Source organism: Cyclopterus lumpus, chromosome 3 (genome assembly GCF_009769545.1).
Source record: "Cyclopterus lumpus isolate fCycLum1 chromosome 3, fCycLum1.pri, whole genome shotgun sequence".
Lineage (NCBI taxonomy): Eukaryota > Metazoa > Chordata > Actinopteri > Perciformes > Cyclopteridae > Cyclopterus > Cyclopterus lumpus.
In genome coordinates this window covers 22,638,168-22,710,256 of record NC_046968.1, presented here as the reverse complement: position 1 = coordinate 22,710,256, position 72,089 = coordinate 22,638,168, and the positions used below count along the sequence as shown (strand labels likewise).

The following is a 72,089-nucleotide window of genomic DNA, read 5'->3' as shown; positions in this document are numbered from 1 at the left end:
ATAGTCGGTTGGAACAGCAATAACCTCGCCTGATACTCAAATTATATTGCCATTCTGTTTCCCTTTATCAGCCAGCCTGGCATTGTCTTCTTGTCAGCCCATTTAATGTTGGCCATCCTTACCATAACAACACTGCAGGAGCAACGGAGTACTACGGGAGCCTCCAGGTAAGGAAAAACACTGAAGGCTTAGAGTAGATACATTTAGAGTAGATACATTTTGTACTCTGTGAAGAGGACCCACTGCCTATTGTAGATATGAAGGATTCATTACAAGATAACAGAACACACCAATTCTTAATTTCAGGTGATTATACACTGAGGAAAACATAGTTATGAATAGTATATCCATATATGCTAATAAATTCAGGGAAATGCTATACATTGGCCTTTACGGAGCTGTAACATCTGTAATTTGACTTACAACAACCTGCACATCTGCGTCAGTCTTATCCACATTTAAATGTGTCTGGACTTTTTTTGGGAGGGGACCCACGGTGAGCACAGTAAGACAGCCAGGAAGATGGCGTCCCCATAATCCTGTCCGTAAAACTCTGATTGCTACACTGTTTTGCGAACCAAAGGTACACGGACCTATTTGAAATGTTGAACAAATGTGAAATGTCAGCAGCAATTCAGGAACCAGGCTACCAACCACCTGAAAAAAAAAAACCTTCAACAAAACTTACTGCTAAACAGCTGAGAGCTCTGTCAAGATTGCCTGAACAAAATGACTTATTTTAGTCTCTTGTTGCATATAATAACTATGTAAAAGCATTTCAGGCTGGTTAACTCAGTGTGGATAACAGCAGTGTGATGACATCATCAAATAGGACTGGAGTCAGCTAGTCGTTCATAACTGTTTGCTGCCATTCGGAGTGTTAGTGTGATTATTAGGCTGCTGCATTCAGGACAGCTTTGTCTCCAAAACCGAACTTCATCTTTCTGCACAAAGTGATGAAACACAAGCTGGCACCTCGCTGGGTGTATTGGAGCTCATATATTTGTGGCTGGCACGGTGTCAGTTTTGCATAAAAGTGAATGAGAGAAGGAAGTTGCACCTGCCCCATTGTTCTCTTCGCTGAGGGGGATCTTTGTGTTTGTCCCAAAGCACTGAGTACAGTCACACATTTCAGTCTATAGAGCACACAGCCTCTCACAATGACGGAGGAGTTTAGAATACATCCCATTCACAGTTACAGTTGTATGTGTGTTAAATGAGGGGAATTAAGCAGCAGGTTGAGCTATAAAGAGGTATTTTAACAGAACAATGTCCACTCCTGCTTTTCTTTCCATTTCCATTTGTTATGTTGCCTTTTTTTTCTTTCTTTTTTTTAATCAAACACAGTCTAATGCATTCACGCGTACACATATGGACGCACACACATGCAAAAGAGATAAATTAGGCATTCTGCCATGCGCATTATAATTTATTTTCTTACAAAGCCATCTACTGATTTATAGGGGCAAACAGCTGAAAGTCAATTAAAGTGAATTGGATACAGTATGAGGGATAAAGCGGGCATGCTGTTAAAATGCATACAGAATCTTTAACACCTCCCCCTGAAAGAGAAATAAATACACGTCTTCTCTTCGGCTGCGTCAGCCCAGTCCTGAGAGATTGGAGCTGCAGAATAAAGAAGGCATCTGTACTCTTCCAGGTCAGTCATGCCCTGTTTGAGAAGGTTGGAATTTGAGATCCAAGGATAAACATCAGTTCCCCAGAGAGGACAGTTACTCATGTTCGAATGGTACACGGGGAAAATGAATCTGTCCACAAGCAAAACAACCACGGAGAACACTTTCAGAGGCTCTTTTGGGAGAGTTAATTCTTAACCTGCAGCTTTAGGCTCCGCAGCAACCGTCTTGGGCTCATCTTCAGCAAGTTGTTTATAACATTAAATATATATCATTGTGGAGAAAATGAAGAGGAATGATGACGCAAATGAAAACAGAAAGTGCAATGAAACCTGCATTTTGCTTTTTGCGAGCACAAAATCACTGGAGATAAACTTGAATTAGCAATTTCTCTGCAAACGTGTATAAAAAAAGTGTTTTGATGTGCTGCGTGCAGCCTTTTCTATTCATTTCGATCACCCATCTCTTTCCACGGGGGAGAGAATAATATCTCCATGGGCAGAACCAAGAGTAAACAGCTGTGTCTTTGTATTATGAGGGGTTACAGGTAATCAACAATGCATCCACTTACCCAATGCTCTTCACAGAGGGGATTGTTTTCAGCTGCACTCCATGATTGAAAGCATTAGCAATGAATGGCAAACTGCTTAGATGGTTCACAGACATTCACTGTGACCATGACCAGTGACCACGCTGTGATCACGAACAAAAAAACTACCTTTGTCGTATTTACTGATCGCTCACAACCAAGTAATGCAGGTTTGAAATTGCATGCACAGTGGAGGGTGTTTTGTTTATATTATAATTTGCTGTTTTTAGGCTAATATAGTTACAGGCAGTGCAAATAAAATGAGAAGTGTGCTGTTTTGAGTAAACTCCAGGTGCGTGTTTGCGGTATCTGGAGAATAGAAAACAGTTTTAGCCTCATGATGTCAGTCTTGCATCCAGCCCAGATGCACAAGGTAACACGTAGTGGAGTTAAACTCCAAAAGTTACACCTTTTTTCCACATAATTTTACTTCGGAAATATCTCAGTCTTTATCTCCCCTCCCCCCGACACACACCTGTTTTCAAAGCCAATGTTATCAGACCACAGGAAATCCAACCGAATAAAACAGACAAAGCTCAGCTGTTGGGACTTGGTAACATTTCTTGTTCGAAATAGCTTGTTTCTATTAAAGTAAATCAGACACTTAAAGGGCTTATATTAAATTGCCTCGCAGTGGCTAGAGGGCATCACTTCTAAGCTTTGTCTCCGTATAAATATACGCTTGTGCACTTTTGAGGAGAAGATTAATGCACAGGGCAAATAAACCTGCACTTTGTATACCAGAACATTTTCTGAGGAAGATATTTGTATGTTTACTGCTAATGAGCAATTTGCCACAGAAACAACAGCTTTATTGTTACCGTTGGTCCGCTGAGATGCTTCACAGAGAAATGGCTCTACAGCTCTGCGGTGAACCAGGTCAGCACAAAAATGAGACTTTGTGAGTGTTAATGAGAGTTTGGTGCTTGTCAGACCCTCTGAAATCTGTTTGGTGCCTTCCAAATCACAGTTTGTCAATAATAGCAGATGAAGTTGTAGCAATGTTGCTGATCATCGCAGTCAAGTTCATCTCTCAAAGGCGCAGATGGTGCAGTGTGAGAAAAATGAATACGTTAATTGCTTGTAAACATGCGTCCAAATGCACCACAGAATAAGCATTTTAACTTCTGTGAATCTCCTCAGCATTCGGAGTGCTGATGATGAAAATCTAGTTTTTAATCTGTCTCTGCAATAAATTACACAGTGGAAAGCTGGACTTTTTTAAACGTTTTGAATCTCTTGTGCAGTAAATGCAGCTGTTGAATAAAGTTATATATATTAATTATTATTTTTTTTTAGGGCTGCACGGTGGTGTAGTGGCTAGCACTGTCGCCTCACAGCAAGAGGGCCGTGGGTTCAATTCCCGGTCGGAGCGGTCCTTCTGTGTGGAGTTTGCATGTTCTCCCCGTGGCAGCGTGGGTTCTCTCCGGGCTCTCCGGCTTCCTCCCACAGTCCAAAGACATGCTGCAGGTTAATTGATCTCTAAATTGCCCATAGGTGTGAATGTGAGAGTGAATGGTTGTATGTCCCTACATGTGCCCTCGATGGACTGGCGGCCTGTCCAGGGTGTCCCCTGCCTTCGCCCTATGTCAGCTGGGATAGGCTCCAGCACCCCCGCGACCCTAATGAGGATAAGCGGTATTGAAAATGGATGGATATTATTTTTATTCATTACTTATTTTATACCCTTCAATTTCAGTTTAGTAACTGTGGTTATTGTCGTCTTGTGCATTTAAAAGCAAAGACACATACGAGATAAAAAGAAAAGAAAAGAAAAGAAGAGCTCTGAATCCCCACTTTGTCTCCAGGGTATGAAGCTCAGTCAAGTAAGCAACCTCCACTTGTTTGGCTTCACCAACAACTGCAAACGAGACGATTGTGACAGATAACTGTCTATTGAATTGTAACGCCTCATGTCATGCAGGTCGGCCTACAATATATTGCATGGAAACGAAGGCCCAACAAAACATAACTTTTATTCAAACCGCCATTTTGTACTTCCATGAGTAAGTTTGGGACTAATTACCGCTTAATATAAGCTACAAGGAATATGCATATGCCACAAGAACTAATGTGATTGTAAGCAAGCCAATTATAACCTAATTACCCAGCTTACCTTGCCTGAATTAGAGCACAGTGGGTAAACCGATCATGCTTAGCAGGGTTTTAGTCAAGGCAAGTGTTTATTAACACAAATGAGCTGGGGGCTATTTTTGTATAAGTTATATATAAGGCTGTTGATGTTTTTTCCACCGTACACAGCACCTAATGAAATCTCCCCTCCTGATGTTTCAGCACCAGTGAACGTTTGAGTTCCAAACTCTCTTACACTTTGAAAACTTCACGAACAGATTGTTGGCCACATGGGGGCAACACAACAGAGTGGTGTAGGTATTGTTTGAAGGTCAACCTCTAAAGTTGGCGTCGCATGGGACAAACACACATTTAAATACCTACAGCTTTTACTCAGCAAATACATTTTCACAAATGAACACCACTTTTTGTAGCGTGAATCGCAATCGCCAGCCAAAAGCTAACATGAGGCTGTAAACGAACTACACTACGGTGGCATGAGCGTGAAGGTTGACAAACCCTATAGTCATTTAAACCTTCAGTATATACATGATGACAATATTATTTGTATAATAAACCACTATACCATATATAAAAGTGCCCAGTCAAAAAAAACTGTGATATACCGTGAAATAACTAGAATCTTACCATGAACATACTGTGAGTAAAAAAATCTTCCAGAATCTCTTATCTGGAAAACAAGGCGGATGAAAACCGTGAGAGTTAATAAAAACAGTAAAGTTACAATGCATGATATGTCATATGGAATACAGCTTTTTAGAATACAAAGTTGGCTTGGCTGTGACAGAAATAAATGCAGCATATAAAATAAAAGTAATAAGAAAAAATAACATGGCATTGCTATCTTCAGCTACTGTAATTCAGCAGGTGTCTCTCTTTTTACCCCACCGTCTCTCTTTCGAAGTGTGTAGGTCAGACCAGTCAGCAGGTCGGTCTGCAGCAGTGTGTCTCACAGCAGGCTCCAGATGTGTTGAGTAATGCAGAGATGACAACCTGGACAAGTATGAGGCAGATGGTTCCTAACATGTCATCGGTTACAGGTCTTATAGGGAAAAACTTTCATCCTTTTGTTTGCCCTCCGCTCGACGGTCACAGAGGTCACATCATTAGAATCCCATTTTTCACAGCCGCCATCAGTCCACTGCATTGTCAAAGTGTCTGTGGGTTTCTTTTCTTTGGATGGTTTGATTTTTGGTATTGTGGACAAACCTCGTCCTTATGTGAAGGTCAGGTAGTGCTTTACTATAACATGCTGTTAAAAACAATAAGCTGTTGTGGTTGTATCAATCTATATCTCTACAAACCAGGTGTTGAAGTGTTTTGTCAAACACGAAAAAAATCCATGTGTTTGCTTTAATTTTTGAGTTTCTAATCAGAACCGTGTATTTCTGTTTCAAAGGGAGACTCACAGTGATACATACTGAGTCCATAATGTTTGGTCCATGGAAAGGTAAAAAGCACTGTTTGTTTTTAAAAGCGGCGAGCCACCACAGAGAAAAAATCCTGTTTATCACACTGAACTGAGCTGCTGCATGGTGCACAAGCAGCTGCCTAAACACTGTTGAAAATGCCCCAAGAGTGCAGCTGCAGCCTCCAATTTAGACTGTTCCTCATCATGGTAAGAACAAATCCACCACTTCTGTTCACTCTCAACATGCTGAGAAACACATGTCAATTCAATTGTCAAGAGAATGGGGAAATAACGTTTTCAAGGCTCCTTAACACAAAATGTCCGTATTGCCAAATACTTCAAATACTGGAGGCACAGTAAACTCACTAGAATTACACAATTTCACATTAGATTGTAATCTATCAGAAACGTGCACCTGATTGCTGCCCTTTGATTGGCCAGTGTAGTATTTCGCTGGATGAAGTTTCATGGCTTTGTGGCAAAGGTTGAGCCAGGCTAAACATTTTGCAAGAGTCGAATACGTCAAGATACGCTCTCAAAATAAATGAAAAATGTTTTTTTGTTCGTTTTTTGGATGCAGTGCTAATGCCAGTCTGAATATACCTGAAAGACGCGGTCACACCAGGAATTTAGCATCACAATACTTATTTGCCCGTCTTTGAAAATAGGCGGCAGAGTGAGCGCGGTTAGAAGCTAGCAAGCAAATGGCTAACACGCTAGCAAGCATGTACACAACAGCTCTCTGAGCTTATTTCTATTCTGTGTCACATTTCTTTTGCTGGCGTGAACGGTCAATTAGCAAGCTATACAGTTAGCAAACTCGCTAGCTCAGTCACTGAGGACAATATGTTTCCACAGCTTATAAAAGATGTATTTCTACATTCTCACAACAGTACATCACCGCCAGTTTTTTAAATCCCACATTGTGCTGTTTTAAGATGTATTGTTAAAAGTGTGCTCTTGGTATGATTGACATTCAATTCAGTTTATTTTGTATAGTCCAAAACTTAACTAACTGATATGTAGAGTAAGTTACGTGACAAATTACATACTATAATACGAATTATATTGCATTACTTTTCATATGTATAAGCACGAACAGTGAATGAGAACAGGACAACCTGGGGGCCAGCTGGGGCATTGCATCAGTGCATTTATTGTAGAGAATGGGAAGATTCAAAATACATTCAGTTCAAATAAAACAGACACTTTTATGTCCTTCTTCTCTGGTCATGGGTGTCAAATTGTGATAGAACACTTTCTCCCTGGCTTTCCTCTCCAAATCTCATAAAAAGCAGCATGGAAATGGGAAACATATTTCCTGGCAGAACCCTAAAAACGATCACTGTGTGGTGAACTGAGAATCACAGAAATGTTCTATATGCATTTATCCTGAAACCAGTGAGCTGAACTGTTGTGCTCATTTGAATCAGAACATATACTGTATTTGCATAATACTTTGTTAACCAAATGTTAATGAGAGAACATCATTGAGCAGCATTTCATAGAAAGGACACAATGGAACCTCTCTGACAAAATGTCTCGTCGAGCTGCTTCACAGCACAGCTTCAGAACAGAAATAGGAGTAAAACATGCCTTGTAGTGTCTTAGTTACACAAGAGGTAGAGATATGAAAATGTTCTTGGGTAATTATGCCCATGCTGAGCCAGAAAATTTAGCAGCTGCTGCCTTATGAATAATCTGGAGTGGCACATAAAATACACTGTTTTGACTCACATTTCTGTATATTTTTTAAAGTTACTATATTTCACCCAGTATACCACCTATGTCCTGTGCCACTGAATTGTAAATGGTCTCATTAGCTATTTCAGATGACAAGACTACTTTTTTTGCCACCAAATGGTTTTCGCAGCGTTTTTTAATTTAGACCAAATGTCTTTTATATTCTTTTGATTGATTTGACTGATACGTTTTTGACTAGATGGTTTAGATAAAGAACCAGTACAATAGAAAGGGGAAGTCACCTTTTGTGTGTGACACACAGCCAAAGACCAGCCTGTTGTTGAAATAAGAGGCTTGACCTCAGCTGTTGCTACTTACCATGATCCAAAGAACAGCAAAATATCTGGTTTTAGTGGCAAATATTCTTGCTAGTAAATTACAGTAAAAATCCTTTGAAACAAGAGAAAGATGAAAAAGAAATCATGATGAAATCTGCACGTCTTATTATTAATTCAAAAGTTGAATGCTTTATTTTTATTTCAGATTGAATGATCTTCAACAACGTTACTCTGTTGGTCTTTCCATTTGTGAGATATATTATTTAACAACATCCTACTGTACCAGATACACATTTACTCTGTAGTTCAAATTGTCTTAAACCCTCCCTTTCAGGACACTGATGTCAAACAATGACAGACCATGCCGCTGCCGCTCCAAATCTTGTGTAAATGGCGTTGGAGTGAAAAAGATGTTGTCTGGCAGCACCTTAAACAAGCCACATGGCAATATCATGAATGGAGCAGAGCACACATTTCTCTAATTGGCATGCTGTTGTATAAGAAATAATTGGCTCATTTTAGTCAGTTGAGTGATGACTGGCAAATGTGCCCTTAAAGAGTATCCATTCTGTTCTTTGGGGACTCATCTGAGAAGCATTCATATTTATTGTCTGTGCTCAGATAGACATGGATTTCCTTGTCATTCGTGTCAAGGGTATGAAAGGGAGGGATGATTAATGATGCAAGTTTCTCTTTTAAGTGCCATTATGGGGCGTCATTCACCACTGCTATAACCTCGAGCACCGCATATCTTTATTCAGTACAGGCTGCCTCTGTGAAGAAGACAAAATTCAATCACGTTCTCCTCAGCAGTGAAGAGGACAGGCTGGAAACAACGTGGCTGTGTTTGGAAAGCAGGTGAAGTGGAGCAGCTATGTTGAATTCTGGTCTTTGAAAGAGTTTTAAAGGGCCAGTACTCAGTAGCATGGAAACAAAATGTTCTTTGTGGTGCTACTCTAAGCCGCCACTGGATTTATCAATTCTCAGTTTTACTATTTGTAATGAAAATGTATAATGAGACATTGTGTCATTTAGTTTGGGATGTATTTGAAAGATGTCAGATGTTAAACAATGCTTGCTTTGCAGGATCCACATGCATTTATAAAACATTCTCTCCAACTCCTAGAGGGCACAGTTTCCTTTCATGAAATTGCCCTACAGCAATTTCTCACACCGTAAATAAAGGAAAAAATGGTCCAAGTTCTCCCACACGATTGCCCTCCTACTGTAAATAAACCCAATTACCAATTGCTACACTTGTATCTCCACACATGAATATCTCCTACAAATTACTGTACATCCATTTGCAACTATTTTGCATTAGCAATCATGTCTTGGGGTAATAGAATCACTAATGCAAAATAGATTGGATTTCTCTGTGAATTAAATGAGTTCTTTTCTGCTGAACGCCGTGTTGCAAGGCAACTGGAACGCAGCCCTGTGTGTACATGTTGAAACCTACGTTTATCTTGGCCAGGTAGTTTCACTTTTCTCCTTACTCCATGAAAACACCTCCGCCTCTGTCTTGAACAGGTGAGGCTGAAACATTGTGTGCACTATCTCTGTGTATGACAGATCACCAGAGACCATAGAGTTCAGTGGCCTGCTGTTTATCTGCTCGTACACTAGTATGTTGTTAGCGCTTCGATCCCCGTTGGGATGTACTGTATAGTCTCTGTGCTTGACACTGAACGTCAAGCAATGGCTAATGTGGTTATGCCCCTCAACAGGCTGAAGATAAAGTATAATTATCCACCAAACAATGGTTTTAATGGTTGAATTAAAAGATAAAGAGCAGATTGATACACCTCTATAGTTGTGCTGTTAGAGGTGTATTAATCTGCTCCTTATCTTTTGTAGTGTTCAAATGTATTTATTTGGAATGACAATCACCCTACTGGTATTTGTTAAGTTAAGACAACATGTCTTATGGATCATCCATAGTTTGGGGAGGGTGGCAAACAAACGGTTGTTTCGATGGTCAAATCAAGATATTTTGGGATGGTTGGCCAGAACATCCATCAAATCAGTGTGGACATTCTTGTTTTCCAGACCTTTGACCTTAAGAACCACTGTTGGTCAAAATGTCCTTGTGGCTAGCACTAAGAAAACAAAAGGCTGGATTTCCATAAAACAAATTTGTTGTGGATATTCATGCTTCACATACGTGACTTTTCCTGCAGCACCACCATCGGGCCAAAGGTTCCACAGAAAAAAATAGAAATGTAATGGGCAGATTCGTTTGATAATTACTCGTTCCCATAGAGGATGAAACCTTTTTATTTTTCATCCACTGTAATGGTGTAGTATACTCTTTGTCTGCAATTTCATAATGCTTCCAGAACGTATACACCTTATCCTACAGGATATGATATGTTAATGATGCAACTAAACTCTCAGCACAGTAAGGCTGTCAACTATGTAATTATTCTGTAGTTACTGTGATTTTACTCTGCTATCTAATGGTGGGGTTGCTGCAGCTCTGAGCTTTTCTAGCTGCTGAAGAGCATCAATTCTGCTCCTAAAATCTTAACAAACAAGGTCTGTGTTGCCAGGCAACAGACAAATGTATCAATGGATTTAAGCATACCCAGACACACTATTATAAATGGAGGGACTTGTTTGGCATGACATCAGCTCAGTCACGACGGTTCCCAGTGCTATATCCTTAAGTTCTTTCCTTAAGCAGAGCAGGCAGAGCAAAATGTATTGCAAATAGGGTGTTATGTAGTGTGCTCATCTCTCTGTTTACACCTCAGGCAAAACAACACAACACAACAAACGCTTTTAGTATTCGACTGCAGTAAAAATGTTCCCTCGCTCAAGTTTTGCAATCCAATACACTTTAATAGATATGGTAACATTAATACAAATGCGATGTGTATTAAAAACTGGTAAAGCAACTCAGTGAGCGACAGTATGTGGATGTGTATGAATAATATGTTTATATGGTCAATGTGCTTTTGTCCTTTCATGCTATGTTTTCATGCTATGTTTTCATTATATGCGCCGCTTCCATTCTTTACTTGTCCAAGGAAATCTACTCGCTCTGATTATAATATAAATATAATTATTTTTACTGGACATTTCCCACTCCAGACATAATTCAACATCCAAATAACACACGGAACAATTTGTGCAAAAGAAAAAATAGAAAAAATTCAAGTTTAATCTGTTTGGAGCCTCCAGTTAGATTTCCTGAGTAAAAAGTCTGGCCAAGAGGCTTGAAAAATGGTGTTGTGACATTAAGCACTATGCAGCTCAATAGGAATGCAGAGCGCCAGTAAGGGCACAGAGACCATATGATTGAATTCAAAAGGTATTTCTCATATAAACAAAAAGACCCATACTTTGGTATTCTGTATGAAAGGAATCAGACATTAATCTGCTTTATATGCCACTAAAACTGCATCTGGAAAAATCCATAAACACACATTCAGTGAATTTCCAAAATAATGATACTGTTATATTCTGATATCAGATAGTCTCAACGTATAATTTGCCAACATTTTACATAATTGCTTAGAATTTGCAGCTTAAAATAACCGAGCCAGGAGAAACATCCTGTTTCACGGTGTACCCAGGCACATGGCTCCACACAAAGGGAGATCTGGATCAAATGTTCACATATAATTACTATTAATTTACCACCACATTTGGCTGCCGAAATATCAAGTAAATGAAGCAAAAATGATTACTATATGGAGGAATTCAAATAGAGATTGTAAACGCAACATGTATATGAACCTGGTGTGATATGCAAGTCCAAACCAATTCCTTGGCACATCAATACAAACAATATACACTGCATAGACTTGCTGCAACCATCTACATATCACAAGTACTATTATATACAGTTAAGAGTATAGCTTCTTTGTTTTAATTCTCCTTGTAGTTAAGATTATGGTATTTATGTTTTTTTATTATTAAATTTTATTATCTACCTCTAGTGCCCTTAATTTGTTTCCCCATTATGGTGGTAAGAAAGTAATCTTAATTTGACATTTTAACGAGAGGGTGAGTAAAACCACATAGTTTCTCGGCATGATTGATCTGTCACTTTTAGACAGCAGCCTAAAGACTAGATAAATGATTTTAAACTCATAGTTATGGTGCAGTGAGAGCTGGAGTTGTTCCGTGTGACTAAGCCAAGCCGACTAGACCAGCGAGGCAGTGGAAATAAGTGTTTCCATAAACATCGGTTACAGTTGCCGAGGTGCTCCAAGTCCTGCAAATACCATGTCATCTATCCAGAAACAGATGAGATGAACAGCTGTGAGTAAAGGAAACAACTAATAATTAAGGACATGACATAAGAACATGCTCACATCAGGTTTTTACATGTTAGACCCAGAGGGACAATTTATCAAATGTGACTGTAAATGCTGTATCGGGTACTTTACTACGACATCAGCTGTTAACCCTTTACAGCACTATCTTTCGTGTATGAATTTGTTGTATAAAAGGTATTGATTAGATCAAAGAAAAATCTGCCAGTGTCCTAACAAGTCCTAACAAGCCGGCGAGCTGCGACGATAACTCGGTGTACCCGTAATGTATCACCAGCTGCAGTGTATGCACAAAACTAGCAGTCTCCAGTTTACCCATCAGGGCCAGTTAACACTCTCTGTGTCTGTTTGGCATACTCCTTCGGAATTTCCGCCAGCGTTTTCCACCCAGACAGTGTGAACAGTTTGTTGTTGAATAAATGCTACAACTCCTTCAAGACCTGAGCCAGGTTACCGTGTCTTGCTTGCCACTGAAAGTGAAAGGGTTTATCCCCGAAGTTATAGCATCGTCTGTGGGCTGACCTGTTGGAACCTGCTGTTCTACTTAAAGTAACAAGCCGCTCCTTTTTTAAAAAATATATACATATTTAGTTTTACTGTTAAAGTGGGTTGACATTCAAACCCTTAATTAGGAACATTCCTAACAGGTACCTGTCTTCTTACTCCCAAGTTCTTCCATTTCCCCGCAGCAGATGGCCGGCGAGCAGAGAGAGCCATCGGAGCATGCAGGAGGCAGGCCTCAGGATGCCGGAGAACATGCAGCAGAGAGAGCGAGGAGCAGAGAGCGCTCAGGTTCAGCACGCGTTCTGCTCTTCTCTGCTCCAGATGTGCGGTCTTGCTCTTTCAGCATTTTACCCAGAAAGCCTCTGTGCGAGAACAGCGACGCTTCCATTAGTTCTCGACACAAAGAACCTGCTGTTTACCAACACGGTTCAGCTGTGAGATGGAAGCTCGGTTCACGAGGCAACTATGAATGCATTTTCACATATATTTTGACTGTTGGGTGGTCAGCGTGCATTTCATGTAATTCTGGAGTGTGTCCTTTTACAAGACTAGGTTAGCTTCCCTCAAGATTTGTGCCAACTTGTGTACGTCACGTCATGTTGACCTGAGAGTTCTGATGTCTAGTGACAGTTGTGTTTACAACAACAAAGTCACGATATGAAGTAATTCATATTTCACTGGAAACAACTGTAAAATGTTGATGAAGTAAATAAACCTTCCGAGCGAAGTTTATATAGAATGAGGAATACAGACATTCATTGGTATCAGTCATTCCTCCTGTCCTTCTGTCCTCTGTCCTCTGTCCCTCTGGCCAATCGTGCGTGCCTGCTTGTGTAAACATATAATCAGTCTCTGATTGAATTAGGTTTCTCTTTTGAACATGTCCGTGCTTGTTGCACAGATGTTTCCATAAAGTATTGGCTTTTTACTCGCAAATATTTGAATGCAAATACAGAAACAAGCGTAATTGCCGTCAACTTGAGTATCTTTCACTTGACCTGGTTCTTTTCACCATATCTGCTTGCGCATTAGTGTTAGGGTTTTTGTTTATGTTTATGTGTGTGTCTGTAGTTTGAGGTCAGCTCGATTTAGATATAAATGGCTTTTTTTTAAGCTAACAAAAACACCACGGTTCTTAGTTTCAGGTGATTATACACTCATTAAAACATAGTTATGAATATTATATTCCATTGCTGACAATTAATCCCTGTACATGTTAGACGCTTTCTTTAAAGTAGATGAGATGAGATTAAGTGAATATAAAATGAGATGAGAGCAATCAAATGTGTCCCTGTCAGAGGTCTTTGGGCAATGTTCATAGACCAAAGGTTACAATGTATAACCATTATTTCTTTTAGTTGCCCATATTCTACCAAGTGGTCAGATTTGAATCGTCGTATCTCAAAGTAATATTCATTCAACGGGTTGAGGGTTAAAGAAGCTGTGGCCCCCGGTGACGCTGCAGCTGACTCCACGGCACCGTTAGGGGTGCAACAGGCAGAACTATCCTGCAGGAGCACCCGTTGGTACAGTCCAATGGGCAGCGGGCGTTTTGACGAGGAAGAATGTGTGGAATAAAAAAGATGGTATCTGTGGTTCTGCTGCATCAATTCCGATCCTTTTTTTAATTTATTTTTTTAGCTTGTCCGACAATGATATAGAAGCGATTTGAAACCGGTGGACGACTCTTTTAAAGACTCAAGCAACCATGTGTGATGTGATGTACCAATACATTGCCACGTCTACGAGACAAGGGAAGATGACGTTGTCGACATCGGTTACAAACAGGCTCGGTAATGAAGGACATGTCATGTCCTACGGTCCGTTTATTTCTGCCCTACTTTTTTTCCAAATGGTACAGAGAGTGGTAGAGTACCTCCAGTTAAGGAGTAGCGGAGCCATAGGGATCCAGGGGGAAAATATGGTAACATTAGTTTTTTAGTTACCTAGATCTGCTCACTCAGCCTTAGTCGTTTAGAATACGGTGGAAGGTGCTCGGTGGGGGAAGTATGAAAATGTGAGACTAATTTGGCAAAAGAGGTAAAGACATATCAACAAACATAGGATGGTTCATTACTATATACCAGTAAGACCTCATAAAATGGGCTCAATACAGAAATGTAAAGTGGAGGCACGTTTCCTTTTTACATGTTCTTTGGTTTCTCTTTTCTGGAAAGAGGTTATTGAAAAATTAAAAAATCTCCCTAACTTTGTCTACTGGGAGATTAATATCTAAGCAGAATTAAAATCAGCGCTGAATCACTTCAGGAAGAAATATTTTCTGCGACTAGAGGAGTGGGACTCCTGATGACTGACAATGATTCCCTAAATGATGAGAGCTAGGACAAGGGACATTTCACCAGGTCTGGGATAGGTTTTTCAATTATGTAGAATATATAATAGGTGCCTGTAACTTGTAAAGTGAGTAAGACTACTATATAATATCATATATATATATATATATATATATATATATATATATATATATATATATATATATATATATATATTTATATAAACTTAGATGAGGAAGAAAAGGTGCAGAGCAAGAGGTAGTGCTGCAGAGACTGGAGCTCTTATAAGGAATCCCTTTGAACTCTGCAGGAGCTAATGAACATGATGCTTTAGTACAGGCCTCTGGCAACAGGATTAGAACAATTTAACAGGGAAGTAAGGATGAGGAGATAGCCACGTGAGCAAAAGTGAACACTAAAAATACTGTACTGATGATGATTCATACTGGTTAGTAATACCAAGAAAGTGATTTTTCCTTATTAACTGTTTTTGTGAACAGTGGAGCCTTTTTCATTTTGGAGTGATCTAGTTTAAATGATATTTTTAAGAGACATTTTCAATAGTTTAAATATCAGTAAATATTGAATGGTATTCCTGCATGTAATTATGCTTTTGAGGTCAATCTGAATAACGACTAAATTACTAAATGGCTTTATGGCTCAAGCTCTCAATGACCTTTTTTTCCCATGAATTTCCATCAAGGGCATAAGCTAATGACTTTCTAATGATCACTTCATGGTCTTTTGTCTCCAGCCTTGTGAAACAAATAGAACATACTAATGTGTAGCATTAACATATCAATTGTGGATGTGTTAACAACATGCATGGCATGGCACAAGGAAACTATTTCTTATTTATCCACCTCGCTTTCCTGACATTATGTCAAGTCGTGTCCATTATTATAGTGAATAGACCATCACTGCCTCCCACCTCAGACCCTGTAACAGGAGAGCCACGTGTAATTAGACCAGCGTAGTTTATCTGAGATGGACTATGAGATGAAAGATGAGGCATACAATTACATATACTCTGACAAGCGGCCAGATAGTTCTTGTACAAAAGGTTGGAAAATGTCATAAACTGTGTCTTGGTGTAGCAATAACAAGCAGTAGCCCAGCACAAACAGTATCATGAATAATGTATTTACATGTGCACACACACACACATACACACACACACACACACACACACACACACACACACACACAGCCACCAAGCAAATCTCGTCAAATAAATGCTTGATTATAATGTATGAAATGTTTCTGATCAGTCGGCTGAAAAACTAATTTCATTTTCTCATTAGAAGTCTCTGCCTGAGGCTCATTCCCATGTCAGTGTTTATTACTCTGAAAACAGAAAATTAAAATCATGAGCATGGTCAGAATCAGAGCTGCCAGTCACTATTCATGACTGAGAGAGCAAGGAAAAGAAATATTAAAGACTGACCTTTCCTTCTCCAGAGATGTGTTGCTGTGTTGTCGTCCATCGTGATTCTAATGTGGCAGGTAGGTACAGTAGGTTAGTGAATAGTTTCCATTCCAAGTTAGTGGGGAGATTTTTGCGAGCTGATTAATGGCTTTTAGTGATGAAATGATTACAGGGCGTGACCATTTTTATGACCAGCTCAAATATTTCCATTTGTGTTCTTAAAGAGTTTCCAGTGCAATTGAGTGTAATAGCACATCATCATCATAACTCAAAAACACACAATTGAGCTTCAGCCAAATAAAAGCAAACCACCGTTACATATCGCCAAAGGTCCAGAAACATTGCAGGAAATAAACACGCACAAAAAAGCAACACCAACAAATATTAAACTAAAGATGAACAATAGCAGGAGGGGAATATTCAAGAAACATATACTTGCCTTAAAGAGTTTTTTATTTGTTTTTCATCAGAGGTGTTTTATCTAGATCTATTATATAGATAATAATAGGAAAAATAATTATGTGTAATGTGTAGGGATCTCTCCTCTACTAGCTCCTCTGTGAACCTGATCATTTACAAAGGAGGTGGAGACCCAAACAGAGCCAAAAGGTAAGTAACTTACACTCATTACATGTCCAGGAAAACTGCCTCAAGTTGATACCAATGTTCATTAAGACATTTAGTTGTGGCTTCCCTTCCTATGTGTCACATTAAAATAGACCACTCTCCAACTCAGCTTGAGGACTTCAAGCTGCTTTTGCTCAAGTGAGTCAAATTTGGCAAATTGGGGGCTTAAAGAGTCAGGTGCTAAAACTGAGCATTTGGGGGTTTTCAGACAGACAGTATCTGAATTAGTATTATTTTATTTACATTAAAGCACGTAAATATGCTCTAAAAGAAACCCAAAATGCAGTGTGAACCTGGAAATAGGCATATGTACCCTTTAAGGTAGTTGTTATTGGTCAAATAGATTTTAATATATAGTAAATAATTGTGTAAAATGGGTGTCAACTTAAAAAACAATGGCACATGTACAATTTTGGAACTCTATTCTTCATAGCTTCAGCAAACTTGGTTGTTATTGTTATTGGTTGGTATTTCTATCCCCTCCCCTCGGATCCAATTTCCATTTGTTTACTTCTTAACACTGCCATGACTATTTTTTTACATTGTCTTCGTTGAAAAATATTGATCAGGCTACATAATCATCTTACAGAGAGAGAGGCTGAATATTATGTAGCTATTAGTGTATTTACTGTATTAAAAACAGCAAACAGCATATGAACTTCACTGTTGGTCATGTTCTATGGCGATGTTGGCCTTAGTGCTCGCTGTAGGCTGCAGAATTGACATTTATACAAAGAGGAATCAAATGAACCCCTTCTGAATCAATTTAGTGCTGTCTGAGTTACAGCGGGTTAAAAGAATCCTGCTTGTGCTGTCTCCACTGAGGGACGGGTGTGCCCGGCCCTCCTCTGAATGCACTCTGTGCACAGTCAGGATGGACGGCTCAGATTCCCCGGGCAAAATCAGGTTAGTCAGACACATTGATGTCTATTACGATGCCTCTAGAAGGATTGCAGCCGAGGCACTTATTTTCAACAAATCACTTATGCTTTTAGTTGAAGAGATCTTACTGATATTAGCATTGACACAATGCTCCCAGATTGTTGTGCTGGACATAATCTTTGCTCCATCTCTCATATCTGCACTGTTTTATCATCGCACGCTAGATAGACTCAGACTCATCTGTTCAAGTAACATTGGGTCTGCTGTAATTGTTGCCATGGGGATACCTTTGAGTTTTTTCTCCTACATCGTATCAACAATACAACCAATGATAACAGAACTGTATACCGTAGGTATAAACAAGTGCAGAATCACAGTCTTTCTTCCAATGTTGACGATTATGAATACAGTTTAAGACAAAGTTAAGAGTCAATGCTTGAACTATTACAGCAATGAAAGTCTATATTTTCAACCTTAACCAAACAACAACAGGATGTTTAACACATTCCTGAAACGTGATCATACAGCATATGGAGAAAGTATCTCTCTGAGCCTGAATAGGATTTGATTTGTTTTGGATTCTTCTTTGTATTGAGGCGCAGTCAGCCAAACCCCACTATAAACAGATGTTATTCCACATCACAGAAACATGTGTCCTGACCTTTCCACCAAGACCTTTCATTTATTTTCTAATACAGTTCTCCTCGTGAGTTACTCTGTTCTCGTAGTCATAGGAAAGGTCAAAGCAAGCACTCATGTCTGATGTCTGCCTGCTGAATTAGCTGTGTCACCTTTAATTTCTCCAGACCTTCAGACCTCACCACCCTGCCGGGTCTCATGTGATTGTAGCGTGTGTTCAGTATTCATGCAGTATTAAGAGTAGTAATATGCTGTATATATGAATATGAATACTACTAGTGTCTTAATTTAATACTTACACAGGGTCTCCCTCCCAGCTTAAGCTGAAAATGAATAAAAGCTCTCGAATATTAAAGACTATTGTATTTTTGCAACGAGTGGGCTCCAAAAGAAAGCCGTTCTGTATCACTCCCCACTTCATTCAGTGGGAAAAATAGATATTAAGAAACTGCAGAGAGGTGCATGTTCTTTACAAACCCCATTTATCCAAAACACAGACGTGTCCTTTAATAACCAAAAAAAGAATGAGGGGGTGTGATTTTCCATTAATCACCAATGGCAGAGCACGCTAATTTATATTGTTCCGCAGTGAAATTGTGAATTTAGGACATTGAGAAGAAATTACCCCTTTATGCATGAGAACAGCATCTGAAAGAGGGGGAGGGGGGAGGCTGTCAAAGCGATGTTGATCGATGATGCTGCCTCAGATTATGAACACAGAATTAGCACATTAGGACCAGTATGATAAATAGAGCAACCACTAGCCAGTTCCCAAATCACCTAAAAGAGCAGCTAGACAATTTGGCTAAGCTGATTTCCGCCGTGTGTTTGCATAGAATCTCCAGCTCAGCTCTCCACGTTTCCCCAACTGTCCACGGCTTCAAGTCGGGCAGAGGGGAGGCTCGACCGAACTGCAGGGCCCCTGAACAGGTCGGGTGAATGGGCCCTCGCCATATCTGCTTCACTCATGTCAACAACGCATGCTCTCCTTTTTTACTAAACACATGCATGTAAACTAGGAGAAACTTACCACGTGATGGGGCGATATCGCTCCATCAGCTAATAGTGTAGATCAGTAAATGCCGCACGTCGTGTTTTCCTGCAACGGTTGCGTACAGAGCCGGTCCTGACCTCGTGAGCCATGAAAAAACACTTGCCATTGCCACACAGTCACACATGACACCCCCAGTGGTCCCATTACAATCCTCCCGCCTTGAAAACAAGTTGCTCCATCTCTCAGTCGAAGAATGAGTAGACGTATACAGAATGAGTTCAAAACAAACATTTATTTCAAAATCTTAAGATGTGTGAACTTTTAATTAGAAAGTGAAGGCAATATACAATTTTGAAAATGATACAATATATAACTTAGCTCTGGCTTTGCTGCCTCGTCATTAATACAGCCCTAAAATGCCATATATGCCTATACAGTGTAAGGCTTACACTGTAAGCAAGCCTATAGGTTATGGTTGCATAGTAGGCTACCTGTAGATTATACATAACCATATTATTAGGGCATCTGCACTGATTTCCTTTGACACATTTTCACATGTAAAATACTGTTCGTACAAGACTATGGCTTGGTTTTCATTTACTGAGAGATGTGCATCCAAATCACCCTGCATATGCGCAGCTAATCAGCATTTAAAAGTCAATATTGAATCAATAATCCAGATCCACAGTTGCTCTCCATCTTGCATGAGTCCAGCAGGTAATCATTGACTCGTTCTACAATGATGTGTGCCATCACGCCGATATGGCTGACTGATCTCCACAGGGGTTGCCACTGCTGTTGTTTCGTTTCGTGCTCGCACACATAAAAACGCATATGGACGCATGTGCACGCGCGATGCGGTTCATAAACACTGGCACTTCCGTGTCACGTGGGAACACCGAACAGCACGCAGCCGGGTTCGCAAGACTTTCGGCCTCCAGAGGCGCTGCGCGAGCTGGACGGCAGCGTTACGTCACGGTTCTCTGCTGACAGCCAACTTGGAGAGGAGAGAACAAATCCACTCTTGTTGTATTTTTTTCGTTTCTTATTCGTGATAGTTTCCGCTTCCTCCTGTCATCGAAGTTATGAACATTCACATGCAGGGGGAGGCGGGGGGCCTTTGGGTAAACTGCGGGGGCATACGCAACTTGCATAGCGAGTGTATAGTGCTAGAAAGAAATGTATAAACACTAATAGGCTACATTAATCAAAGCAACAATAAACTCAAAATTTAATTTTTAGTTGTTTTAATGATTATTATGTTGAATATTTTGATCATACATAGCCTAAAATAAACACTCTATGACCACCAGCCGGTTTGTCCTGTGAGGGTGTCGGCTGTGCAGTATAGTCTTCCCAAAGTTCCAGATGGCCAGTTTTGCAGTTTCTAGCAGTTATCTTTTATGCAGTTTTCTCTCTTTATTGAATGAAATGATGGACAATCCAGAAACCTAAATGACAGGGGGAAGTACTCAGCCAAGAGTAGATTTGATTCGATTGGGCATTTTATTAATCCCAGCTCAACATTTTACCATTAAACAGAATCTTAGAGGAAAAAACAAACAAAGATGAAGACCAACAAAACATACAGTGCTGGGACCGCCCCTTCATGTGAGTGACCTGTGAGGTACAATAGAGGCAGTGAGAGCAATGAGCTACTTATTAAACGAGCTGATTTACAGTATAGTTTGAGCAACTCGCTGTTCATTTTGTTTGAAGTCCCCGCACAGCCTTTGGCTCCGGGCAGCACGCAGGTGTTTTCCCCTTTATTTGCCTGATTACACCTGGTCTCAGGACTCTGTGGGCGTGGACAGAATTAGACTGATTGACACCTCTCTCGCGTGTTTGTTAGTTTTGTTGCACCTGTTCGGGCGGGCCGGTTTACACCTTTTATCTTTCTCATTTACACGTGGCGTTTGGTGACCTGCAGTAATTCTCAGCATTACCCCACCCAGGTGCAACCCCAGCGCAGGTCTAATCAGCCAGAAACATAATTGAAAACACCTGTGAGAGAGGAACACGTCTCTCAGATACTATTTTAAAAGTATTAGTTCACTTTGTACAAATGCAACATTGATGTTGTGCGGTTCAACACATCAGCATAAAAGCAAAAGCTGCAAAGTTTTATGAGAGCAAAAAGAGGATAAATTGGCTGCACAGACACAACGACACAGACAGCGAGGAGCCTGGAAATAGGAGATGCTTTAAATAGCTGAGCGCCATTTGTTACTTGTTTCTTTAGTCAATGATACACTGGACATTACTACTACTCTACCACTACTACTAATAGTAATAACATCAATGACAATTATGTATTTCTAAATATAATCTGTAATTCCTCTCCTACTGATGTAGTGTAAATGAAACCTCTTGCCTGTATCTGGTGGGTTGATCATGTTTGTGTGCCATGTGCCACATTGAGTTTTTTTTGGACACACCAACTTTGCCACTTCCTCCAAGCGTAGAAACCTTTTCGCCAACTTCCAGTGTTTCCACTCAAGTGTTTTTATGCTCAAATTGAAAATGTGCATAGAAACACATGTGGATGGAAATGCACGTACTCCCAGGTTTATGGGTTATGTATGTGGGAGCGAACCTCCATAAACACCAGGAGATCGTGGAACCTCCATCTAGAAACGCGGGTCTGTGAAAGCTGTTTCACCGTTCAGACCGCCATGCAACCTCTCTGCGCTTCACAGCATATTGTATGTGGAAAATTCCCAAAAGCTTTATTTCTCTGTGTGTAAAAATGGGCAAATTCATCACATTGATAGCTGAGAAGTCATCTGTTTGCATCCCTGCAGATTAAACTTGGAATCTAACATCTGTTTTATGGTAGTGATTATTAAAAACTGCACAGGGGCATATTCCACAATGGCAAACATGGCCGTAAAAAATATACTACTATTCTTTACGCTGTGCTTATATGAAGTGTTTACATTAGTGAAACCAGTCTGCTTTTACACTCTTCGAGGATCATCCCAATGAGAACAAAAACAAACCCCATTTTCTTTCTTGCCTGCCTTGAAGCAAGGTATTTAAAATATCTCAGCTGCCCCTGCCATGTAAGTCTAAAGTGCAGCGTCTTCAGTATGTGCTAAAACACTGGTACACATGAATAAAAATGAGGTCGCATGGCTTTTAGGACTAAAAGGACTGTAGGTGAGAATGTGTTGAGGGTAAGTGCAGACCCCTGGCACCCAGCGAGACCCGTCTCTGCTCCTTCCTCCCTCTAGCTGGCCCCTTCTCTCTCTGCAGGCACTGAACAAAGAGAGGACCCAAACAATGGATCAGTCTGAGAGCTGAATGGCTTTGCGGGTCAAGCACTAACCCCCCTCCCTCTTTGACAGAAACACAACCCACACTTGTTCTGCTGAAGAGACGCTGACCCTCCCGGCAAAGAAATAATGAACGCTGCCTGGGCATTAAACTGATAAAACTACCGGGACTGGGATCAGTTTGGCAGACAAATCACCTCTAATGGCGTGAGGCTGGAGCCTGTCTTCTGTCCTGTCTCTTCCCTCTTCATTACAAGTCCACTGTACACTGTCCAGGCATCCACGCCGCCATGTTAAGCTGCTCGGCAGAGTTCATAGCTCAGGACGTGACCTTAAAGAGCAGCTGTCTGCTCGCTCTCCGAGCATCGCTCATTTTTATCATTTATTTTTACTCTTGTTTTGCTTCAAGTGTGCTTGAAATGGTGTCACAAACAAAAAGGGTCCGTCGTAGGCAGCCAACTGAAAAGTTATTTGTTAGGCAAATTGATCAACTGCCACAGGAGCTTGTGTTTATAAATAAAAGCCCTGCCTATGTAATCCCTCACAGCATCGAGGTCCAACCCACAGATTTGCATGTTTCATAGTCAAATTGGTTAAAAATACATTTGCAAATCTTTTTTAAAAAATTTTTTTATCATACTGCTCCTTCCCGAAGTCCCAGCATCTGGAAATGCAGGTGATGTCACTCAATCACATCACGGCAATATGAAGAGTTTATTCTGCATCGCGATTGTCGGAAGCTTCTCGTGCAAATTCAGTTGTTTTATGGCTGCAAAACACACCCGACCATCTGGTACTGTGAGGTTAAGGAATTATTGTAATGTTATGAATCATGCCAAGATGCAATTAGATCCTGGTCTGTTCATAGTCAGCATAAGGTACGATAAGATAAAACTTAATTATCCCCATGGGGACAATGGGTATCATCATCATCATTCACTGGCCCCTCTCTCCTCTTCTTCCTCCACTTTGACTTTGTTCCTCCTCAGACCGCCGTCTCCCCACCTCGTTGTATATCAAGGTGCATTTGAGTTCCTTTGTGTGTGTAGATGCTGTGACACTTCTGAGTGGCTCAAACGGTGGTTTTACAGCTCACCGTCTGCATGGGCAGCTGAGGTCTAGAGGCATGCAAGCTGTTCGCTCTTTCACCTTCGCTCGCGGCCCCTCCCCCGGGTCAGCAGCCATACATTAGATCAAGCCAGGCCTCACAGGGTCGCCGAACCGGTGCCAATCACACCACAATAGCATAAAGCAAGGGTGGGCGGAAACTATAAGCCTGGCTGAAGCAATGTCACATGAATGTCTGTCCTTTATTTCAATTCTTTCTTTCTTTTCTCTTCTGAAAATATTGTCGTGCCTTGTTTTTAAATCATTATTTCAGAACATCTGTATAATCTTTAACACAAATTGCCCCCCCACCCCCCATCCGGGGACTTTACAGCAGCACACTGCTCCTAGCGCTTGAGGCGGTATAAATGCAGAGATTTCCTGTATGTATGTATGTACGTTTTTATAAATATATTCTTTTAGTTGTCTATGGAAGGGAATCCGCAGTGGAAAGTAGTAGTACTTTACTTTTACTTACTAAAACTATGTCACAGCTACTCTATGCAAAACCTCTGATGAATTCATAAAATATTATCCATTTTATTTTTGCAATTCTGACATTGAAACACAGTTTTAATTAAACAGTTAATGCGTTCATGATAATAAACCAATTGTAATATTGTAATCTGAAAGGGGCCATTTCTCTGCACAGTGAGTACTTTGCCTTTGACACTTTAAGGACACATTGCTGATAATATTTCTGAACTTTAGAGGTTTATTTGTAAAGTGGTATAATTATATTGTGCTATTACTACATATATAGTAAAGGCAAGCACAGGTAGTGATTCATTATTTTACCTCTGGGGAAGCCATTTAAATATGTGAAATTGTGATGGCCATTATATCACTAGTTTCTGACATTTCAGACATTTTATAATGAAATAAATTGTTAGTAATGCAATCATTAAAACCTTTCTCCTGCCAACAGGTGTGTTCAGTACAGAGAATGGTAAGTCTGCTGCTCCTGTGTCTGTCTACCTGCTTCTGGGTGCACTTCAGACAGCAGCCGATCACTGTGAGGAGACTCGATGGCTCATTTGCCTCTGCTGCTGCCCCCTGAGAAGTGACCGTGTAAAAGAATCACCCTCAGCTTGAATCTATTATCACCTGATCCTGTACTGCTTCAAGTCTGCCAAGGCCCCGCAGATTGAACGCCTCGCGTTTAACCCTTTCCCCGTCGCTCCGCTGGATGGCATCCCATTTCCCGGACTATTACCAAGAGTAAATGTTTTCCTTCACCCTCTCCAATGAGTAGATTTTGGTGTCGAACTTGTCTCTAACCTTTTCCTACCCCCTTTTGTTTGGCTTTTGTTTGGCAACAGCTGTTATCATGGATTTCTTTTTTTTCCTTTTTTTTTTTTTTTTGGTCAGCTGTGATTGCTCCGGGCAAAACAGGAGCAGATGGTGTTTTGCTATGCATGAATGGAGCGTTAGAGGAGTTGGACTGAATAGGCCAAGTTTTGAATGGTGTCTACACAGCACCTGCCTCTTGTAGCAGCAGGGACATCCTAGTGGCATGATCTGTCTTGGCTTCGCTGCCATCGTAAAGGATGAAAGAAAGAAACAGGAGGGGGGGACCTTGTTGGGCATCGTCCATATTTATTGATTTTCCTGCAAGTCGTGGCATAATGTGGTGTACAGTCAGTTTGAGTTAATTGGATGTGACACAGCGTGCACGTGTAATCTATCACTCTAGTCTCCTGGTACACTTTATCAGTTTTGTTGCCATAGAAACATGTTGGCTCTGTAATAGCCTATATTAACAGGCTAAGTAAGTTGCAATAAAAGGCAATTTCAGTGTCGGGATCCTCTGTTGAACACAAAGCCCATAAAATACTGATGAAATAAATCGGTGGCAGTGGGGGGGGGCTGGATTTTACATTCTTAAACCAAGCAAGTCCAAATAAAAAGAGACTGCCCTCGCTTTCCATACAATGCAGGGACATCTGTCAACCTCTGGGGCATGATGATCTGTCACAATAAAGAAAGCTTTCTGAAATCACTGACAGCGCGCTGTGCATTTCTTTAGACTGACTGTATAACTCAACAGAGAATAAATGCTCCAGATGCATTTGGTCTGCGAATTATTGACAACGCACAATAACATTCTGAGTGAACCATAATACTCTGAAACAAACCAGATCCTCATATGCTCATATGCTCACTGCTGTTATTGTTATGGTGACAACTGCTTCTAATAAACAGTTTTTCTTTGGGCTTCAGATGTTTATTCCATGACCTTTATGCCGTTGACAGCAGCCGGATGGTGGTTAGCTTATCTGCCCTCAATCTAGCCTGTGCTTGACTGCACAATACATTCTCAAATATGTATAAAAAGGCATTTGCATGAAAAATCCCTTTCTTTGAGTTTGTGATTGCAAAGTATCTAATGACTCTTGAGGCATGTCAAACAATCATAAGGCGGGCTGTGACATCTCAATGACTTATTTGCCTAGATCAAATCCACAACAGTTTTTTTTCGTTTTTAATCATTGCATAATTTAGACGTGGCGCTTTTACATTACAGATCCATGTCAATCCTCTGATTATGATTACATACTGTTAATCATTTACAGGAAATAGGCTTATTTACAGTCATTAAGAGCCACAGCAGTGCCTCTGGCAATATTAAACAGAAGCATCAATCGTAGCAGTATATGGTTTTTCTGAGTGTGTTTATCAGAATGGTGTTGTTGTAGTGGTGCACAGGTCAAAAGACTGGCAGATCAGATCTACCATAACAGAACTCTACAAAAGAGGGGGCTGAGCCTAATGGCTGAATCACTGCGTCACCAAGGCAACATCATAGAGCAGAAATCCAAGGATGGAAATTGTGTGTTTGTGTGAGTTTGCATGTTGCGTGCGCATGCATGCATGTGGCTGTGAGAGACGCGGAAGGAACAAAAGACTGCAGATGGGATTATTTGTGCTTGGGTTCATACTTCTTGCAGAATAACAAATCTGTTGCTTGCATTCTTTCCAGATAATTCATAAAAAATGAACAATATTTTTGTTTTCATATTCAATCAGAATGAATGTGCTTGATTTAAATCATTCATTTGGTAAATACATTTACCAAATGAATGATGAATAGAAGTAGATGCAAAAAAAATAAGATAATCAGAAAGATTGTGCAAGGCTACCATAATATTTATACTAGCCCCCCCTGAATATACCATTAACTTAGCTCGGAGGCACCGTCTATGGCGCTCTTTTACTCTGGCAGGTCAAAAGTTCTCTAAACAAACGTCACCATTGGTCAGGGATGTCAACAGTCCAGTCAGCCAACAGCCCCCAAACAAAGTTCACTATTCATCTCAGAGGTCAATAGTTCTCTTCACAAAGCTCATCATCGCAAGGTCAAGAATTCCTTAAACCATTTGACTGGAGGCCTAGTTCCTCCTCAGTAGACAGTAGAGGGCTGGAATTGGAATTGCAGACTCAGTTGTCTCTGCACTTCCCCTTATCACAAAAAAAAAAAGGTCTGTGTATTAGATTTCTTTCAGGAGAAAAAGTTTAGTACGAGAGCCGAGCGGCAGGTCCTACATTTGCGACCGGAGTCCAGACTGTGAGATTGGCTGCAGCGTGGGTCTGGTGGTCAGATGGTCAGTGTCAGCACGGCTTTTGTTCCGCTCACATTGTTAATGTGCGATGAACGGGAAAACAACAAAAGAGCCAAATAAATCATTAAAATATAGAATCCCTTAGCTTCCACATCTGACTCCTTCGTCATCCTTGGCCCGGTGCCGAGCAACTGACCTCAGTGGGGAGGTGGAGGACAATTAGGTCACCTCATGATTGCATTACTCAAATGACATATTAATGTCATAGTGCCCTTCATCAGCGTTAGTTAATGATGAGGACAAAAAAAAGAAAGAAAGAAAAGGGGAGCATTGATTGCCTCGTGCTGCTATAATAATATCATGTTGCACTCTGGAAATAAATATGTATCTTGCACACACACAACAGGCAAAGTCTACAGCACAAAGCAGTGGAATGTATTTATTCACCTATTCAAATTACACCAGTCCCCATTTTCGGAAGATCGGTGTATTATCCTTGTAAATTATGTGTGTGTGTGTGTGTGTGTGTATAGCGGTGTTTTGAAAATATCTGTAACCTTTTTATTGCAGAGTCCCATAACTTCAACCCTGGCTGTGAGATATTTGTACACACAGTGACCGCAGTACTGAGGGGTTATGGAATAACAAGGAGCTCCATGCATTATTAATGGCCTCTGCTGTGAATCTGTTCAGAATAATAACGGCGATTTCCCAGAGCCTCATTACTGTGTGTTTTTAAAGTATGTGTTTGGTATCCATGGACAACCGCTCCCACATTCTCCTCTTCTCCCTCTGTGTTAACATTCAGGTCATGCACGGCACTTGCTGTTTTTAATTTTCATTTCATCATAAGCACTTTATGAATGTTGCCAGCGCTTATTTGCAGTTTTCCTGCAGACCTCTTCACTCAGGCTTCTGACAGGACAGATGCTGTAATTAATCACGGCAGAGAAATGGGCATCGTTTCCACACCGCGCTGAAGAGCCAATCACCGCAGCAGCAGCGTCGACGGCAGGGCCTCGGCCCAAATTACAAATGCTTTCCTAAAACTAACTAATTGAAAACAAACCCCAAAAAATTAGAAAATTCTATCAAGCTGCTATCACGGAAGCACAGGAGCAGATTCTCTCTCCTAATTTGTAACTAACATTGAGCCATGTCTGAAATGTCTCAGCTGCCTTTGGAATAAATACAAAAAAAAGGCCCTTCTCTGGGCCAGTGGATTCACAGCCTATTGTGAAGATATGATAATTATTGTTTGCCTGCCTTCCCTCCCCCGCTCACCATTTTATTCAAGGGGGCTCAGCAAACCCCTGGGGATGTCTTGGAAATGAAGCGATTTTGAAGAGAGTAAGAAAGAGGCAGAATCCAATGCACTGGTGTGTGAGAAGGGGACTGTTATTGAGACAAGTACCAGTTACAGTACATGCTGACCTTGTCCAGTGTTGCAATGGACACACTATAATGATGCTCACATACCACTGAAAATTATATTTTGCTCTTTTAGAACTACTCAGAAAAATGTACTTCTTTTTTTATGTGTCATAAAAGACTTGAATGTTATGGATATTTACTCATTTTCAAGGAGACGTGAGGAAATATCTCCTAGAAATTATGGCTAATAAAGCTTTTGAAATAAACAGGATTTCTTCAAATAAATATTTGTGATCGATAGTTTAATTTTGAACAGAGACACAAAGAAATATATAATACTTCATACAAAATTATGGCTACTATCATATTAGGGATGGAATGTCTCTGGATTTGTCTTCATGGCCGAGCAAAAACTCAAACATTAAATTACTTTTCCTATTGTGAGCTGAAAACAACCTTTCAAGAACTTCATACCGATATGCATTTATTCTATGGACAGTTTTCAAAAAGCAGTTGGTTCGTAAGCAAAATACAAACAAAATGAATTGCTGCTATTGTAACTCATAAAAAAAGTATAAAAGAGCAGAAATGCACTATGTGATATAGCAATCCACAGGTCGTTTAACAATGTTTTAATTAAAGCCTCACATATTAAAACTTTACAACATGTGATATGAAAAATGTACAACAATTTCTTTTTTTCCAGGGACTTCTGTACAGCTGGCAAAAATAACTCCGATGCCTTTTTCAGTTGGCTTTGGCAGTGCAAGAAACTGGCTCTGCTAGTTATTTTTTCCTTTTTAAAACAATGACGTATCAAGGAGCAGAGTAAAAATACATCAATCCCCAAATCATTTTGTATTTACCATAAAATATCCCCTTTGTTACACAAAATAAAAACATAATTTAATCGTTAAACATCTGAAGTAAAAACAAATAGAATAAAGAAGATCATTTTTGGGGGGGTTGCCAGTTACACGCTTTTGGGCAAAGATTATTGGATACGCGAGGTCTCGTGTACGTGAGGAGAGCCTCACTCTACAAAACATGTACAGCAGATTACAGCTACAGTTTGATGATGTAATGACATTAATGATTTATGGCAGTTTCTGTCCGTCTGTTCAGTCATTCATTTGGAGATCTGTGTCCCTAGACTTTGTATTTTTTTTTCTGTTCCCCTTATTCTTCAAGACATTTTCTGCATTTGTGACATGCTATAAATGTGTTCACATATCACTGGGCCTCCGACGTGTGATGATTTGATCAACCATGTCCTCCACGCTATTGTTGCCTCTGCGACAGGGTGAAAGAGAAATGTTTGTTTGAAGAAAGTCTCGCTATTTACTGGCCAGTGTGGGAACAAAGATTGATGTGTGGGTTACTGGTTTCCAGCAAAGATCCTCTGAGTCACTCAGTCCAGGTAAGAGCTATTAGAAATCCTTTTGTTGAATTCAAACTGACAACTCTGGCCTCATAAATAAAGCTTTATTGTTAAATAAAACATTGAAAGACACTCGTCTTTCAACATATTGTGTGCCTAGTCAGTTTAAATTGACAACTGAAAGACCACACAAACAAACGAATAAACAAACACTGGGAGCTCGCCTCAACAGGCTTCTGTCATAGCTCAGCCTATTTTATAGACAAAAACCCAGTAAACATGTTTACCCCCTGTACACGCGTGTGCATATCCGTCTATAACAATGGACAAGTTCTTTGTATAACATTCTAAATCTTTCACACTTTTTAAGTGCAACTTAGAAAAGCAACGTGTAATGATGCTTTTATTCTATTCCTGCTCTGTGAGATAGGATTTCCATTTGGCTCAGTAAATGCTGACTTGGGACAGGACCTGGGCATGGGCCTGGATTTGGGATGGGTGTGGTTGCTGCTGTGGGGCCGGCTGGGGGCTGCCGAGCGATGCAGAGCCTCCCACTGAATGGGGTGTACCAGGAGAGTGCTGGGGTGGGGAACACTGGGACTGGTGCTGCTGCTGCTGCTGCTGGAGATGTTGAATCTGCTGCTGGTGGAGCTGATGCTGCATCTGCATCTGCTGCATCTGCTGCATCTGTTGCTGCTGCTGCTGCTGTTGTTGTTGTTGTTGTTGTTGTTGTTGTTGTTGTTGTTGCTGCTGTTGCTGCTGCTGCTGCTGTTGGTGCTGCTGTTGATGGTGCTGCTGTTGGTGCTGCTGTTGGTGCTGCTGTTGGTGCTGCTGCTGCTGCATGTGGTGCTGCTGCAGCTGTTGCTGGAGGTGGTGTTGGAAATGCTGATGCTGCATTTGCTGCTGGATCTGCTGGTGATGCATCTGCTGCTGCTGCATCTGATGGTGCTGGAGATGCTGCTGCATCTGCTGCTGCTGCTGGAGTTGCTGCATCGCATGTTGCTGCACCGGTTGCATCGGCGGGCTCATCTGAGACACCGCTGTGGACTGGGCACCCGCCACCATCCCCCCTCCTGCACCCATCTGCCCGTGCAGCTGCGGTGGCATCCCAGAGGACATGTTCGGGTGGGAGACTGTAACCGAGGTCACGATCTGATTGCCCCCTAGTCTCATCTGCAGAGGTTTTGGGGCAATGGCCCGTGGTATGGCTAGTTGGAGAGCGTGTGCAGCTGCTGACATGGAGGGGTGCTGGTTGAGGGGTGAAGGCATCACCAGACCTGGAGACAGGCTGGTGGAGGCCAGGGTCTGCTGTACCGAGCGGATAGTTTGGGCCTCAGCTGACTCTGCAGCAGCCTGGATGGGGAACAATATCCAAACTTATCTACAAAGCCACAGTTTTCCCCTCTGGAGAATACCATTAACTATATCTATAGGTATACTGTAACATGTCTGTACATCAAATTGCTTCACTTGTTTTTCTCATTACAACAAAAAGTGTTATACAACTTCACAGTAGACAATGTAATACAAGGAATTCGGACAGATTTTTGATGTGAACGGAAGGAACAGTTTCTCACCTTGGAAACCAGGCTTGCGCGGTATGCGGCAAGGGCTTTTAAATATTCTTTCTTGGCAGCTTCTGTTTTGCTTTTGTAAACCTGCGATGACACAAAGGTACGTGTGAATGGACAAATACAATATGAGTTCACTTTTTGTAACTAGACGAGTCTGAATAACATTGTCGTACCTGCTTCTGCTCCTCTCCCAGACCGTCCCACATGGAGGCCACAATCTTGGACACCTCTCCAAATGTGGCGTTGGGATTCTGACCCTTGATGGCGGCCTGGGTGTCTCTGAAGAACAGCGCGTAAGCCGAGACCGGCTTCTGAGGCTCATTGGGATCCTTCTTCTTCTTCTTCTTCGGAGTCTTGGGCTTCTTTGTTGGATCGATGGGAGCTGGTCGCTTCTCTGCAATGACCTGCAATGATTGAGATAGAGACATTTACTAAACAATGTATATTACATCAGCTGCTTAACGCCCTATACTTCTGACTAAATACGTTTATATAAATGAATTCCAACTTTGCTCACCCTGTTGCCTTCGTCCTGGTCGTCTTCGTTGATGGAGCTGGAGGGAGACGGTGTGGCAGACTTGCTGGCAGGCGGTGATGGGGAGGTATGGGTGATGTTGGGTCCAGCCATGTTTAGGCTCAGCTGCGCATTCAGTTGGGATTGGTTGATGGTGGTCAGCTGATTCCGTGATAACATCCCATTGGGGCTGTTCATGCTGATGATGGACTTCATCACCATGGCTGGGTTGGGTGGGTACTGGCGGAGATGGCCTGGTCCAACATTCTGTAAATGAATCGATACACAAGCAAAAGACACTTGTTAAGAAAATAACTAAATCAAAGAAAATATTTGATTGATCCCTTTCTCTTTTGTGCCGCTCTCAAGGTTTCTCCAGCTCAAAAGATATCTCCACACTCACTATGACTCCCCACTGGCCAGTGCACAAAGCTCATGAAGCTGCATCTCCGCACCAGAGAGGAAACCGGGTCATTGGATTCTGCGGATTGTCATGTTGCAGATCACATGTCACTATGTCCCGGGTCTTAAACGTCTCTATTACAGGCCATGATAAATTATCTCGACACCCGAGGAGCCAACTTTATAAGCCAGTAATAGATGGCTACACAGCTCGGTTGATTCATTTCATAACTCTATTGTATGGAAATCTGTGACACAGCTTTTGACTGCCAGGTCCCTGGAGGGGAACAGTGGACTCAGTTCCCCGGCACTGTGGTACATAACTTCAAATGCCACAATAAAAAAAGGTCTGTTCGAGTCGCAGCTGGAATGCATGCGCCTAAATGTCAGTTAAGTTTGAGGTGGCCACAAGCCTATATGCTTTAGTGTGACGTTACTTTTAGGTTATAACTCCTAGGCACTTTTCATAGATCATGTTTGACAGCCAGAAAAAAAATACTGCTATATAATGAACTCCGTAAATTAACTGCCTGAAATATGAAGCTTACGGGCTTTTGGACAGCTCCCCTCACTTCCACCATTCAGCCTACAATGTAATAACATCATCAACATCTCTTTCACGTTGGTTTTTTTTGGTCCTGGGAAAACGTTGGCTTCTTGAAAAGCGGCTCAGTGAAGGTGCGTGCAACATGTTTGCATTGATTGTGGCGAGGATGAAATTACAAGGACTGCCAGCTCCCCGGAGGGAAGACTGATCAGAAAGCAAGCAGAGCTGACATGGAACAGAGGAACACAACAGAAAAGGTGATTTGTTCTCCCTGGCTACATCCATCTGGTATTCAGCAGCACAAACTCAATCTCTCCCAACATCAACACATCATAAACCCACACACCTGGCTTTATTGAAAGAACCTTATGAACGTGCGTCTTCAAAAACAATATAGTAACACCATTTCTGACAAACATATTGGATCTACAATCCATTTTTTTCTTCTTCTCATATGCCATGTCTACTGCTTATCATAAATGCAATCTATGAAGTGAGAGCGGATTTATATTTACATGTGCGGGGAACAGTCTGCAAGAGGTGAGCCCGAAGGTGGGGGAGAAATTGAAAACATATTGTTGTGACGCTTCAAATATGGAAGCTCTCAGATTTTCTCTCGCAAATAAAAGCTGCAATAAACAAGCCTGTGACCAAATGACTGTGATTTACATATCTGCAACACGGCATGTTCCAAGTGCTATTGTCATCTTCATTACCGAGAACACGATGGCTCGCAGTTTGCTCTCTGCTCGCTGCGAACATCAAAGACGCACACACTGAGCTCATTAGTCGTGGCCATCTGTATAATAACACTTTTGCCGAATCCCAATGATGCAGTTTTGACTGAGAGCAATGGCCCATTCTGCCATTTGTTTGGAATATGGTGATTTCTTTTCCGAATGGCCTTTGGATGTTGTGCATTTAAAAAAAAGAAACATGCACTGATGACCACAGTTAAACACTTAATCATATCACATTCAACAGCCTGCTACGCGTCTTATTTGATCACATATTATAGCAAGAGCTGGAGCAAGAGCTGGAGTAGCAGTCATGTTCCCCCGGTGTAACAAAAGAACGATGATGGTTACGTGGAATAAGTGCCAGCATCAGCACGTCTGATCTGAATGAGAAGATAACGGCTACTAACACAGAGAAGGAAATAATCTCAGGTAACATTTGCCTTGATTGTGAATATAAATCTGGTACTAGCATGTTTATTTATGTTCTTCTACCTTCTCATTTGCATTTTGATTGCAGTACTGTCAGCAGTCACAGCAGACATCTAACTAGATATTTTGATAGCCATTGTAAATCTGCAAATAAGTCCTTATCTTGAGTACACAGTGGCCAGATGTGCCCTGTGTGTGTGTGTGTGTGTGTGTGTGTGTGTGTGTGTGTGTGTGTGTGTGTGTGTGTGTGTGTGTAGGTGTGTGTGTAGGTGTGCTGTCTGCCTGTATGTTTGAACGGTCAAACACTAACAAGCTCAAATCTACTCCTAAATCAATAAAGTTTTTATTTTATTTATGTAAATTCATTTTGTAATGTACCCCATTTTGTAGCTTTTAATGTGTAATCTGAAAAAGCTGGCAACAACATAATACTTTCAACAATGTGCTGCAAAAAGAAATAAAATAGCTTGTTTTGTACATTATTGTTGACCTCATCCAACAAGAGTACACACTCCACACAGAGTAACAGACGACAACATAAATAAAACAACAAACACTATTGACAATGTGCGAAACCTTTTCCACAATAAACACCGCAGCTGGACGCAAACAAAATGAAACATTATGCATTCCCCGAGCGATACAAATCTAAACACTGAAGTCAATGAAAGCAGGCTACAGTCTGTTCTTTAAGATATTGGAAATCAGAATTTAAGGCGAATGTATGAACAGTGCACCATGTACTGAGCTGTAACAAGCTGAAAAGAATGTTAACAAGTTCAATTTCCATTCAATCAATGCCAGAGCTCTTGGAAACGTTCCATGGCAGGAGAGGGGTAAAATCATCTATATGGTAATTATAAGGATGAATCCCCCAGTAACTTTCGCCAGCATGAAAGGTCAGTCCTATTAAAGATAGTTTATCAGTGCTTTGCACATATTCCTTTACTCGCCTTCTAAATGGGTACACCATTTTATTTTTTTTCCTCCATTTTCAGCAACCTGCTGAAGTCTGTGCTTAAGCCAAATGAGAAAAATGGAATTTTGAATGCCGGTAAAGGCTATAATAGCATGAAGATAAATTGTTTTTCTTTCCCCTGCCCTGTCTCAGTCAAACACACTTCTCTCTCTTTCTCTCTCAGTGGTGTTCAAACTCAGTCCATCTATCTTCCCAACCTCTGACCCCCACTTAAAAACAGATCTCCCTCCCCCTCCCCCACTCACTCAGACTGTGAGGTCAGTAGGTTCCCTCCCCTTGGTCCGGTACAGCTACTGACCCATACCCCTTTCCACCATTTCTCCTGATGCATTATGGGTATTTAAAACTTGTCCAACATGACATCATTTCATTTTGAGAGCTGCCTGAGAAAAGTAAATTACAGAATCAATCATGCAGAAGGTCAAGCTGAGACTTCATTACAAGTATTGCATGCCTGCATGAATATCTTTCATTTCTGACTGACCCAATATGTCACAATAGCCGTCTGTCGAGGGAGAAAAGAAAAAAGAAACGGAGCGAGAGAAGGAAAAAAATAAAATAAATCCACTCTCTCAAATTGATGTACAACTCATGTCAGTGCTTCGTGGCTTGGAAGGGAGATAAGAGGGAAGTGTAGAAAAACATGCTTTCTGCAACAGTGCTCACATGTTCAATTTGATTCAAGATATAGTGGTTTCTGACCAGTCGAAACCCAGACTATTATACTCTGGCAATCTACACGATATCAGGGCATATCAAATCATGTGAACAACAAACTGCAAATCTCTTTCCCAGCCTCACTTTCATGTGGCATGATGCATGCGCTCCAAACAGACTCTTCTGTGTGAGACATTAGCATATGTGTGCTGCTGCAGAGCTAATGACATGTGAAACAGCTAGTTGTTAATGAAACATATATAATGCATCACCACATAGTGGTAGATGTAAGAAGACAGCGGGGCTCATTCCTCCTAAATATTGAAATTAACAATTTATACAACTAGTTACTGTAGGTTTCAAATCCAATCGTGGGGGATATTTCAGTGATGCCAACATGTGTCGAGCAAAGCCTAAAGTGTGGTGAAGGCACCAGGTGTTTTTTGAAATGGAACCCAGAGACCCTCACTGTGCAGCAGTGAGAAAACCGAGAAGAAATTGTGAATAAAGCAATACTGGCAGCTCCAACTCCAGTACTATTTGGCACTATTGAGATTCAATCACAAATCAGGAGGACACATGCTGGGAGACAAAAATGAGAGTCAGAAGCTTGTTAGGAGAGCAGATTAAATAAATAATGACTTCAGATTCATGGCTTGCCAGGCACATTGCAGCTGAGAAAAATGTATTTCTCTTTGTAGAAGCCCGGCATCTGTGGCCAATTTGCAAGACATACGCTGAACATTATGGGGAGAGGAATTAAGCAGAACACTTGGCAATGCAAATGGTATGGAAGAAGCTTTTGAAAATAGCCCAGGTATATTCACTGCTTGGGTTTCTCATTAAGTTCTGATAAGAAGACCGGCTTCCACACACTAAATATTCTCCACCAGTAAGCTTGTATAAAGAAAGACAACCCAAGACAACTGTTTGGGAAATATGAGCATGGCGGCTTGATGAAAAATGTAATTGGTGCACGGTTTATTTGTTTGCCCCTGCAGCCATAACAAATACCACAGAATGTAATCATGTATATAAGGTTGTCATTCCTTTATCAGTGTGCTGACAAAATGACAAAACACCCCTCTTAGGGGCTTCGTAAATCATCGTCTCTGTATATAGAAGGCACCGCAAACAGCGCGGTTACTTATCTCATTTAAAAAAGTTGCGTTCTCAAAAAGATAAAACCATAGATGAATAGAATTGGTAAAAAAAAGGCATTGTCACGAGACTTTTAGGGATCAATCCCATTTACAGGAGAAATGAAGGGCCACCACGAGCTACAATGTGCGATGACTGATAACAAGTGAGTAGTGTGCTGGCGACAAAGCCACGAGGCAAGGAGCAGAAACCCACTTTCTCCCCGCAGTTTTTAATAGAGTCTCCGCACAATCAGAGACATGAGCCATGCAAATTGTGTTAAAGAGGAATAATGTTTGAGAATCAAATCTAATCCTCCAGCAAGTTGTGAGAACAGTCAGGAATGTAATTGTGTCAAGTTTCCGTTTCTTCCAGATGTAAAAAGCTTAACTGACCATGAAATGAAAATTCTTTAGGCAAAAGCCTTCCGGGGCTCACTTACTGTATGCGGCAAAGATATTTTAAAAGCAGCAATTATTTGACATGCCCGAAGCATGGAAGCAGGAAAAAGAGCTGTAAAATGTTATAGCCCCCTTTCCCATAAGGAATGTAAATACATATATATAATATCAATGAGATTTAACAAATGTGTTGGGGTGTGCAGGTGGTCTAACATACATTACATTGTCTCACACAGTTACACTTATCATGGTGCCTCTTCTCAGTGCAATGTGTGTTGTGGTTCACAAAGACAATTCAGTATCAACATCATCATCTCTCCGCTCATGTCTTTGGTCTTTGTCCTTTCATTTCTTTTCTCCTAAATGAATCTTCCATTTTTGTAATAGGTCTGTAAGACAACTACTCAGCCACTGACATTTCCATTTTTCCTCCTCAATGCTTCTATGATTGTGGCATTTGAAAATGCCTTTCCACCCCAATACAACAATCTCACAATCTATAGCACATAGCAACGTAAAGAGAGTGATTATTTCATCTACAGTGCCATGTTTGACCAGCCGTATCAGAGGAAAGGAGGATAAAGCTAAAAGTAGAGGGTTATTTTATACAACACAAAGACAAAGCTGATCCTAAACTCCAAACAAAGCATGGCTTTTTTTTCTGAAGACCTCGTGTGACATTGGACAGAAGCATGCATCAGCATTTACAACAGAAGAAAAAGGGGGCTTCTGGAGGCAACATGAATTAAATATGAGCATGTGAAACGGTGGCACTTTTGGGTCCTATTTTCCCTGTCCTTCTGGGACTGAATAGGCTTTGTACTTTAACACCTGTGATCTATTCACATCTGCTCACCTTACAGGGGAGATCATCCACACTGTGTGCTTTTAAAAAAATTAAAAAGTAACAAAAATTCCTCACACTAAGTAACTTAATATCATGACATTTACTTAATGTGATCATGTGTTGTAAACAAGGCCAGATGCTGTGCCAGATGCAGGGACAACAGGAGGCATACACAAACTGTGAAGGTGACATTTTGGTCTGGTAAAAGGACTTATTTAAGGACTGCACACTTCTTGTATCAGGGGTGTCCAGTAGTGTATACTTAAAAGTAATATCTTTTAGTTTGGATACAACATCAAAAACCACATCTGGAGCTGCAGATACAAGTAGGACACCTACTAGAGCAGCACTATTGCAGGCTCTCTTTTGTGTGAGGAAAACATTTCTCAAACCGCAGAAAATAAATAGACGTCTTGATTTGCTAGTGCAGTATATGCATCGCAGTGCTCACCACGGGTTGGCCGTTGTTGACAGACACCCCTTCCTGGTCCATCATGTTGCGTGAGATGGTAATAGAGGGCAGATCCAGGCTCTGAGAGGGGAACTGGGGGTTTAAGAGACCCCTGTGAGGAACTGGGGGCTCTGGCATTGCTGGGAAAGGGGAGTCCACTTCCGATAGACCCAGACCAGACTCCGTCTCAGGTGGAGGTGTAATGGGAGGAATCTCAAACTCCTCGTCTCCCAAGCTGGGTGTGTGAAAGGTCTGCAAGGAAGAGGAAAATCATGAAATCCAGCGGCACAAAACAGGTAGGAAACATTCTCGGAGGTGGGCCTTATCTAACCTGCCGGAAGGAAACAGTCAGGGATTAAATCAGACAACTTTGTTTAAGACAGGGAGTGTTTTGGTAGAGTGCTAACACACGTGTCTGTAAGTGCACTAAGATGTAACATTTCACAAACCTATTAAAGTCCACTTTGAGGAAAAAAAAAGAAGGAAAAAGGGCAAGTGCAGAGGAAGTCAAAAGCAAAAATATCAAGCAGCAATCACGGGAGAGAGAGGATACATGATAAAAGCCCTTAATCTCAGGGATGGAAGATGTTGGGTTGAAGTGCAGTGAAAATACACGTCACAGGGAGATGGGTTTAAAGAACATTTTCAAAGATGATTACGCTTGGCCAGAAGTGTTTCTTTATGTTCCCCTTGCCTGCTCCCTTAAATCTGCTCATCAAACAGCCTAATCCTTCTGCCTTTCGAATTAAAGCTTTTGGTCACACTTAATTTGCTTATGTGCCTTTTTGGAGATGGGACTGTACACCTACTCGGGTCTTGTTTTCATCCGCACATTGCATGAAGCCACTCTTTGGAAAGTCAGTATAGTCATATCATCACGCTGACCACAGTTCCACATGCATGTATGCAGACATGATTTTAACTGCTAGCACCACGAAGCTACGTTAAATACACAAACGCCGATGAGTCTCCCGCATGGCGGTTTCACCTTTTCACACACCTGCATTTCATTTTCAACTGGGCTTGAAGTCCTGGAGACGATCATGTCTCACTTTCTGAGATAAACCCTGCTTCTTTGAAAGGGGACCTGGTTTGTCTCACTCTTTGTTGGCTCACTCTGAACAAACGTGACAGCATTACATCGTTTAGACACATGTTAAGCATCATTGCTTGGCTTGTCCCATGGGAATCTCGCTCCTACCCTAACAGAGGTGAAGTTCTTCAAACCCTCAAACCTTTAAACCTGAGATCAAGAGTTGCATGATCTGCAGGCAGAGCCCACTGTGGTCAACAACAAAGCTAACCAGGCGTGCCTTCAATGTCTTCCTCGGCTCTGTTTCCGGTAGGGGATAGAATAACAGAAGGGAAACAACGGAGGGAATATGCCAGCAAAGCCCTTGATTAGGGAGTATTAATGTTCCCCCTGTTTGCTTTAGCACACAGACACTTGAAACTAATTCATTGCCTACTCAGGGCAGCTGCCTTGACAAGCACTGATGCATTCTAGTGGCAAAGGCAGTGAATAGAGTTGCTTCCTTTCCTCTTGCCATTCCTGCTTCCTTACCACCGTTTCACTTTGCAGTGCTTGTTTCACGGCTAGAGAATCAGTTCTCCTTTCAAAAGGAGCTAAGGTCATATTCATCACAGCCCTGGCCTCTGGCTCACAGAGTGCAGAATAAATCACGAGCACCTTCAGTAGGAGCCATTTACTCGGAGTCCTCTGCTGTCATATTATGCTTCAGTCCGCTCAAAAGCCTCCAGAACTTAGTTCACAATAATGCCTGTTCAGCAGCATGTGAATCAAAACAGTGTTTGAAAAAGAAGAATATATATATATAAAAACAAAATTGTCATGATCATGGACAAAAAGTTCCAGTAGCACATCGGAAGGATCAGAGATCGTTTATCATCACAGTCTTCATTCATCTTTTTCAACATCCCCTGCGGAGTGGGGTCAACCGCCACACCAGCTTTGAGATCTATGGTTTCATCTGTATCCTATCATGGAGCAATGTGAAAACACTGGCACACTCTTGTAATATCTCTGACAGAGAAGTATGAGTCGTGTCTTGATCTTGCCTTGTCCAGTACCTACAGATACGCTCTACCGGCTGTGATACTATGACCACATTTATCCACGGAGGCCCTTGAAGGAAACATATCACTTACGTGATTTTGCTCTTGCGCTACTATGGATACTATTTGCTGACGTAAGTAGGTTTCCTGTGGTAAATCAGGGCAGGACTATATTAGGCCACTGGATCCTACAGGCTGGTGCATTGTGGCCTGAATTACAAAGCCGACCTGGAGATTTGAGATGTCAAAGAAGAAGAAGGTTGGCTGAGGTGAGCTGTACTTTTGTCGGAGAGCAGCACAAGCACGACTGTGACCTTCGAGCAAAACGCAGACGTGTACCTGGAGGAGAATTGCTGGTGTTTAATGTCTGCTCAACAGAATGGAAGCAGAAGATAGAAACAGAAAGGCAAACTGTGGGGGAGGGAAGATAGAGCAAGATCAGTATCAGAGACTGAGCTTGTATGCATTGCATCTCTTTGTTAATGATGATACAAATTAACATCTGCACCAGGGGCACTGATAATAGAGACATGGCGGTTGTGTCTCTTTGGGGATGGGGGGGTATGGAAGATGTCAACTGTCTGCGAAGAAAAGGGCCTCTCTTCGGGTGAAGAGAAGCCAGATTTGACTGAAACCCACAGAGTGTTACAGTGTTGCATACTGTCTAGTGTCATTTTACATAGAGCCAGTCTAATTCTGCACCAGGAGCAGCTTAGGGGGCTCTGATCGGAGATTAAGAGATGCACAATCCACTTTCTTCGCATCACCAGCCTGATTATCCATTTAAATTGTTCTGAAAGGCTCAGCGGAGCAAAGTGCCAAGCCAGATGCTGGCATGGGATGTGCAGACATGTACATGTTAAAGGCTGGGCAAGGGACAGAACAACATAGAGAGAGTGTGTGTGTGTGTGTGTGTGTGTGTGTGTGTGTGTGTGTGTGTGTGTCTTTCTATTGGCAGCCACAAGGGCCAGTGGTATGAGGGCAGAGCAGGGCTTGTAACAGAGAGGCCTGATGGAGCCAGCATGTTGATCCTTAGCAGGTGTGTGGGGAATCTCCACTACTGTACTGCAAATAATTCTAATAGTCTTTATATTCTGCCTAAAACAAATGTATTTGGGTTTATCAAGTATGTGGTGATAAACAATCCTACCATAATAATTAATAATAATCAGAATTACATGATGATGCACAGCAGTAAATACCAAATAGTGAGACGAAACTGTACAAAAATCCCAAACGAAGAGTCAAATTTTATTAGTTTTGGAAGTATTTAGTCAAAAACCAAAGTATTGGACACATTCAAATGTTGAATTCAAATGTTGTGCTAGATGAAAAGTTAGGGAACCATCAAAGTTATTAAGATTCATACTGACAGGGTCATAGGATCTGTAGACGTCTGTAGAATCCGTTCAATAGTTGAAGAGACATTTCACAAAAAAAATGTGATATTAATGGTGGCACTAGACCACATTAGTCGAGGGATCATCAAAGTCATGTTCATAGTCTGGGAACATTTTCTGCCATCCATCTGTCAGATGTTGAAATATTTCAAGAGATAAGTAAAACATATATGTAATAACGCCTATGAAATATCCTGGAGGCACTGAATGAAAAGTCAAGGAAATTATCAAAGTCATCCTCTTGTCAATCCATCCTTAAAATTGGAAAAAGTGGAAAAAGTCACGAATCACCAAAGTCGGTAACTTTCATCATCTGGGATGAACGTCTATGAAAAATAAAAGATATGTCAGTCTTATCCATCGTGGTGGACAGACCAACCAAGGGAAGGCCACTAGCATGGCCAAAAGTGACTTTAATGCAAAGGGTCAACCAAACTTGTTTTAAACATGCAGTACATGCCACTTTCTACATGCATATTGTTTTACTGTAACTCTATCTGACCAAATTAAACACTAAAGCAATGTTTACAATAAAAGAAACATGCAGTGAGATGACTAGGAGATGTGTATCAGTGAATGTTCCTTTCTGATATTCTATCCTTGAGCTGCCTTGGTGCTCTTTCAAAACCAACACAAAGAGCAAGAGAAAGCTTTTCAGGCAATATTCCCAGCCCTTCAATAAATGTAGTAATGCAATTCACAGATGCAATAACCAAGACTTGTTAAAGGCAGCAGCATGCAATTACTGCATATAATAGGCCTCGGAATCAATAGAGGCAGGATTGAGGATCCAGTTTCAAATATCTAGACGGGCAGAGTGCAGCTACTCAAATGACAACATCAAACATGGCACCCTTAATCAACATTATTTCAAATTTGGATCATTTGTAGTCCATTTCTACATATTTATAGTTCATTACACGTCTCTAATTTGATTAGGAAAGTAAAGTGATACATCTGAGTGGAACACAAGCCCAGTGTACAGTATCTTTTTCCCTGAGGGAAGCAGTCAAGCTTTCCCTGCTAGAATGTATGCTTTACCAGGCACACCAAGGTCATCTTATCTCACCCTCTAAGTGCATAAAGTAAATGATACACCAGCCATCTAAATGGCAAATACAGGTCTGCTGTTCTGATGTTGCAGCATTCTGCCTCGAGCACAATACATTGTGTCATTGTTCATGTATAGTATGTTTTGTGCAGACAAACTGTAACTCAATGTAGACGGCTTTCTATTTTGCTTCAAGGAATTTGGAGTAATGCTTAATTTGTTACATATGTTCTTTGAACCGAGAGTCAAATCCAAGACAAGACAGCTATATATATATATATATATATATATATATATATATATATATACACACATACACATGCATACCTAGCATGTAGACAGTATGTATGTAACTATGTCAATCCACACTTTACTGACAGGGACTGAGATGATCACAAAGCATCCTGGTTGTTCCTTCCAGGTTGCTTTGTGATATACATATATCTATCTTAAAATTAAAATGTATTCATTCTTTTTAAGAAAGAAATATTACATTATTCCTCTTTTGAATGAGAAGCTCAATTCATTAGCAATACAACACTTTGCTGCTGCAGTCTAACGTGACTCGGTACCGATATGACCTGCGGCTTCTGGTTAGGGCTGCACAATTAATCGAATATTAAATCAATCATGATTTTCGCTTCCCACAATTAAATAAATATGAGAGACTGCGTATTGACATAAAATGCACGCTCCGCTTATAAAAAAAACCTCTGCATATCAAATCAAGCTCTTCCTAAACTGACAGCCAGCCACCAGGGGGCGATCGGCAAGTTATTTTGTCCCTAAATACAGCGAAAAATAACCGCAATCTCAATATATCATCCCTACTTATGGTTTGCTAATCCTGGATCATTTTAGATAAAGTGTTGCTGTTTAACTAACATTACTGAGTCAGCTCACTGCCTGTATGACTCTACTTGTGCTCTCGTTACACAATGTTTTAACATTTTCCCCTACATTGTAATTTGTGGCCACAGTGGCAGCTGTTAGCAAAAGTTACACAGTCTTCCTAAATGATAGGTGAAACAACTGGACACTCGCATTGCAATTACTTTTTACTACATGTAAAACAACTGGTGGTTGGGAAACAAAAAAGGACCGCAAAGTTGCTGACCGTTGTCATTGTTCAAGGGGTTCAATTCCACCGGACTGAAGCTAAGCCGCGGCGCTAACTGATGGAAGCTACGATACTGTTGCGGGAACATAGGAACACCTGTTGCAATAAGTGATGTGTTTCTAAGAGCGATTAATGTTGAAGTTTAATTATGGAAAAAACTTTTAGTGAATTCATGTGTGGCTATGCAGTTGTTGCGTGTTGGCGCTATAGCCAACACCCAACAACAGAACCAACAAGCCAAGTATTTATGCCCACTTTATAACTTCAAAGCCATTTAATCTGACCTCATTCGAGAAAGAGATGAAGCTACCCACAAAGTAGCCGTGAATCTTCATAAAATACATTGAGTATCAATCTTTGTACGCAATACACAGTTGGTTTTGATTACAATAGCTAAACAAACGTGGTTGCATAAATGTAGGCTGCTGTTGAAGTTGGAACCTGCTGAAGGACACCTCCTCTCCCACTGTACCCTGAAGTAGATTAATATAGCATTACAGTGGAGATAGTGTGAAACCTCAAAGTGGAAGTCAAATTAACCTTCATTTAGCTCGGGTTGCAACAAACAATACTGTGGGCTCTCAGAGAAAAGAAAAAGCTATGCTCAAGGCTTATTATCTCTTTCACTCCTAAGCACAATACCATCTGTGCCCCAACACTGGAAACAGTTGTTCCTTTTGATGAAATGCAAATGAGCTTGGTTGTTTTTATGAAAAAAAAAACAAAAAAAACTGTCCATCCACCCCACTCCCTGGCTGCCACAGTGGGCCCTCACAGCCGGGGGTCGGACGCTCTGCAAGCAGCTTGTGTCGGCGTGGTCCCCGTTACAGTGGGCCACTGCGTACAGAGGATTCACCCACTCAGCGTCAATGTGGGGGAAAAAATTAAACTGTGGCTTTGTGAAGCGGCCACTTTATGAACACAATCCAAAACTGTCTGCGCTTGAATGTCACAGTTGCATTCCAACTGTGACGTGAATGAAAACAATAAGGTTAACAGTGACATCTATCTCACTATTTAGGAGCGGTGTAATGATGCTTTGCTGTGCGTTTTGAAACCAGATCAATCTCCCCTGCTACTCTGGAGGAGATTGGCCCGTTCGAACCACAGAGGATGACGGGTATTTTTGGAGCACTTGTCTCTAATGACAGGGCAGCGGAGTGGGTGGAGGGGGAATAGAACAAGTAAATTTAGCACACTGTTAGGACTACTATGGCTCAGAGAGGCAGTTTTATACCTTCAGAGAAACAACTGTTCCCTTCGTTCTTCCAATGCCACAGTGCAGTACCTAAGGAGCGATTCCAGCAGCTCCACACACTCAAGATTGTTGGTGACATTGCACTTTATGTAAGTGCCAGCAGACAGAAAGTGACAGAGCTAAAGCACCTCTTTGGGCTCCCTCACTATGTCTTTGAAAAAGATGAAGAAAACTTAACTTTATATGACATCACTTTATCTTACAGAGTGTAGTCAAGGCAGTAGGATTACATCAGCGTCAGCTCTCTGAAGTTACTATTAGAAAGTATAGGGTGAGCCTGGCTCATCTTTCTGTAAGCTTATTGTCTTTTGAGGCTCTCGGGACAGGCAGCATTTCAGGAAATAAAAATATGGAGAAATTCAAATTGGAATTTATCATTATGGATGTTCACAGTGTGAAATATAGGGCTTATGCTTTAAATACTGCCGTTAACGGTTGCCCAACGACAGTTCCTTAAATAGTGAATCCTGAACTGCAGAGAAATATTTAAAAAAGGAGAAGTATCATTCATGTACATGACACCTATGAAAACTGTACTCCACTGCATTTGTAATAAGACTATGTCTGCATTGAACTGTCCATGTTCAAAAGAGAACTCTAACATGCAAGTGTACTTACATCTCCAGCAGCGAGCAGCGCACCGTTCGCCTCCGCCATGTTCATGTAGTTGTTGTTGTTGTTCTGGAACTGTAAATGAGGACAAAAGAAAAAAAACACAATCAGCCGACGAGTGTACAGATAACATCCAGTGCAACTTGAGCTCTCCCCTTTGATAATGGACACCTGTCACTCAAACAGATGGTCACACTTGGCTCTGAATGTTTACCCACAGAGTTAACCCCCTTTTCTCTAGGTGCACGCGCATTCTGCCACTCTGCCATTATTGCAACATGACGAGAGGCATGCGAGGGGCCCAGGCCAATTCAAACCAGGGTAATGAGAATCTGGTCTGGCTATTCAGCTCATATGGGATGGCAATTAAGGAAATGTTTGCGTCACAAAGCCATCAAGATGCAGTGGCGGGTTATTAACTTCAAATAAACTATGGGAGAGAAGAGATACTGGGGGGAAATAAGGAGGCAGAGTGTTTTTAATATGGCTAGAGTGCTTTTTTTGGTTAATGGGGGTTTTACAATTTAATTCACCAACATGATTTGTACATGTATCCAGCCTCATGAAGGATCTGAATTCAACCGAAATGTATTTAGGATCCATCCTGTTTTAGTGCAACAAGTACAAATGTATTCTCTCAAAGCATGTACCTGTTAATATCAGAGTAATAACAGAGTAATCACCGGGGGATACAATTGTGCCACGTTGTCAAGAAAACATTAAAAAAACGGTAAAAACACCATCGCGTAAGAGAGTTGATAAGTTATTAAAACCCCGTACTTTGGTAAGAAATAACATGTTTTCACAACATACCCCGCCCTCCTAACCCACACAGAGGCTGCTGGCAAAATGGCAGCCACTTCCCTTTCTTTGGAGACACAGCCATGCTGACAGGTAGGAACAATGGGACATAGAATGAAGAATTATGGGCTAGCAGCTGGGCCCAGGAGCACAATGCACCTCTCTGTGAGTGAGGAGTGCAAAACCCAGCCTACACAGCACGGAGGAGAAGAGTCACAGCGCGTTTGCGTCTTCTTGAGGTTCCACCGAGAACACAATTTCAACAAAGCTCGGCAGTAATCTCTTGTGTGTGTTTATTACAAAGTCACTCTCTTAAAAACATTACGAGAGACAAAGACGTCCAATAGACGGAGAGAAAGAGAGAAATACATGGCTTCTTATTCGGGCAGAAGCCAAACAATAGTGGAAACAAATTGAGATCACAGCGAACTGAGAAGTGCATTAATATATTTTCTCGCCCTCTGTGTTTTTTGCCCTTCTCCTTTTCTTCCGAGTGGTTAGTATGCGAATGTAATTACCGAAAGAACTGCTGCTAATCAACTGCGAATGGTATCCATTAATTAGTCTATGCCCTGGAGAGAGAGTGGGGAATCAGCAGCAATGTTAACAGTGTTATGCACCAATGAGTCGGAGAGCCACAAGCCCTGATAGCAGTTGCTGGAGCAGGTGGTTTGTGCCGTCTAGGCCTCCGGTGCTGTCTTACCTGGAGCTGCCCCACTAAACTATATCTGACTGGAGCACTGGGGGTGTGCGTGTTTGCACAAATGCACACACACAAATGTATAAAAAACACACACCTTAAGTGAGAAGCGTCTGTCAATAGCGAGCACTCCTTCACTTCCAAGCTGTATGTAACTTTGAGACATGACATGGCTGGGTTACGTCAGCCACTCGGCTGGTAATTAACCTTATGCCGGGTTTATCTTAGAAGTGTTACTCCGTCCCTCTTCTTCCTTCAGATAACAAATTGAAGTCTCGGAGATATCCTTCTCTATTCAAGCACTGGGAACATTGTTGATTGTGGGGGGAGATAGTGCCGTCTCTGTTTCTTCTGTCCCCGAGTCTCTCTGGATGTGAATATGGCTTTTTAAGAGCGAGCAGACGACAGCTCTTCTGTGTAAATAGTTCTCAGACAATTTAGGAAACATCCAGTGGAATACGGATAGATCTGAACTCGTTATGCCACCTTTAATATAGATGCTTGTACACTCTCCTCGTCTGTTGTTGAAAGGAAGAAAAAGAAAGCTGCGAAATGTTTCTGCGAGCGGAGAGGCTTCGTCTCTGGTTCTGGACAAACTTGTTGGTGGCACTTCTTGGTCACACATTTTCAGCTCCATTACTTGCCATGTTACACATCACTGGTTGTGGGAGACTACTTCACAAGCATGGAAGTGTTTCTAAATCGGGAGGCCACAAACTGTAATGTATGGTGGAAATACATACTGCAAGTACAGACATTACGCAAATCCTATTAGCTCCATCGGAGGAAAACGCATTCAGGTTCAATCCATGGGCTGATTAGTGGTGTGAAACTCTCTGGTCTCTGTCTCTGTGAGTCATGTTTTATTGTGTTTGCAGGGGCCCTTTAAGAGCAGTTCCTTATCTCCTCTGAGAACTGTGACTAACATCCCAAGAAATGTCCCCAGCCACCGCCGGTATCAATCTTCACCATTAAAAGCTGTACCATGTCGCATCGCAGCGCAGCGCGGGGCCAGAGGCCCCAGCGGACAACCAGAGCAGGGAGTGGCGATTATTATTGTTATTCCCATTTCTATTCCTTGGGTTGAGGGAGGCATTGGCCACTCATGTTCGCAGCAGTGACGATTGAGTCAAATGCCAGATGAAATTAAGTGTGATTGGAGGGACCAAGCAGCTAAAATGGGTCAGCACAGACAATGAAGGCTCTGTAATTAAAATGATGTGACGAGCTAGATGAGAGCTGCCATGTGAAGGGCCAAACAACCGTGTCTGTGTGTGCGCGGAAAGGTGTTTTGGAATCAGAAATGCAACACAAATACCTCAGATTTGGAGAAATCTGAGGTGTGGAATTACTTGACATTTTGCTATATAAATGCTCCTGGACACAAAAAACGTGGCTTGTACATCTAGTGAAGCACTATAGCAACAGCTCAGAGAGGTTGCAATGTTACATCTCCCCCAAAGAGAAGCCATAGAAAAGTGTGCTTTAAAAGTAGCTGTGAGGGCTTTTATTAACAGAGTGAATTCACGGTTAAAGGTGCTCTGTAACATGAGTCAGACATGGCTACATGGCAGAACAAACACTGGGCGCTCAGTGTTTTTATTTCTGCTTCTGCAACACCAGCACATTTCTCCAACAACTGTTTAACAGGAGAGAATTAAGAGCTTACATGGGCCCTGATCCTAACGTGAAAAGACTCCACTGTCTGCATGATCGCAGGCAGACAGAAAACCAAGCAACCTCGCAGTGAATGGGATGAATGTGAATTTCTAGGTTTTTTTCTTAAATTGCACATTGTTGCCTTTTTATTTTATTCTAATTCGGATAAAACGTCAAGGATACCCCTTGAATCAATGTGAAAGTGTCAGTTATTCACTATCAGACAAAAACAGTCACAAACACATTCTAAGCAACAAGCTTGCTTTCTATTTTTTTGGACTCTAGCAAGTGTAATTTTGATGCCGGGTTGTTTTTTTAAATCCCAGTGCAGGAATATTTGTATGAAAGGATGTCCAGTGGGAAATAAGGTGTTTTACAGATATTATGGCAAACAAAATTATTACAACCTCAGGGTGAACACAATATTGCACCAACATGACCCCATCTCACCCCCAATATGATGGAGTAACCACACAGATCCTATCAGTAAACATGAACTGGACAACCAAGATTCACAGAATACACGGCTGAGGAGCCTCTGATAGCACAGCTGCCATCTCTGCATGCATACAAATGGAAAACAAACATGCACTAGCCCGTACTTCAACTGAACATTGAATACTGCTTTGTCAGTGGTGATTAAATGACAAAGAATGACTTGGGTAGACGCAAGATGACACAGCATTTTATCCCAAAAATAAAGAAAGTAAATTAGATGAATCTGTATTTTCAAGCCTTCAGACGGCTGTTTTAAAGTTTGGGTTTTAAAGTACGATCAAACAGTCACAATATCGGTGCCGTCTGTCAGCAGGTAACTAAATTGGACACATTCTTCCTCCCCACTGAAAACCACCAAACTAATTCAATCAGGAGCCCAGGCTTTTCCAGAAACATGTCAACTGCTGACAAGCGATTTTACAGTTCAGCTTGAGCTCAGTAATCACAGCCTAGCATGTGTTCTCTGGAACATGACACTTGTGCTAATATGTTCTCCAGTGGTCTCTATAAAACACAGCAAAAACACCACAGTTAAAACTCAACCTCCAATCCCAAGAAACCCGCGGTAATTTGCTGTGTATTATTTTATGCAATTTCCTTTAAAGCTTGGCCTGCCACCAGACCTCTCTTTCAGTGACGGGGATCAGAGGCTGAAAAGAGCAGCACAGTTTCCCTTCCTGTAGACCTGGTCAGGCCCCCGCTGCAGCCTTTAGAAAAGTTATCTTCTGACTCCCAAGGTCCTCCTCAACAAATACATGCTCATTTACAACCCGATTCAGCATAAACACTCTGCAGCTGCCTCTCTGGTGATCACGAGGCCTATTCACGGCCAGCAGGCCGTCGTACATGCAGCGCCGAGCTGACATATAGAGATATATTTCCTCCTATGTGTGCAGCAGTCAATTTGTAAAACGACTCCACAACGCAGCATGTCCACGCAGTCGGCTTGCAACCTGTGTTCTGATCTGCGTGCCGAATCGATTGGTAATTCAGTTTAAAGCTAAAATCATTACTCCCCCCAGCCCGGCACTGTCTTCCACTATTAGGACTGCTAGTCCTCAACTACATGAGGTAGAATTGAGGGGGAAGTTCAATGTAAGCATCTCACTCTTCCTCTGCCTCTCAGTGCAAGTACCACTGCAGTAGTGCAGGGGATGCGGCGTGAGAAAAAGTCTCGGTCATATCTGGGATCTAAATCAAGCTGATGGCGGTTTTGTTCAGCCTGTGTGCCGATTATCTCCTCTCACTCACAACACGCTGACCACTGTGGCCTGAGCTCTTGTGATCATAGCTGGCTTTGCTTTAGTAAAGATATACTTGGAGGAACAGTTTAGTTAAAAGGCCACGTTTCCTGGTACATGTCACGAAAATTACAAAGAATCAGTTTCAACAGTATGCTATCTTTCTTTAGTGTTTGATCAGAGAGTGGTAAACATGTAGGACATTTAGGTTGAAATTTGGACTATTGATTTTGGAAGATGTCATCACTAAAGTCTCCAAGTATGAAGAAATTATGGGCAGAGTTTGTCACCGTGAACCCAAAAGCAGATCTTCTGTTCTTCAAATTACTCTACACGTTGCAGTCACGGGGCATGAAACTAAGTTTGCATATCAAACCAAAATGATAAGCTTAACTATCAAAATAAAAGGAAAATCTTAAAGCGATTTCACAGCTCGGCAAATATGCATTATGTTGTTTCAAGCTACCCAGTCATTATGCCAGTGTTGAAAGGCAAACTATAGCTGGTGCGTTCAGCGTATTCCTCGGGGCCACATTTATATTCAGCACAGACGTGGAGTACAAGTGTGATAGTGTGACAGACCGGGGTGAAACAAGCAGATCTTTCCATTTCTTTTTAAAGTATTTGAGGATGAGATTATTTGAATTCACTGCATCAGAACAAACATGAGTTCAGGCAGAAAAGCTGTCAATCACAGGAAAGTCAACTCCGGACCTATTGTATTGTCAGAATACAGAAACAAGTTAAAGCACACGCTGTAAATGTTTCACTCGGGCTATTGTATTGAATGAAAGAGAACCCAAAGCCAAAGTCTTTGTGGGATCTTCAGCTATATGTGATCATTTAATAATGATTCTCCTAATTTAGGAGCACAATAAGAGCCACGCTCGCAGCTCTCTGGCTGTACTTTTGCACCGCAGTGCTTTGAGCTAAATGCTAACATCAGCATGCTAGCATACTCAGGTTTAGACTGCAGTGCCTGACTGTGAATATCTGTACAACATTTAATGGCAATCCATTCAATAGTTACTGGAAATAGAGCTATTTCTGGATGATAGACCACTGTAAATCCCCTCATTTGTAATCATTTTGTTTTACTAATGCTAACATTATAGCTTCTCTGTCACCCGGTTCTATGTATGAATGTTGATTTTAAGAGAAAACAATCACAATACAGTCAGACCATAGTTTTGTAGCATAGCCACATCAAACACAGTGTTACACAATGGAACGAAAACCCACTGAGGTTCACCATAGCTGTTTTCTCTCAGGCCTCCGACAAGCAAATGCTGCCAAAACAAAGATGGTCTTATCATTTGTCATAATGGATCCATAGCCTGAGCCCAGAAGTCTCAATGTTATGCAGGTCAACATCCAACATCCCGTTTTCTTTCTCTCGCTGTTCAGTCTGCTCTGTACTCTCAAGAGCAAATCCTAAAAGAAAGCGCAAGCTAAATGGGGTTCCATCTTTGATCTGGCGGGGTGCAAAGCCATTGGCCCACAGCCACAAAGGAGCTTAGGCAATGGAGAGGGCCTCAGAAACATGGTGTAGCTTTCTCACAATGGCTGCTGTTGCATGGACACACAGCTCTTCAGGAAGCGACATGAGAAAGACTTGGCTTGGTGATGTTGTCCTGCTTTTACAGCTAAGCCATGTCTCAAGGCTGTTTACTCTCAGCAGCTTTGACGCAACTCCAACTCAATATGCTATCAGAGGTGTGGATTTTAACCAAGCTTACGCTACTCTACTTGTCATTCTTTACCACAAAGCAAGAGGCTGCTGTGGGGTTAAGGAGGCTGATAACTAAAAATGACATGGTTAACTGTCATACAGAAGGAAAACATCTTTCCGCTACAGGGAATGGGTTTGTTCTTCGTTGCGCTAATGGTGATGGTTGTGCTGCTCTTGGTTTGTCAGACGGCTATGAGCTCTGGTACTTGGATTCACATAAAGCTCAATTGAAACCTGCTGGGAGTTGAGTCCACTCGTATTGCTCCAGCAGCACAAATGCATTTTTCTCTTCCCTGTACCGCCGTTACCGGCTAAGACACTCATTATAACCGGCTTTGGGAATGTGCACAATCAAGAGCTTTTAGTGATGGACTCAACATAATCCTCCATTTCTTATCTAGTATAGACAGAATAGGGAAATATTTGGGTCAAAATGGGTAAGATAACAAGTGTTTAATTTAAAGTATTGAAAACACCCACATCAAGATATTCAAATCAGTAAAGCCCTTAATTTACAGCAAAGCGTCACCTCGACCTATTTGCCAGCTTGGTTTTGTTTCACTCGTTTTCAAGTTCTACCTTCGTGAAAACACCGTAAACACTTATATGGTTGAATTCTCATTTGTAGCAATGTGTGCAGCCAGTTGGATGTTTATTCTTAAGTGTCTTTGTCCCTTTTCGGTTACTTGCTGATCAGAACTCTTAAGTCCACTCATGGATTTTAAAAACCCTCCTGTGTGTACAATCACAACACCTTCCAGGTTGGTGTGCAACCTGTGTCTTTTCTGGTATTCCTACCATAAGCTCACAGTAAGCACAAACCGAACAGTTGTTCAATCTCTATAAATCTGAACAACACAAACTGCTGAGCGGTGACTCATATATCAGTCTATTATATACTACAGGGCTGACTGTATTAAACAAATGGCGAGGCCTGCAGCTGGAAAAGAGAGGCAATATAGAGAGAGCAGAGGTTATTGTCTAATTTAAATCTTGGCTGCTTTCCCAGAGCTCTACCACATTCCAATTTGAGGCTGTGTTGCTTGGCGCTACTGACACAAGTCCGGCTGCAAATAATCTCGGGCTCCTCTCAAGAAATGTCTCGGAACTGACAATCAACAAGTTGGCATAAATTAAGGATTAATGACTGATATTAGGTGAGATAATGGAGATCCACACATATAGATGCTTTTGTGCCGTTTCTACACGAGCCCCCCCCCTGCGCTGTAGTCTCAATAATGTATCTATAATCATTATTACCCGATGTGCTACATACAAAGGCTCATAAAGAAAGCCAGTGCATTGTGCCTGTAATGTCTTTGAGATCCATAATGAAATAGCAGCTGGAAGAGACATCTGTGAACACATAGTAGTTACAGAATGGTTGAGCGGGCTCTTAGAAGCAATTAGCTATTTCAGGCATTTTCTCCTTGGCATACTATTGTCCGTTCATCTGGTAGATTGACAGCACACCAGGACATCATTAGCAAACCTGACGGCTGTTGAGTCGCAGACATTGTTTTTCTTGTGACGGCAACCATCAGGCTTCCCTAATGTTTTTAACAGTATTTAAACTCAAAATGTCAGTTTAACATTTCCTACTTCAAAAGCAGTGCAAGATTTAGATACCAGCTTTGAATAATTACAAACACTGAGCTTCAACTTTGATTCCGTATCATTGCGCTGACATTTAAAAAAAGAGGTTCAGAACAAAGACACACTACACACATCTTTTAGTCCTAATGCAAAACAAAATATTCCTTTTCTTCCCGGGAAATGACAGGTTGGAGATCAAAGGCACACGGAAACCAGGAGGTCTGCTGTGTATTGAATCGGTGCATTTTAGGGAGAACAAGGTAACTTAGCAAAGTGTTCACGCATGGAGAAAAAGAAAAGTAATAAAGCTCTATGCAAAAAGTCTTTGCAGTTGATGACCGTTGTCAGTGTGTGTTCAATCCAATCATAATTTTCTCCACACTGAATTTCGCTATTGATGCTATCAGGTAAGCGAGGGAAAATCCATTTGTCACACAAATATTATACCTGCATTTACATTATATACACATCGCAGTTAATACAAAATAAAAAAAAGGATAATAGTAAATCAAAAATAATGTGTAAGAAGGGTTAGTCCTAATGTCCTGTAGATGTGATTTAATGTGTTGCTTCAACATTACTGCACACAAAATTGTACAAGAAAATGAAGCTCAATCTGTTTACAACTGAAAAGAACAATGGACGTTGTATTTGTACAACCCCCTTTTACCGGCGTATTGATTTCCTCCTTTGGCCACAGCTCCCTCAAAGTACTTTTATCCCATTTCTCCAAATGCAGGCCGCTTTTTTAAAAAAAAGGGGGGGGGCCGAGGGGTCACTGACATTTTCTGAATTTGAGCCTTGACCTCTAATTTAGGACCAAGCTGTAGAGTATCTCCACTAAAATAAACGAGAACAGGGCACAGTTTGCTCTGCACTCACACCTCTACGTGCAGGTGTGTTCAAATCACTCTTCATTTGTCTTCATTAGGCCCATGATTGACCCGCTTCTCCAATTCTCTACCAGTGTGTATGTACCGGTATATATATATATATATATATATATATAATTTGCAGAGAGCATCAAGAATGATATTGTGACCAAATCACCTGGTATCCTGTTGTTCACATGCGGTCAGGAACTATTAAATGTTCATAACTTCTGACTCACGCAACCAAACATTTTGTATTCTAAAATGCATTTACATCCAATACTTGATCCAATTAATATATTGAATATATAATAATCAATATACAAACAAAGCTTACAATGACAAAAGCTTTGATTTCAACAAGGGATGCCATGCTGAGAATACCGACTGCAGCTTTAAATCGGAGTGAGAAACAGAATTCCCACCGTCAACTTGTCATCAGCTAATTCACCTGGAGTCAGAGGCGGGAGATACACTGGACACATAGGGAGAGATAATCTCTTCATTCATCTTTGCAAAAGAGATCGACCCAATTAGCTTGCCTCATTGACTGACAGCCCTCGTGTTTGCTATTCTCCCTCGACTTTTTCCCCCCCTTCTTAAATCAGGAGTTATGCAGTTTATGCTGGCTCCCTCTGAAGGCCTCGGAAATTATTCGAGGGAACTGTATGACAGTGAAATAATCATGATGTCTTTATTCAGATCTGTTGAGTCTGAAATATTCACCACCGCAATTTACTGAGACCGATTAGCCAATGGAAGGGTTGCTTAGGCTCTCTAGAGTTCTGTAATTGAGAGGATTTGACTTTGACTTCTGCTGATAACTACACACATTCCTCTTTTTTTAATATGCTTTTTCTTTTATTAGCCGCTCCTAAAAGCCAGTGCACATCACAATTATGACGCTTGCAGAAACAGCAGTTCAAATTTTGATTGCAGTCCCTTGAAAATGTGATTCCACATCGTGTTTTGACTGATAATTTACCAAAGTGTGTCTGGCTGTAGCCTAAAGAACAGTCCGTGTTAGTTGGCATGTTAGTCACTGCCGAACTGTCGGATGTAGAAACTCAAAGATCAGAGGCAACAATGGCCCCTGTGTGCAAACACAATATTGTATTACTAATATATATATATTAGTAATACAATATTGTGTTTGCACCCTGGTCTAGTAGGACCAGTAGATTGTAGCGGCTCATGTTATCAAATTGTTGTACAACTAATTTAGTTACAGTTTCATTTAGTTTGCTGAATGTATAACTCTTTCCTTCTTCTAATTGTAACATGTACATGATCTTGTATTTCATCATTAGTTATCACAACAGTTATCGCTTGCCTTAAATAGCTGTCAAAACATTTAAATGAAAATATATCTTGCTTCATAATCGCTGCTTGCCTTCCTTTCACAAGTCACACCCAATAAATATTGGCATGTGACAGTTTGACAAAAGTAGGGTTATATTCTGTAGTTGGCACAGATGTACATGCAAGGCTTAAAAAAAAGGATGAAAGGCATCAAATAATGAGCTGTTTCATTATAATCCTGTCTGGGTAATTATGAGCTTAATATGTCAATGCTGGTTTTGGCAGGTTCTGCCACCAGAAAAGGCTATATTTACCGCAGTCATTGTGCCACAATGCACTGAAAACAGCTTTCTTTCACATTAAATCTCATTTATATTGTACAGAAAAAAAGAGGGATGCTCTTTATGCTGTTATTATTATCCAAAACGCCCTACTAATGCTCTGGGGCATGATTTGTCATTGTTATTCAGTGCTCGCTCACCTACACTTAAAACATGATCCTTCAAGATTTTAATTAAGCACCAAGGTACCTCCCAAGGGGTTGTGGCTTGGCAAAGGAAACTACTTTGATTTATGTACTACTTTGTTGTTCCTGATTGAAGCTTGCCTGTTATAAGGGACGGTGGTGATGAATGAAAGAACCGGGCAATTATTCTTATTTGTTAATTAGTTCCTGTAAAGAATGTATTCTTCTGACAATGTCAATACCCACTAATAGTGCAGCTGAACATCAAGCCTTCTCTTTACATGTCATCTCTGTATCACAAAACAATCAAAAACATAAACCAACTGGCTACACTGGGAATCTTACTGTGAACTGGGAACTTGTTCAACTAAATGTGGTTACAAGTCCCTGCTAAAACAACAAAGGCTAACATCAGCAAACAGGGGAGCTTAATCCCTGAAACAGAAGTGTACATATTTGTCAATTATCAAGATGTCTCAGACAACCAGATATGATATTAACACAGCCTCTTAATACTCGATTGTATACAGTTAATTACTTTCTGGGTAGACATATGAATGCACCAGACAAAACAATAAATCATACTAATAACATAAAAGTGTAGTTACTGTTCAGTGATTTAAAAAATAAAATACTCATTAGCCAAACCTAATATTGCGGTTTCTCTTTCTAGATAAGCGTTGCTTATTCAGTCATCGTATAGCGTGGACAGCAGCCAGTTTTCAATAAGAAACTGTAAGTACTGGCAAGAGTATAATCCAGACTACCCAGGTGTACAGTATGCGGCTGTTTGTAATAAAAGACCACATGCCCTGCAATACCATATAACAAATACTCATGAGTGATGTAATAATAGTCAGACAATAATCTTTGTTTTAACAAATCTGGGTGCAAAAGCTCTGTAGCTGTAGGTTGTGTAATTATTTCCCTTTGAGTGTCAGCTGATTGTCTCCAATGTAAAACGGTATGCAAAACTTGCCTGGCCTGCTGTGGCACATAGCCACATTCACGAATCAAAGCAGTGGCTCGAGATGAAAGGGAAGATGGTCGGCCACCTCGGCAACACAAGAATGGTGAGCGAGACAGGCCTTGTGCAAGGTCTGCTCTCCTAGATGCATATCAGAAGGTAATGGAGTCTCGAAACTACAGGGGTGCTGCAGGATCGCTACGATTAGCTCGTGGAACTGCTGAAGGTCACCACTGCTGAGCTGAGAAGCCACAAGCCCTCATAAAACCATGCAGCGTATCATTATTTTCAAAGTGTTTCATTATGGACGGTTAACCTTGGCTAACTCCGACCTCACACTTTAATCAGCTGCTTGTAATGCCTTTGAAGCAGCGTAATCATTCAGCTTCTTTTCTTGTTTGTCAGCGGGAGAGACACAAATGTTGCGGAGCCTATTTTTAAAAAAGGAAAGAAATCCCTTTCCACTAGGCTGTGCAGGTATTTGAAAAGTTACACCGTGAGTCAGAACCTCCATAGATGAAGAACTAGATCGGTTTCCTTGGAAGGAATGCCATCTGAAAGAAATATCAGTGGCAGTCCAGAGAGAGAAACCCTGCCAAGGCTGAGGCCTCACAGACCATGATCTTGTTTCTACTGCTGCCATCCCGCACTATGACCACATGCGAGTCCACGAGCCAGCAGAAACACACACATCACAATAAACAAGGGCTTGCTGTGAATGAGCCTTGACTTCAACTCCCCAAAATATCTGAAGTCGGTTCAAGAATTTCATGGACCCCATTCATGATCCCAATCGAGTTTTCAGGGACCGGACCTTTATTATATGGCTGGAGCTTTTAGCGAGGCCATGTCCATTGTTCCTTTTGATCATGCAAACTGAATTAAAACCAGACCGATTCATGAATACTGCATGATTTCTATCCAACTGGAAATCTGACATGAAGAATCCTCAAAGCTGTGATACTTCAGTAACATGTTGAGAGCTTTGCTCATTCAAATGGAGATGATTGTTGGGCAATTATAGCCAACAGAATGAAGTAAGAGTGATGTCACGAGTCGACAGTCTTTTCTAAAAAAAAAATAAGAGTCTGCAGAATGTCTTTGGATATGTCTTCTTTACAATATCAGGTCCTGGCAGCTACAGCGCGCGTAATATTTAGGCAACTCAAAGCTCTGGTTTGAGGGTTAGGAAAAGATTATGATCTTAGATCAATACTGGAAAAGGTCTGCGTGTACTGCCTCCTGCTTTAAGTAAGGTTTCCAGTTGGAGCAAACATAAAAGGTTCATTATAGTGAAAAATTGTTCTATAAATGAGTGATAAATTAGTGACTCTGCAAGAGAGTGAAACAATGACAGAAGATTAGAGGGCAGAAATACAAAGACAAACAGTTGTTGTAAATTGCTTGCAGAAGGGCCTTTTTACATCAGCATGTTGTCTACAATGGATACAAAGATATTTTTGACAAAGTATAGGGAAGACATAAAAGGGCAAACATTTTCTTCTAAGAACAGCTGTTTTATTCTCCTCCGGGGCTTCACGGTACAGCGAGACAATCCTCCGTCAGTGCACTGTATTGAGATCTTGATACCATCATGAACATGAATTATGGCACAAAAGTATACATGCTGGAGTGTATCAGTCTAATGCATGTCCATAAAATATCCAATCAAACTGTGGCAGAGAGAGATGGCAGTTTTCCAATGTAAAAAGATTATTAAAGCTCATTTAGGGGGGTTATAGGCTGCCGTATTATTGCTATGGTAGACTAACTGCTGAGAGAGACCATAACGATATCCAGCTGCCACAAACAGACTATGTTTGAGAAGGATGCGTGTGCAGCAGCATGAACACAATCAAGCAAAATGGGAATAAAACGGTGCCTTTAAGCAACAAATCAGTGTTTTAAAAGCTATGTTTTTATACGACGCTTACATGTTTCGTTTTGTGACAAACAGGTTGTATTTTAAGTAGGTCTTTCTTGAACTTTGACCATTCAAATAAAACTTTTATTCACCCCCATTATTTAAGCTCTTTGTTCATCGGGTCTGGGGGATATTTGCACACCTGCTACTATTGTCAGTGATTTTAGTGCAACCCGGTAACACGCTGCATTATGGGAATGTGTCACGTAGGAGGGGGCAGGTGAAAAAGGGTGGATTAATCACACTGCCTAATGTGTAATACTACACACACACACCTGCAGCCCATAGACCTCTAATGAGACATATATTCACTTTTAACCTGATACGTGACCATTTACTGGAACAGTGACTAGTATTTCTACGAGTATGCTGCTTTAGTCAGAATGGTGTCAGCTAAATTGGAGAGAGAAATCTTACAGACAATAATTTGTGTTTGGTTGACAGGAATAATTTCTACAGGAATAATTATTCATTGAAAAAAAGAGATTCTACACAATTGGTACCCGACTTTAAAGCTTGAGGAAAGAAGTCTAATATAGAAATAGCAGCAATTAATTCAACTCATCCAACCCCGGAAATATGTCCCATAAGGAGGACATTCGCCAGTGGCCTATGCTCCTTGAAAAGAGCTTATGAGAGGGGCTTAAGTCAAACAAGTCAAGTTAAAAGGAAAACAGCTGAATGTTTTTGATACAGTCTGTGAGCCCATTAAGAGAATTGGACATTAGATCTATGAAACATGGAATGGCTGCCTCTCTGGGAAGCTTTAAAAATGAATGTGTCTTAACAGCGAGGCTAACCACTAAAGGGACACAACACTTATTGAATCAGCCAACCAGAGAGTGATTGACTGGTCCTTTTCAAAACTGCTTAATTCACTGTAAAAGCTGTTTTCAGGGGCGCTGGGAGTTTTTTCCCCTTCCTTTTTAATAAGTCAGCAAGGTTGAGGCTGTCAAAGATGTAGCGAGCCAAAACCAGATTAAAATGGTTTATCATGGTGGAAAAATATATCTTGTGGGGGCTCTGCTTTGATTCAAAGGAGCACAGTATGCACACAAATAACAACTCCTACAGGAGGTTCATTTTACCTTTGACCTTACAAGATGAACTAACCCAATCAGTAGATATACCATTTTTCATGTCAGTGACATATAAACAAAGTGTCTCTGGTACTCGAGTCAATAGGTATCTTAGTCTTATCATAAGATCATCATCCACTCATAAAACTCCCTCCCTCACTGACCTGTCTGTGTGGATCTGTGACTTATGGGTGTGCTTAGAGTGGGCTTAGCTTTTGAAGCTTTGTGTATATATCCTCCAAAAAAAAAGAATACTGAAATTGAACACTATGTGTATCCTTTTTTCTGCTATATATTGTTTAGTCATCAAAATACAGTAAACATTGGAATAATGACTGTGTCATGTTTCATTTGCAGTGTATTGGTGAATGAAATAATGACGTATTTTAGAGAAAAGTAATAACAAGGCAAGGCTTTTTTCCTTTGAGTAACCGATTGTATTGTACTGAATCTAAATTCTCTACTGTGAATGTGATGATCAACATAGTCTTAAAGCAATCAGAAATAGAGCTTGTGTTTATTTACAGTATATTTAAAATCACCAGACAACACTTTAAGAAAGAAAAAAATATTCTTTCATGACTTTGAACGTCAAAATAAACATTTCTTTCCTCGGGCACCGACAGGGTTTGATGGATGATGTAGTGATGTTGTGTACATGATCAAAATCCAATAACAACAACAACTGTGCTTCTCTTGTGGGTTCATTCACTTTGAACCGCTGACATAGATGTTTGTGAAACAGCCATGCAGCTACAAATAGTGGGGACTGTCAGTGTTAACCCTAAAGGAAACCCGTAGAAAACGGTACAGATGGATGGCCGACTATGTGAAGACATTTGACATGTAAGCATGTATTCTTAACTGGTTTTACACTGGAGCTCCAATTTGTCTCTGGCCAACTCAATGCAGGTCCTATCAGGAGGACATGTAATGCACCAGTTGAGAAACAATTTAAGAGTGTGAGGTCTGTCTAAATGAGCCACGCTGAGTAATGTAATGAAGTGGATTCATGAGCAGTGATGGCAGGATTACAGAAGGTCTTTACGAGTGCCGATCTGGGTAATGGTCTATGTCTGCGTTAGATTTCAAAGCCTTTCTCATATCCACCTCATAAACAACGCAGAAACCTGGTCTTGCGTTTCCCACAGGTTCAGACTGTTGGTTCAGATCATATTATACTTATACAAGTTGCAATGGGACTTGGTGTGTGTGTGTGTGTGTGTGTGTGTGTGTGTGTGTGTGTGTGTGTGTGTGTGTGCGCGTGAGACACGTGTGCCGTATGTCAACATTTCAACGTGATAAACAAAATAAAGAGAGTGGCAGCTGTGATAATGACGTGCCACAGGCTTATAGGTTAATAGCACGCTTGCTTTAGATGTAGTTTGGGGTCGCTTCTTTAGAAAGCATCACTGTGACCCGTAACACAGTCAGTTTTCATAAACATGATGTGTTTTCCATCAATATGTCTCTATTGCTAGCGCATCACTGTGTGCTATCTTTCAGTGTTGAGACATCCTGCAGGAAGTGGGGAGCTGTGCATTAACAACATGTTAATATCTGCCCCGTGGAGACGTACGTGGAGTGCAGTTAGTCAAACAGAGGAGTCACTCTTAGAGGCAGGAACTCCAAGTACAGTGTGTCTTCGAGCAGGCGGACTAAAAATAACACCGCCTAATCTCAGTGGGAAGATTGGGTGTTTAATAAATCTGCTGAACTACATCTCCTGACAAGCTGCAATTAAAAAAGACTCAGCAAAAACACATCAGCCATTCACTTCTTGGACATTTAAACATTTAACATGCACCTTGAAGTCATATCCATCAACTGCTGAGTTTGACAAAGCAGAAAGCCTCTGAGCTTACACCCCAGCCCCCAATACACACACACACACACACACATTTAAAGCTGTGTTTGGATATGTTTAGAATGTGTGTGATGAAATGGCACCAGCTGTGTACACTGGAGAGAAGCACAAGACACTCCTCCCCCCCCCACACCTTTCCCCTCCCAGGAGAGAGCAGAGCGTTAACCCCTTCCCTCCCGATGAATCAGAAAGGACAGCAAAGACAAAAGAGGCCTGGCCCACTATGGTTTGGGTACAATAAGATGTTACTGCCAGCTGGGTTGTTGCTGTTGAAGTAGAGTTCTTAACTAAGGCCCTGCTCTCGGTTCTTTTAATCGTAGGTTGTTTTTAGTTTCCCGATATACATGGGTCAGTAGGGCCCACATGAGCAGGCTTCTTACTTCACCACATGTTACAGGCTTAATTAAATCCTCTGATAATTGCAGCTGCACTCATACATCATCAAGTCAAGTCTTACAGTCTGAACAACTACCTAATTATTGATTCATATCGCAGGTGAGTGGTTGATAAAAAATACAAATGTTATATACATTCTCAGGGGGGCTTTTTCCATGTTAAGTTTAAAAAGGAAAAAAGGTAGAATATGTGCTTTATGACATACTTAAGGTTGATTTGATGACAACCAGAGTCACCATGTTAACAGCTCCAAACATATTTTAAGCAGCTACTTCATAAGTAATACAGCAGAAAAACAACTGCTGCTTTTGTTTACAACGCATGCAACCAAACTATCAAATGTTGATTTAATAAAGAAGTCAGTCAATAATAATTACAACCGCAATCTGATTTCATGCTGAACCTGGCACTTGTAGTCTTCCACGACGTCAGGGCACAGCAAAGGTGGTTACCTTGCTGAGTAGCTGGTGATGTGCAGCCTGTTGCCTGCAGATCGCCGATGAAAATGCGGAAAATAACCTTATTTTGTGTAGTGTTGTCAGGATACCGCAATTACTTACTTTGATACAACACCTCAAAATATTGACATTTGATACAATTTCTGATACCACAAGGAATATTAAAGTTTTAGATTGCTATTAAAGATAATTACTTGTTGTGTGTTTGTCAACAGCTGGTCCCATGTATCGAAACCGTCTCAAATATTCAATATTATCTATACTTCCAATATTTATGACTACACTATAGAAGACACATTTTTAGTGTACGGTTTTAGAATTGGCCACACAAGTGGGGTTTGATTCATTAAAATAGTAAGGATTGTGACTTTGACACCAAAGAAGCTGCCCATCGATTAGATCTGATGATAACGTGCCTGTTGAAATGTTTACTAAGCAAAACAGCTGCATGTCCACTTACGTCAACACTAATATAGGATGATTTTAGTTTAGCTTGAACCTTTCCATCCACAAAGTGCTATGAAACTATATGCTTGTGCCATTAAAATACTCGGATGTATGGTCCATTCCCAAAGAATCAGGACGTCTCAGTGGTGCTGGTATTAGTTTTGCAAATAAACCTCAAGTGCAGGTGAAGAGTTTGTGTTACCATCTGTTGTTAATTTCAGTCTGTGCGCCTGGAGGCAATGAAAGCCCACACTAAATGGTTACTGTATCTTAAACATTATTAAACCTTGAAAGAAAAAAAAAATAGACCAGATGGCCATACATATTGGAATAACACAGAGTCCATTTCATGAAACCATTAAAGTCAATAACATGTGACTTTCGCAAATATCAAAACCAGTCAAATCCAAACAGCTCCTTGTCTTTTGGTGGATGTTGTGCACGACCGAGGAGCTTGCCCAGAAGAAACCACAACGCTTAAACTGTCTCGAATCACTGGCTTTACCAAAATAAGTAATTGGATAAATGAGAATTAGATGCCAATGCGTTCATTTAAAGTCGTCTAAACTTTAAGAAAAAGGCAGCTTGTATACATATTAATAACTACAACCAGGTGTTTTTAACACAAGCCACAGAGCCAGTGAAACAGAGTCATTATCACAGATAAATTGAAAGCAGCAACCAATCAGTAAAACTATGGTCCTGGCAGGTGTGCCCTTGAGCAATGCTGATAAGTGTTCACCCTTAAGTAAAGGTAGTGTAAGAGGAGCGGACCCTGCTCCAACCTGAATGCCCTGCATTTAATAGTAAAAACTCACAGAAATAAGCCGTTTGCTGCAAGGAGGGTTCTGATAAAAAGGAAAAGTGTTTATTTGTAGCTGATTACAGCAAGTGATCTTTCCTGAATTTTATTCTAGGCGTATTATTCAGCTGTGTGAAGTTGTGGCATGTTCTACTTCAGCACCACTGGTTCTCCCTTCATCTCGGTGCCAAAAGAAACGGCAGCTTCATTAGTCATGACTGCAGCACCTAATTAAGTTTGTGCCACTCGTTTGGATTTTTCTGTAAATTTAAAAGATTCTCTGATGTTTCAAAGTGCCTCTGGGCCCGTCTGTCTCTGTTGTCATTAAATTGAATATTTCCTGTGCCAGCGTTTTTGAGTATTGCCTCTTTTCAAATCAAAACTGTGAATCTCATGAAAGTTATGCTGTTTGGGAAAAGGTGCTGCGACAGCCTATAAATAGATTAGAGAAGTAATGCCTCAGTTCGGTAGGACTTGTAAGCATGCCACATCTCTTGGATGACTAACTGCTATGCATTGTGCTGCCTTTCAGCGAGCTGATTCCAATACATTGGAGGCTGATTTGAAACATGCATGCAAGAGAGGCTATTTGTTCACCATGGAAAGGCATTGTGATTAGAATGAAATGCACGCTTTGTACTCTCCCTCTCTCTCTCTCTCCCAACATAAATGGTGGAGATACAGGATAAGCACCTTCTCACCACCCTCGCTCCCTCCCTCCCTCTCGCTCGCTCTCGGCCTCCTTTTTGCATTGTGGCAATTACTGTTACAGATGGAAAAATCTCACTTGACCTGGGGAATTTATGAGCAGGAGTAAAATCTCACTTCGCCTCTACGCCAATTCAAAGCTGATGTAGTTAAAATGTCTCAAGGCTGATGAAGACATGATGAAATTGGGCACATATGACAACTTGGCCAACATGACAAAGAGCTGACGAAACCGTGAGACAAACCTGGTAACTGTTTAGAGGCAGCGTCAGATTGCAAGGGCAAACAGCACTATAGGGCTGAAAGCATTTGGTGAGGGGGTTGGTGTGTGTGTGTGCGAGGACGGGTGGGGGATGTATGCCGGGGGCGACCATTGTTTAAACTTTGTAAAACGCTGCACTCGTGTCATTCGTCTGCCAAAGTGATGTTCCCTCTTGCTGGGGTACAAGGGGAAGGCAAGGCTCCTGAGGGATAAGGAATAGTTCAAGTGTTACGTCGCTGAGGAACTATGACAAAGTATCATCAGTGTTTTACGTGACCTCTGCCTCGCGTAGTTAGGGAGTTAATAAACATGTCATACCTCAGCAATGTTAGGAAACAGGGCTGCTTGTGCCCTCCACAGATGGAGGGAAGTGAATAAACCAACTTGTAAACAATGCAGGCTGTCTAAGCTGGAGTGAGCAGATAAAACGGCCGCTGTACATCATGTGGCGCCTCTATTAGGATGACAGTCGGAGGGGGTTTGCTGATGCCAACGTTGGAGATAAGTGCTCAACACAACACAACACAACACAACACAATGAATGCCTTCACACTGAACAGATCAGAAGTGTGCCATATATTCCTTTCTGTATACATTGGAGAGTCTGCGTACAGCTGGGCGGTGCTGGAGCTGGTTTAAATACTCAAAAGAAAAAGTTATGATAGAAACAAGGAGTAACTCGACACGCCAAAGGGTAAACAAGGTATTGAGCTGCACGGTGCACAGGTTCTTGTAACAGGATCAAGTCCAGAGGACTTTATTTTGACACCCGATGCACGGTGTCTCACTTCCACCACGTTGTAAGGCAGTAGTTTACACGCTGTCATGTGGATCGCTGATGTCTAGGAACACGTACGACTGTGTATAGCCGACAGCGCCCGTGACGGTGGAGAGTTTAGCGGTGCAGGTGGCCGGTCGGTCCGAGGCTGGGACGAGAAGTAACGCTGAGCCGATGCACTTGTCGCGTGCTCTCATTTCCGTGAGTGATTCTCACGACAGGCAAAGTTTGTGGCAAGAGATGATTGGAGGAGGGGGCGGGGGGGGCGGCGGAGGTATTAATGAATCAACTCCAAAAAATAAACAGTAATGATTAGTGGCTAATTATTAGTCAGGAGAGGGGGGGGGGGGGGGGGGGGACAAGTGGAAGCAACTAAGAAGATGAAGATTACTTTTTGATTCAAGTTAATACTGGATGGATTTCCACTCGGTTCAGACGGGAGCAGCCCGGGGTGACGGTGCACCGGCGCGGTCACGCAACACACACCAGACGTTGTCCTCACCTTGTTGAAGTTGTAGTAGCCCAAACAGTGGGCGAAATCCAGGTTCGGCTGGTTCTCCTGGAATAGAATTCCACACAGCAGCCGGATAAAAATCGTACATCCATGGTGTGCGTGTGCGCGTGTGTGTGTATGCGTGTGTGTGCGGGTGCCGCGCAAGCTGTAGCTTACTACTGCACGGAGATCAATTTGTTTCTGCCGTTTTACAATCCCAGCGCGCGCACACACAGAGAGAGATGAGAGAGATGACGAGAGAGAAAGAGAGAGACGGAGAAAGTGACCCAAGCTTGTTGGGGGGGTGAATGAGGACACTGTGGCCGAGGGGTAGGGGAAGGGAAGGGGGGAGGTTTCGGTGTGAAGTTTTGATATCCTTCTTCCTACACCTGGTTCGGCCACTTCATTCTCCGAGGAAGCCCGCGTGAAGTGGACGGAGCCGAATAAGCTGTCCGTCAAGCAGCGGTTATGACGCGGTGTGCCCATGCATTTACACACAGCTGCTGCTGCTGCTGCTGCTGGCTGCTGCTGTATACAAAGAAAGCCACGAGACGGCGACTGAGCGTGGGTCCACCTCCTTTCCTCCCCCCTTCAAACGCAGGAAAGAGAAGAAAAAAAAAAAAAAAAAAACTGCAACAAAGTGGTAATAATAACCACGAAGTAAGTCGCGCGTCAAAACAGTACCGTAACACGGAAAGGTGTCCCCGTCCTCCGCGGTGCTCTCCAGAAGTTTATATTCTCCCAACTTAGGAAACTCATTGGTGAAGCAGTTGAGTAGGAAGTGGATAGCTGGCTGCGCGAGCCCCTCAGCTAAGTGCATCGATTGGGAGGTTTTGTAAAACAAGCCAAACAACACTCCACAGATGGCGCAATTAGTGGATATGATGTAGTACAGTGCGTGTGTGTGTGTGTGTGCGTGTGTGTGCCTGTGTGTATGCTCGGGTTCAGCCCTCGGCTCTGCCTGTGGTTGTGATGAACAAGGCAAAATGTGTGAACACGCCGGCCACGCCCCAAACACACGTAGCCACGCCCACTAAAACACTGCATTTAAATCCATGTGACATGTTGGCATATGATAATTACAATTACAGGAGTCTTTCTTTTTTTTTTTTTTTTTTGCATATGCCTGTGTATTTTATTATTTTACCCCATGCATAGCCTACTTTGTTTTTTTGTGTTTTGTCTGCAGCACCGAGTTTTAAAGGATTCTACTCCAGTCAGTGGGGAATGACAGCATGCTTTTAAAAAAGTACCAATGTTGAGTATTTGAGTATCCAAGACAGTTATTTTTTCTGGAAATACAATTGTAAGCTGTTTGGCTTCATTCACATTTGACCACTGGGATGTATTTTTGTTTTTGTTTTGCAGTCCGTGTTAATGCACCTCAAACAGCCAACATTAATGTGCATGTGCCGACTAGATGCTATCGTAACTAAAAAAAAAAAGCCCAGTGTTTCTGTGACAGAACTTCACACAGACTTGTACTTTCTCTTGTATTCTTGTGGTCTCACGTCTCTCTCTGTTACCCTCTTGTTACCGTATGTTCATGAATCTGAGTCATAAAGCCCCAGAAAAAATTGGAACATTTTCAACTTGTGCAGACGCGTCTTCCCCTCAAGGCAAACTTGCAACTGTTCACGTGTACTCAGATCTTTATCTTGACTTTTGCGTCACCTCTAATATTGACTTCATATTCTCCCTGAATACATCTCTAGTTTCAGACCACCGCCAGAGATGAAGTTCTCAAAGTCGAGACATCCGTACGTTTTTCCAAAGCACATCCCTGTATTTCTTTATATCCAGGTCTACTTGGTGTACATAAATACATACTCTGGATAGAAGCAATTTTGTGATAACCAACTCAAAAAAAAGTAATACATTTGTACACTTTCATCTAGGATATAGCTGTACTTGTACTACTCTTTATGTACATATATTCACTTGCACTACCTTTTTCTCAAGTAGGACTGTAATCATTCACATTCATTCATTCATTCGTCTTCATTTCAAATACGGGTTGCTTGCTCACTATTTGAAGTTATGGCAAAGTTGTGCTCCAGATTGCAGCAACTTGTAACAATCTCGAACCGATGTCTCCTCAAACCAAACATCAGTTAGAATTCTGCCCTGGCTACAACCCGCTTTCAGACCACATATACAATAATGGTCAGATGCAGTGATAACAACAATATGCTGTTTAGGGAAAAATGAGGAGAAAAGAAAAATACGAGATAGTAGCAGGGCAGAGGTGGTGTTGCTCGGAGGCCAGTGAGAAAACAACACATCCTGCTCTTGTTATACCAACTGTAGCATTTGACACTATTTTTGAGATTTTATGATATGACTACACACGTTTGAAACAAGTCCTCATACCAAAATGTGAGTCAGTTTCACAGTGTCAACAGTGTTTCTAAAACAACCCATGACATTTCAAAAATGTGAGTGTTTTCTTATTCAACAGCCGTATCTCTAACGTATTATCAAGTTCAAGCAGACATAAGTACGAGATCATATGGGCAACTCCTGGTGCCGGAAAATAGATTTTAGAAGCAGGAATACAATAGCCGGAAGTAAAAACGTTTGGCTATAAACAAACTGCACCACGAGCTGTAAAGGTGGACTAGTCGTCAATTTAGTGTTGGCGTCTCATTTAGTCACTTGTTAACAACCGCCCTTTTGAAGACACTTAAAAGCTTCTAAATTTGCGAGACGTATTATTTATCGACCATAAAATATCAACATTCTGTAAATCGCAGACCTTATTTTAGACATCTAACCAAAAAAACCATTAAAAAAAAAAACGAACCGGAAGTGAAACATGCTAAGTCATTTCTGGGTTTTAGGACTCATTCCTGCAGCCCTCCATTGCAAATCCTATAGTATCCAACCCTAATTTTGTTTATGGAAATACCGCATAAAACTTGTGTCCCTGGCCACCTGACGCAACTATATACACTTCACCACTTTGCTGTTTTACTATAAATGCTTGCAGATTGCATACAGTATTCAAAATTCCCCCAATAAACCTCTCAGTTTTTTCCCCCCCAGTTTTTTTTCCTTCGTTTTTGAGTCAGGAACTCGACCATATTGTGTTCGTCAGGTGTTCTTCTTTTAGGCGACTGCTGGAAACTTTCATTTCCAAACAAGCAGCTCAGAGGTATTATTTTTGAGTAGAAGTACCACAGCACTGGGTGAGAATAGCAGCAGGCGTCTATAGAAGCCCACAATAAGACTGTCTGATCAGGTTTAAAGGTAGCGGTACTGTGTTTGTGGAATGAAATAGTTTATAGTCATAAAGGGATAGAAAACAACAAAAAGATTGACTTAGTGTTGGAGGAAATATGTCACTCGTTACTGAAGCGTTTTCAGAAACAAAACCATGAAATAGGAAGTTGCTTTACTGGAACTTGGACTGCATTGGTATTCAATTGAAATTCAACAAGGTCCAGTTAGACAGGATGTCCTCATTAAAAGGTCTGGAACATCACAATAATGTCTTATTTATGATTTAGTCCTATATGTGGTACGCCTGTCAACAAGTGACTGTCATTTCAAATATAGAGAGTTCAATTGAACAATATGTATTGTCATATTTCAAATTGAAGTGGATGAATTATACATAATACGTACTCTGATAATAAATAAATGATCTTCTCTCATTTCAAGTAAAATAAGGGCTGGATTAGAAAATGAAATACATAACAGAAAGCTTTTCTACATTTTTTGTATGTGCATCTTAAGGTACTCGATTAAAAAAGAAAAATGAACTGAACTGAATAGCCTTGAAGCTTTAAATTCCATTTATTAAGGGTGAAGTGGTGTCACCCCAGAAAGCCACGACATTATATTATTCTCATCTTCTAAAAAGATACATTTGCGTGCAGGGACTTTATCTGAGGTTATTGAAACTACTTGTTTCAGCTCTATTCTCCTCTCTGTTAGCATCATTGTTGGGCAGTGAATTAGGATTCTGATCATATTGAGCTCTTAGGTTTATTTTTCCTCTGCCTTTATTTCGGATGTGAGTGGGTACGTTTGCTCAGAAGACATAGCGGCGCTTCATGTTGCCACGGTTTCTGAACATGAGGCATACAGTTTTTGAACTGCCTTTGGGAAGGATGAACAGAGTCTGTCCATTGTCGGTTAAAGGCTCTGGTCTCACTGTCCGCTTTTCTCTTTTTGGAGAACACCATGTGGAATAACCTTTTCTGACTCACGTTCTCTCACGTCAAACTTTATTAATTCGGGCGTCTGGCTACGGACCCGGATCGTGTTCCACCTATTAGTGACTCCTGTTGTACTGAGATTAAATAGTACACCTGTTTGTAATAAAGACATTCACTATAGTGTGTGAATATTAGACAAGATGAATAGGCAATTAGTGGAACTTTAAAGGGATCTATATACAGCACTGCAGACATTTTGACTTGTGTAATTGATAACACTCATGATGGCTGTGTTAAATGTGAGCACCTACAATAACAATACATTGCAACATGCACACCTGAATGGAACACAGCTATAATAATGTTAATAATTGCACATGTGCTTTTCCTGCTATATGTCAAATTAAATTATACAAAAAAAGGCCCATTGTTATTACGGTGTACACTATGAATTTCGCCCTCGATGGACTGGCGGCCTGTCCAGGGTGTCCCCTGCCTTCGCCCTATGTCAGCTGGGATAGGCTCCAGCGCCCCCGCGACCCTAATGAGGATAAGCGGTATTGA

General features: G+C 41.3%; 1 protein-coding gene across 1 annotated transcript; it reads right to left on the bottom strand.

The window, feature by feature from the left end:
• Nucleotides 1-29,094: 29,094 nt before the first annotated feature.
• Nucleotides 29,095-68,179, bottom strand: tox3 (TOX high mobility group box family member 3). Its single transcript, XM_034525143.1, has 10 exons — nucleotides 68,044-68,179; nucleotides 67,854-67,948; nucleotides 67,369-67,590; nucleotides 46,318-46,386; nucleotides 38,795-39,046; nucleotides 32,205-32,468; nucleotides 31,861-32,091; nucleotides 31,691-31,771; nucleotides 30,954-31,466; nucleotides 29,095-30,848 (listed from the first exon to the last, which is right to left on the bottom strand). The coding sequence occupies exons 1-10, from the start codon at nucleotides 68,177-68,179 to the stop codon at nucleotides 30,558-30,560; spliced, it is 2,154 nt and encodes a 717-aa protein (XP_034381034.1). The 3' UTR covers nucleotides 29,095-30,557.
• Nucleotides 68,180-72,089: the final 3,910 nt, after the last annotated feature.

Coding starts and splice junctions, on each gene's coding strand:
- tox3 (XM_034525143.1), bottom strand. CDS start 68,179: ATGCACTTAGCTGAGGGGCTCGCGCAGCCAGCTATCCACTTCCTACTC. Junction 32,092..32,204: donor ACCAGGACGAAGGCAACAGG/GTGAGCAAAGTT, acceptor CAATCATTGCAG/GTCATTGCAGAGAAGCGACC. Junction 30,849..30,953: donor AGCTGCAGCAGCACCACATG/CAGCAGCAGCAG, acceptor CAACAACAACAA/CAACAACAACAACAACAACA.